This window comes from Papaver somniferum, chromosome 5, assembly GCF_003573695.1.
Source record: "Papaver somniferum cultivar HN1 chromosome 5, ASM357369v1, whole genome shotgun sequence".
NCBI classification, from domain to species: Eukaryota; Viridiplantae; Streptophyta; class Magnoliopsida; order Ranunculales; family Papaveraceae; genus Papaver; species Papaver somniferum.
In genome coordinates, this window is record NC_039362.1 from 53,534,445 (window position 1) to 53,606,533 (window position 72,089).

The window sequence follows — 72,089 nt, forward strand, 5'->3', positions numbered from 1 at the left end:
CCCTTTCTTTTATGTCATTGTTCTGTGATTATCTCTGCGAAAGTTTCGCACATCATGATCTTGTTTTGATATGAATAATCTCGCAATTATTCTTTCAGAATCCATAACTTCTCAAAGACTTTTACGGATAATATATTTTTAAGTACAACCGTGTTCCATGGTCTGTCAAGTCTGTGACCAACATCTCTACCTTATGGATCAATTAATCTATAAGTTCCTGTTCCAACTATCTCCTTAATGATGTAAGGTCCATCCCATTTTTTCGCTAATTTTCCACCATTTTCTCGCTGATATATTGGTGTCTCTCGAAGAACTAAATCTCCTGGTTGGAATTCGTGTACTTTGACACGTTTATTATATTCTCGGGCTAATCTTCGCTGATAATTCTCCATATGTTGTAAAGCTTTTTCTCTTCTTTCTTCTAATTCATCAAGTTTGTTTAAGATCAAACCCGCACTAAGATTTTTCTCCCAAGCTTCTCTCTTTGTTGTCGGAATAATAACTTCTGTTGGTAACACCGCTTCAACTCCGTATGTTAAACAAAAAGGTGACATTCCAGTAGCTTCTCTTCTAGTTGTATTATAAGCCCATACTTCATTATGTACTTGTTCGCACCATGCTCTGTGATGTCCTTCTAATTTCTTCTTTAATATATCTACAATTGTTTTGTTTGTTGCTTCTACCTTCCCATTAGCTTGTGGATACAAAGGAGTAGACTTTCCACATTTTATCTTAAATGCATTAAGTAACATTTCTATGTTCTGTCCTTCAAACTGTTTCCCATTATCAGATACCAACTGCGCAGGAATTCCGAATCTGCAAATGATATTTTCGAATATGAATGTAAAGATATCTTTGTCGCGAATATGCTATACTGCCTTCACTTCTGTCCATTTTGTGAAATAATCTGTTGCGACTATTAAGTATCTTCTTTGTCCATAACCTGGTAAAAATGGCCCCACAATATCAAAGCCTCACTTTCCAAAAGGCCACACACTGGTTGAAGATGACAATGGTGCTCCAGGTGTATGTATTTTCTTTCCATGCCGCTGACAATCTTCACAACGTCTTGATTTGCATCTTCGTGCATGTATGGCCAGTAATATCCTTGCATTTTTGCTCTATGTGCCAAAGATCTTCCCCTGCTATGATTGCCAGCATCCCCACTATGTAACATTTTTAGCACTTTTTCTCCTTCCTCTCGTGTCAAACATCTGAGTGATAGTCCATTAAAGGATTTTCGGTATAGCAGCCCATCTCTTAATTCATAATTCGTTGCGCGGTTTTTTAACTTGTGTGTTTCCAATATATTTCTTGGTGTTTCTCCTTTCGCCAAATATGCATGAAGTTTCGTTCTCCAATCTGCGATATTGTTCATTTATTCTTCTTATTCACCGTCTATTATTATCACGTTCACTTCTTCTTCTTCTTTATTGATTGATGGTGACAGAAGTGTTTGTATTTTTATGCATCTCGCAGTTAGATATGTCATCATGCTAGAGATGAAAGCAAAAGCGTCTGCGAGTCTGTTATCCTTCCTTGAAATGTGCCTCCATTTTATTTTTGGGATTTTCGCTGACAATTCTTCAACGAGCTTCTTGTATTTCTTCAAGGATGGTTCATTTGTAGTATACTCTCCCTTTATTTGGCGAATAACTAGCTGCGAATCGCTAGTGATCCTGGCATTTTCTAGTTTCATTTCTATTGCGAATTTTAAGGCATGTATCACAGCTTCATATTCCGTTTCGTTATTAGTGGATGCAAATTCCAATCTGAATGAAAAAGGCATCTTTATTCCTTCTGGAGAAATTAAAACAATTCCAACTCCATTGCCTTCTCCATTTGATGATCCATCTACCAATATCTCCCATCTATTTGGTTATGTTAATAAATCTTTTGGATCTTCGTGTTCTTCTTCTATATCCATCATTTCTTCTACCGCTTCATCTTCTTCTAAAGGAAATTCTGCCAAGAAATCTGCAACAACTTGTGATTTTGGTGAAGACAAAATTTCATATTTAATATCAAAGTGGCCTACTTGTGCATTCCATCTTTCCACTCTTCCTAATATTTTAGAATTCTTCATCACTGATTCAATTGGTACTTTTATTAATACCTTTATCTTGTGCGCTTGAAAATATATGCGGAGCTTAAATGATGCATAAACTAATGCTAAGATTAACTTCTCAATCTTTGAGTAATTCTTCTCGGCAGTATTAAAAGTTTTGCTAATGTAATAAATGGGTTTCTCCACTCCTGGGTCTATTCGCAATAACACAACACTTAATGCATGCGACGCCGTCGCAAGATAGATCAATAATTCTTCTCCTGATTCTGCTTTTTGTAAAATAGTTGTATTCATAAGATGTTCTTTGATCCCTTGAAAAGATTTTTCGCATTCATCAGTCCATTTGAATTTCGCACCCTTCTTGAGTATATCGAAAAAATATTTGCATTTGTCTGATGATCGTGAAATGAATCTCCCCAGCGAAGCTACAAGCCCATTCAACTTCTGTACATCTTTTATTGTTGCTGGTGTTGGCATGTCACGAACTGCTTGCACTTTTTATGGATCAACCTGTATTCCTTCCTTTGATACAATGTAGCCTAAAAATTTTCCCGATGCAACTCCAATAGTACACTTCTCGAGATTCAGTTTAATGTTATACTGCCGCATTTGTTCAAAAATCTCCCTCAGGTCCTGTACATGGTCTTTGGCTTCTTTTCTCTTTACTAACATGTCTTCCACGTATACTTCTAATGTTTTGTGTATCCATTTTGCGAACACCTTCTCTACCATTCTTTGGTATGTCGCTCCCGCGTTTCGCAAACCAAATGGCATTTTCGTGTAGCAATATAAACCTCTAGGGGCGAAGAAAGCAGTATGTTCTTGATCTTCTTCAGCGAAAGGGATTTGGTTATACCCTTTGTACCCATCTAAAGACGATACCCTATCATTTCCCGCTGCAGATTCCACAATTTGAGGAATATCTGGTAACGGAAAACTATCTTTAGGGCAAGCTTTGTTTAAATCAGTGAAATCTATGCAAATCCTTATTCATTTTTTTTTCTTTGGGATAATGACCATATTCTCTATCCATTCTGGGTATTTAGCTTCTCTTATGATTCCCGCATCAAGCATTTTCTGTAGTTCTTCTTCTATTTGGGAATGGTAAGTTGTTGCGATTTTTCTTATTCTTTGTTTAAATGGTCTCACATTCTTGTTAATCTCCAACTTGTGGCATGCAATTGATGGATCTATTCCCGGTATCTCATCCATGCTCCCTGCGAAAACGTCTTTATATTCTCGCAAAAGGTTAACAGTTCTTTCTTCTTATTCTACATCCATCTTGGTTCCAATTCTCAATATTAGAGGTTCTTCTATAGTCCCAATATTTATTTCTTTTGTTGGTTCTGCGGCAGTGTAACTGGACTTGGGTTCTCCCATTGGTGTTGGTTCTTTTATTTTTTTCACAGGTCCTTCTCCTTCTTCCGAAATTTCGCTAGGTAGTCCCTTGCCTTCTTTTTCCCTTATCATATATACTCTAAATTCTTCTTCTTTCTTTGCCTCCTTTGCCAACTTTCTGCGAAGTTGTTTCCTTTTTGCTTGTCCTTCATAATGCTTTACTTCAATTTGATGACATAATTTCGCATTGTCAACATCTCCTCTGATTTCACCTATTCCATTTGGTGTGGGGAATTTAATACATTGATGCAACGTTGATACTACAGCTTTTATCGCATGTATCCATGGTCTTCCTAGCAACATATTATATGGCGATTCCATATCCACCACGCATAATGTTACGTGTGTTTCGATCTCTCTTAGTGCAATTCGTACCACTATTTCTCCTTTAGGTTTTGTTGTGGATTTTCCAAAGCCATGAACAAAATATGTTGAACTGGACATTTCTTCATCTTTAAATCCCATTCCCTTGAACGCATGATAAAATATTATATCCACTGAACTTCCTGTATCGATTAAAGTTCTGTTCAATATCCATTCTCCCGTGGATTTTTTTGTTGTCTCCTTCTCTTTTCGCGTAATAGGCACTGTAATAACCAATGGAGATGTGTGGTTCAAATTTTCTTTTGGTATTTTTGCCGCCATGAATGTGATTTTTTGCTTTTACCAATCTTTCAAGGGTGATGTCTTTTCTACCGCCATAACCTTCCTTTCTTCAAAATTTCGTTTATGTACTCTTCCTTTGATGTTTTCATGGAATTCATTAACCATTGTTTTTGTTATCATATTACACTCCAATCTTTTGTCATCTTCATTGACTCTAATCATTTTTCTTTTAACTGGTTCACTGATTTATTTAATCACTTTCTTGATTTGAACAATCTCAACAACAATCTTCAACTTTCGATCTTCAGCCTCCGTGTTTCTAGCGCCATTATGTAGTTGCAGGAAATCCTACACTACACCCCTCATATGATTTCATTAACACTCAACTCATTTTTAGATTAACAATCTTAATTTTATTGATGAATCTTTGAACAATCTTACAAGAAAAGATAAAGGAATCAAGAATAACCACTGCTATAGATTTTCTCTCTCCTATTTACTTGTTTCTTACTCAAAAAAGATCTCTCTCCTTTACAACTGAACGACTATTTATAGGGAAATACATAGTGGATGACAGCTAATCTGTCCTTTATTTTCAGATATGGTTTGCGACATTCTCGCAACCTTACAAATTTCAATCTCGCAAACTCTCTAATTTTTGCAGGACCATTACATCTTTCTCACGATTTTAGCTGACGTTGTTTATTATATCATTTCTGAAATTGTTCTGCGACGCTGTTGTGTTGTGTTGTTGATAATTTTGCTGAGATATTATTGCTGCGAGATTCTGATCCTACAAAGAAAGGTATGACGATTTTGCGAAGATTAGAAGACTTGCGAAATCAACATTTGTAAGCTCGCGAAAGTACCGCAAGACAAATCCGAAAATAAAGGATGGATTAGCTGTCATCCACTATGAAAAACTCTATATAAAGAGCCGATTAACGGTAAGGAAAGGGAGATCTTTTTTGAGTGAGAAGCAAGTAAATAGGAGAGAGAAAATATAGAGCAGTGGTTATTCTTGATTCCTTTATCTTTTCTTTTAAGATTGTTCAAAGATTCATCAGTAAAATTAAGATTGTTAATCGAAAAATGAGTTGAATGTTAATGAAATCTTGTGAGGGGTGTAGTGTAGGATTTCCTGCAACTACATAATGACGCTAGAAACAGTGACTGAAGGTTCAAAGTTGAAGATTGTTGTTGAGATTGTTCAAATCAAGAAAGTGATTAAACAAATCAGTGAACCATTTAAAAGAAAAATGATTAGAGTCAATGAAGATGACAAAAGATTGGAGTGTAATATGATAACAAAAACAATGGTTAATGAATTCCATGAAAACATCAAAGGAAGGATACATAAACGAGATTTTTGAAGGAAGGAAGGTTATGGCGGTAGAAAAGACATCACCCTTGAAAGATTGGGAAAAACAAAAAATCACATTCATGGCAGCAGAAATACCAAAAGAAAATTTGAGCCACACATCTCCATCGGTTATTACAATACCTATTACACGAAAAGAGAAGGGGACAACAACAAAATCCACGGAAGACTGGATATTGAACAGAACTTTAGTCGATACAGGAAGTTCAGTGGATATAATATTCTATCATGCGTTCAAAGGAATAGGATTCAAAGATGAAGAAATGTCTTGTTCAACATATCTTGTTCATGGCTTTGGAAAATCCACAACAAAACCTAAAGGAGAAATAGTGGTGCGAATTCCACTAGGAGAGATCGAAACACAAGTGACACTATGCGTAGTGGATATGGAATCACCATATAACATGTTGTTGGGGAGGCCATGGATACACGCAATTAAAGCTGTAGCATCAACTTTGCATCAATGGATCAGGTTCCCCATGCCAAATGGAGTAGGTGAGATTAGAGGAGATATTGACAATGCGAAATTATGTTACCAAATTGAAATAAAGCATTATGAAGGACGAGCAAAAAAGCGACAATTTCGCAGAAAAATAGCAAAGGAGGCAAAGAAAGAAGAAGAATTTAGAGTGTACATGATAAGAGCAAAAGAAGGTAAAGGAATACCCAGAGAAATTTCGGAGGAAGGAGATGGACCTGCGAAGATGATAAAAGAGCCAACACCAATGGGAGAACCCAAGGCCAGTTACACTGCGGCAGAACCAACAAAAGAAGTAAATGTTGGGACTATAGAAGAACCCCTAATACTGAGGATTGGAACCAAGATGGATGCAGAAGAGGAAGAAAGAACTGTCAATCTTTTGCGGGAATATAAAGATATTTTCGCGGGGAGCATGGATGAGATACCTTGAATAGATCCGTCAATTGCATGTCATAAGTTGGAGATTAACAAGAATGTGAGACCATAAGAAAAATCGCAACGACCTACCATCCTCAAATAGAAGAAGAATTACAGAAAATGTTTGAGGCGGGAATTATAAGAGAAGCTAAATACCCATAGTGGATAGCAAACATGGTTGTTGTTCCAAAGAAAAACAAAGGGATAAGAATTTGCATAGATTTCACTGATTTAAACAAGGCTTGCCCTAAAGATAGTTTTCCATTGCCGGACATTCCTCAAATGGTTGAATCAGCAGCGGGAAATGATAGAGTGTCTTCTTTAGATGGGTACAAAGGTTATAACCAAATCCCTCTCGCTGAAGAAGATCAAGAGAATACTGCTTTTTTCACTCCAAGAGGTTTATACTGGTATACAAAAATGTCGTTTGGTTTGCGAAATGCAGGAGCAACGTATCAAAGAATGGTAGAGAAGGTGTTCGCGAGATGGATACACAAAAAATTAGAGGTGTACGTGGATGACATGTTAGTGAAGAGTAAAGAAGCCAAAGATCATGTACAAGATTTGAGGGAGATTTTTGAACATATACGGCATTATAACATTAAACTGAACCCTGAAAAAGGATTTTTGGGGTTGCATCGGGAAAATTCTTAAGCTACATTGTATCAAAATAAGGAATACAAGTTGATCCAGAAAAGGTACAAGCAGTTCGTGACATGCCAACACCAGCAACGATAAAGGATGTACAAAAATTGAACGGACTTTTAGCTTCGCTAGGAAGATTCATTTCGCGATCATCAGACAAATGTAAACATTTTTTCAATATACTCAAGAAGGGTGTGAAATTCAAATGGAGTGATGAATGTGAAAAAACTTTTCAAGGGATCAAAGAACACCTTATGAATACATCTATTTTACAAAAGGCAGAACCAGGAGAAGAACTATTGATCTATCTTGCGACAACATCACATGCTTTAAGCGCTATGTTATTGCGAACGGACGCAGGAGTGGAAAAGCCCATTTGTTACATCAACAAAACATTTAATGCTGTAGAGAGGAATTATTCAAAGATTGAGAAGCTAATTTTAGCATTAGTATACGCTGCATTTAAACTTCGCATATATTTTCAAGCACACAAAATAAGGGTGCTAACAAAAGTACCAATTGAATCAGTGATGAAGAATTCAAAAATATCAGGTAGGGTGGAGAGATGGAATGCACAAGTACGACATTTTGAAATCAAGTATGAAATATTATCTTCACCAAAATCACAAGTTGTCGCAGATTTCTTAGCAAAATTTCCTTTAGAAGATGATGAAGCGGTGGAGGAGATGATGGATATAGAAGAAGAACATGGAGATCCAAAAGACTTATTAACAAAACCAAATAGATGGGAGATATTGGTAGATGGATCATCAAATGGGGAAGTCAATGGGGTTGGAATTGTTTTAATTTCGCCAGAAGGAGCGAAGATGGCTTTTTCATTCAGATTGGAATTCGCATCCACTAATAATTAAACGGAATACGAAGTTGTGGTACATGCCTTAAAGTTCGCAATAGAAATGAAAATAGAAAATGCCAGGATCACTAGTGATTCGCAGCTAGTTATTCGCCAAATAAAAGGAGAGTACACTACAAATGAACCATCCTTGAAGAAATACAAGAAGCTCGTTGAAGAATTGTCAGCGAAAATCCCAAAGATAAAATGGAGGCACATTTCAAGGAAGGATAACAGACTCACAAACGCTTTTGTTTTCATCTCAAGCATGATGACAGATCCAACTGCGAGATGCATAAAAATACAGACACTTGTGTCACTATCAATCAATAAAGAAGAAGAAAAAGTGAACGTAATGATGATGGAAGGTGGAGAAGAAGAACAAACGAACAATGTCGCAGATTGGAGAACAGAACTTCATGCATATTTAGCGAAAGGAGAAACACCAAGGAACAGATTGGAAGCACACAAGTTAAAAAGCCGCGCAACAAATTATGAATTAAGAGATGGGATGCTATTCCGAAAATCCTTTAATGGAACATCACTCAGATGTTTGACACGAGAAGAAGGAGAAAAGGTGCTAAAAATGTTACATAGTGGGGATGCTGGCAATCATAGCGGGGGAAGATCTTTGGCACATAGAGAAAAAATGCAAGGCTATTACTGGACATACATGCACAAAGATGCAAAACAAATATCAAGACGTTGCGAAGATTGTCAGCGGCAGGGAAAGAAAATACATGCACCTGGAGCACCATTGTCATCTTCAATCAGTGTATGGCCTTTTGGAAAGTGGGGCTTAGATATTGTAGGGCCATTTTTACCAGGATCTGGACAAAGAAGATACTTAATAGTCGCAACAGATTATTTCAAAAAATGGACATAAGTAAAGGCAGTACAACATATTCGCGACAAAGATATCTTTACATTCATATTCGAAAATATCATTTGCAGATTCGGAATTCCCGCGCAGTTGGTATCTGATAATGGGAATCAGTTTGAAGGACAGAACATATAAATGTTACTTAATGCATTTAAGATAAAAATGTGGAAAGTCTGCTCCTCTGTATCCACAAGCTAATGGGAAGGCAGAGGCAACAAACAAAACAATTGCAGATATATTAAAGAAGAAATTAGAAGGACATCATAGAGCATGGTGCGAACAAGTACATAATGCAGTATGGGCTTATAATATAACTAGGAGAGAAGCTACTGGAATGTCACCTTTTTGTTTAACATATGGAGTTGAAGCAGTGTTACCAACAGAAATTGTTATTCTGACGACAAAGAGAGAAGCTTGGGAGAAAAATCTTAGTGCGGGTTTGATATTAAGCAAACTTGATGAGTTAGAAGAAAAAAGAGAAAGATCTTTACAGCATATGGAGAATTATCAGCGAAAATTAGCCCGAGAATATAATAAACGTTTCAAAGTACGCGAATTTCCACCAGGAGATTTAGTTCTGCGAGAGACACCAATATATCAGCGAGAAAATGGTGGAGAGTTAGCGGAAAAATGGGATGGACCTTACATCATTAAGGAGATAGTTAGGACAGGAGCTTATAAATTAATGGATCCAGAAGGTAGAGATGTTGGTCATAGACTTAACAGACCATGGAACAGATTGTACTTAAAGAGATATTATCCATAAGAAGCTTTGAGAAGTTATGTATGACGCAACAAAACGATTGCGAATAAACATTCAATAAAAGTATAACTGCGAGATTATTCATATCAAAACAAGATCATGATATACGAGAACTTCGCAGAGATAATAAATTCTACAAAAGACAATCAGAGAACAATGACAAAAGAAAAAGGGGCGAACATTTATGGCGTACACCCTAGTTCGTGAATAAAATTTCGCAAGAGGCAAATGTAAGACCTAAAGTACGTCATATAAGGGGGTACATGTTGCATGGCTCTGGGAAAGGCTACACCGCCACCGGAACCTGAGTCATGGAGATTTGGGGTCAATAAAGCCCATCCGGGAGAGGCACCTTGGATTCTCAGCTTAAGCATATGACTTAGGTTGGGCGACTAAGGTAATACGGACTATCCCAAGGAGTGCATAATCTGACCAAGGCGCCGAGGTACACGGTTGATTCAAGAGTGCCAGGGGGGTCTGGAGCGTACCTTGCCATTCTTGACAAGTCTTGGCTTATACTGCACTCGGCCCAAAGAAAACCCAACTTAGGGTGCAGTCTCGTAACCATAAACCCTATAGGTAAAATGGATAAGAGGCTGTGAAAAAAACTGGTTGTTGTTAAGACCGGATGGGAAGAGCCAACCTTGTATGGTAGAGGTACGCCTCCTTGAAGGGGCAACCAGGGGGGAGATAAGGGAGGCACCCTCCATTAGGGAGATGATAAGTGTCTTAAGAAGCAAATGTCATGAGGATTTTTACTCGCAAGGGTATTAAGGCTTGTCATATTTGTGCGACAATCCTGAAGAGTCAATATTACTAAAGAGAAAGATAAGACGAGATCAATGGGTTTTCGCATGAAAGTGCGAAGACGTCCTGCGATTTCGTTGCACGACGACAATGTCATGGGGCTTTATTTTCGCAAGAATATTTAGGCCTGTCATATTGTCGCAACAATCCTGAAGAGGCAATAATACAAAAGAAAAAGTTAAGGCAAGATCAATGGGTTTTTGCATGAAAATGCAAGGACGTCCTGCGATTTTGTCGCAATGACAAGAGGTGGAATAATAAGACCTTTAATTAGGAAGGAAAAATATGACCACATGATAAAATAAAATATTTATAAGTATTCATAACAGATCATTTCTCTCAATAAAGATAATGAGAGGCAAGTATGGAATCAGTAAACAAGAGGCATTATCTTTCTCGCCAGCAAAATACTAAAAGAGAAAATTAATTCCAAAGTTGGTTGAAGAATATTATTCGCAATAAAAAGATGAAACAGTTCAAGAAGATAGAACTAGATAAGAAGCTCATGCTTCAGTATTAATTCCAGTAGAAGGAGACAATGGACGTTCTTCGCCAATGTTCTCATTATTGCCAGCCTTTTCTTCATTTCGATTCTGATCTTCACCAAAAATAATTTCTTTGAGAGGGACTTCTTTTTCGCCGCCATCTTGATTATTGCCAGCAATTACTTCTTTAGAAGGGATTTCTTTTTCGCTTCCATATTGATTAGCACCAGCAGTTGCTTCCTTAGAAGGGATCTCTTCTTCATCTTCCAAAAGATTATTCTCTTCACCACTTTCATAATCATAATAACTGTCAGCAGGACGAGGAATTTCATCATCATCTACTTCCAAAGGTTCGATTGATGTAGGAGGAAGATATTTGGACAATAAAATATCATTCACAAGAACTTCATCCCGAAGATGAACTTGACGAAGAAGTGCTCTCTGATGATTCCTATCTTGAATATCCTTAAAGTAAGCAAGATAATCAAGTCTTCTTTCTGCTCGGTCACGAGAACCAGTAAGGACAGAGACGAGTAGTGCATTTTCTTTGCGAATTTTGGCATATTTAGCCTCCAAAACAGAAATGGAGGAATGAAGATTTTTCTCAGACTCTGCGAAAAGTAGAATACAAAATTTCAGTAAGATGAAGAACTCAAAAAGGTATGACAAAGAAAAGATAGTTAAGGCAGTCAAACTGTTATGACTACCTTCCTTTTGCGAAATAAGGTGTTGAATCAAGGTCAGACAACTATTCTCCCAACGGTCCACCGCATCATCAAATTTATCTCCAACCAAACCTTTAAGTCGAGACTGAAGATTTTTCTCTTTAGAAATAAGAAAGGCATTTTTCTTCGCAAGTGAAGAATAAGATTCTTCTAATTTGGAATATTGTTCTTTAAGTTGGTTCGCCTTTACACTTAAAGCTATTCTACCTTGAATGAGTGTATCTCTTTCAGCAATAGATGACTCTGTTACTTCTTTAAGTTCATTTCTCAAAGAGCGAAGAGATTGTTCTTGGTCATCACATAATTTCTGAAGGATGCTAAGTTGTTGCGAAGATATCGCCATCTTGTTTAAACAAGTTCGCTTCTCTTGAGATAGAGTTTTATTCTCATCTGATAAAGTTTCCATCACTAGATTAGATTTAGTTAAAGAATAAGAGAGGCGAGATATTTCATTACTTAATAAATTTTGCCTCTGAACTAATTGGGTATTTTCATTGGTAAGATTATTTATATGATCAACAAAATATGAATAGAGGTTATCTAATTGGTTATATTGATCCGTCAAAATCTCTTTGTCAACACGGGATTATTCATCAGCAGATTCAAATTGATATCTCTCCATTATTCGTTTCTGGTTTAAGGCTTAACATGCGAAAAATGGATTTCAAGGACAATTAAATATGGAAAGGATAAAATCATTAGAAAGGCCAATTGAAGACACGGATAATGAAATCATACCTCTCAGTTCATCATTCTTCTTGCGAAGATTGTCGCGATCCAGCGAAACATTCTGGAGCTTTTGATTTTCGAGACGAATAACATTACACTCTAAAGTCATCATTTGGAGATTCTTATTCAAGGTTTCAACCTCTTTTTTCAAAGCTATTTGTGAAGCAGCTCTGTCAGAGCCAAAATACTTACTCACAATTTTGCAAACACCAGACTTGACAGGATCAATGGGATACTTCTTAACATCATCTAGAACCTCAGACAAAAATTTGGAAGCAATATCTATTCCTTCCACAGTTTCTTTCGAAAAAGGAAGAGGCTCAGGTAGAAAACTGGCAATGATAGAAGGTTGGGAAACATTATCAATAGAAGGAGAAGAGGTTTCATTCACAAAAGGATTAATAAGGGGGGTTTCAACCACTGAAAGGTCAGTTGAAGGGATGAAATCTGAGGCAACCTTTTCGCGGATTGGAGATAATGGTTTAACTTGCGAAGATGTCGCAGGAGATTTTGAAGGGATAAGTAAGTGAAATGGAACAGTGGTTTCAATGGTTTTGAGGTGACGAGATTTCTTGAGAGGTTTGTTGGCATCCTTATCACCCTGCGAATCACAATCCAGATAAGAAACAGAAGCAACGATATAGTTATTAGAAAAGAATAATATCTCTTACTACCTTATGATCCGCAGACTTTCTTTTGTTTACAACAACCTTGTGCTGCGATTTGGGAATATTAGGGTTCTGAACCCTAAATTTGGTGTTAGAGGCGTTTTTGCTGAAATAAAAACAGTATGGGAATCACATAAACAACATCAAATAAGGCAATAAGCAAGATCAATTTCAGCAAAACCCATAAGAAATAAAAAAGAAAACTAACCTCGATGAATCCATGGAAAACACCAGCAGGAAGATTAATTCGTAAAAATTAAAAAGGAAGAAAATCACAAATAGTGAAGATCTACAGAGGGAACAGTATGGAGATGAAGATGAAATTAAAAAGATTGAAAGAAGAAGAAATAAGAAATTTTTGCAATGGCGGAATTTGCAGAAGAACAATGAAGTTGCAGGGATGATGAAGAGAAAGTAAAAAGGAAAAAAAAGGGATTAGAAGAATATATATAGAAAAAGTTTCCCAAGAAGGTAACCACATTTAATGTGAAGAGAAGACGTGAACGGTTAAGAAATAACGGTTGTAAAGACGTGTCAAAAAATAAACGGAAGGAAAGATACGTGTAAAAGATTCATCATAGAAGAATGTGAGAAGATGAGTAGCTGCGGCGTTTCTCATATCATTCTCTCCTTCGCAGAGAAGACATGATAAGAGGCAAGATGTAGGATCAGAATCTCGCAACAACAGTATGAATGCGAAACTATTAGCAACATATTGCGAAAGCGTCGCAGAATGATCTCAGAAACGACATAACAGATAATGTCATCTTCAAATTAAGAAAGGTATGACGATTTTGCGAAGATTACAAGACTTGCGAAATCAACATTTGTAAGCTCGCGAAAGTGCCGCAAGACAAATCCGAAAATAAAGGATGGATTAGATGTCATCCACTATGAAAAACTCTATATAAAGAGTCGATCAGCGGTAAGGAAAGGGAGATCTTTTTTGATTGAGAAGCAAGTAAATAGGAGAGAGAAAAACTAGAGCAGTGATTATTCTTGATTCCTTTATCTTTTCTTGTAAGATTGTTCAAAGATTCATCAATAAAATTAAGATTGTTAATCCAAAAATGAGTTGAATGTTAATGAAATCTTGTGAGGGGTGTAGTGTAGGATTTCCTGCAACTACAAACTGAGTGCTTTTAAAGAAAAATAAGCTTCCATTACTGACTTCAAACCTCAAGAACTAGAAGCATGTGTAGGTAGCGTCACATTAACCCAAAACTACAGCCAATGTATGCTTGGCAGATAAAAGAGAGATGCTGCTGTATGATGGGCATAGATGGGTAACATGGTAGTGACAAGCGGTAGAAGCATGTGTGGGAAGACGGCAGGTGATCATCAGAATCACAAGTCTTGTAGATGGTCAAAGGATAAGGCAAACCAGAAAATCCATTTACAGTAAGGTATTTCACTGAGGTCCAAAAGAAAAGAAGCTCCCTCTGCTGCTCCATGGACATACCCTCTATAACCTGCAGGAATAGTTTCATAAAGTGATATCAGGTTCCACGGAAAATATATATTATCTTCTAAATCAGTTTTTCTCTTGATAATCAAGGAGATGGTACATATCCATCAAGTCTACACGATTCTAGCTTCAACAGTAAAAGCCTTTGCAGAAAGGAGAAAAATTATTTACCCCCATCCGTCCTAGTCCTAATTCTTTCACACAAGTCTATAACCAGTACCAAATTCTTCGATTATTTTGGTTCTTTCGTTTTTTTTTTCTCTATCTTTTGTAGCTCGTGCCTTAACCTTTTAAGGTTTCCAATAATCGTTTAACACCATTTAAGCTATTGCAGGAAATAAAGGTCTAAAAGGTTTACATGTTACATTCTAGGGCTCAAATAGGGCTACTGAATGAAAAAACATGCCTCTCAAACCATCCAATTTAGTATTAAGGTAAATAAAAAAAGACATAACTAAAACTGATTGTAAAAACAAGATCATAGAAATGAAAGAGAGGTCTAACCAGACGAGAGAAAATGACACCGAACAAACAATCCAACAAATAAATACATGAATAATATAAAATGAACACTGAAGCTAATCATAAGAACTTACATAAACGGATTATGGGGTCATACGTACCTTCCAAAACCAGCAGATTTGTTCATCAGTTTCTTTGAAGTCCTCGTACTTTGTGTGTGCTTTCCAATCCTTTAAAAAAATAGGTTTATCACTTCCAAGTAACACACAATTAAGACCTTTCAAATCTATGCCATGGAAAAAGTATTTAGCCAGCCTTCGCTTGCAAGGAATATCACCAAAACCGCGGGCAAAATAGGCAACCTTCGCGGAGATTGATTTGACGAACAAATGTTGTATAAGAAGATGTACATATTGTTCTCTGTTCTTGCTATTGACGACTGTGAACACATAAATCACGAAGCCATCCACGTGTTCACAAACAATATTCGCATACATCCTAATTCTAGAATTGTACGTCGTATGCGTAACGGGGATGATTATATCGATTCATCGACTCGAAGCCCTCGGGCTTGTCATTGTCTAGTCGAATATTATCATAAATAATGTTCGTATAAAGGAATAAACCAAGAATCAAGTATAAATGTAAAGCATATGAAGTTTAACGCTGAATGTAAGGTGCTGAAATGTAAATAAGACAGATTTACGTGGTTCGGCACTAAGGCCTACATCCACGGGGTTGGTCTTTCACTATGTATTGAATGTTTACAAAGATAGTCGAATGACTTTAGAGTATACATAGGTCTGCGGAAGTAGGGGGATTACTTACTCTTCCTATTTCTCTCTCTATATTCTCCTATAATTGCTCTCACTTGGTCGACCCCTTCTCTCTTAGTGGAAAAGGGTATTTATAGGGTTGGAACGTGGGTCCCATTTCTGAGGTGCCGTTGTAATCTTATATTCTTGTGCTTTGTGCCCATTACGCAGAGGTCTTCGGAATATGCCGCGGCCTGAGCTTGAATACGAAGGATTATCCTCGCCTCTTCCACGCGCTGATTGACACGTGTATATCTCTTTGGTATTTAATGCGGGTAGATGGATGTCTGCTTGTGTCAGACAAGTGTCTCTTTGTCTGGTCACATCTGTGTCAACCAAACTTCCTCTCGGCCGTTGATCTGGGATCTTCCCTGGGATTAGGTGTGATAACACCCAAGGGGTATTATCTGGTGCTCCTCTGAGCCATCATACCTCTGTGATCCTCTGTCCCTGACCGTCGGATCTGCTGACCAGTGGCATCTTTTAATGAGATGCTTGCTATCATGTTTTGATATCTTGTTTTGCATGCCTTCCACGTGTCTCTTTCTGTACACGTGGTGGATGATGAAAGGTGTACATACAATTTGCCCCTCTTCTTCTAACTTGGGCGTCTTTTGCAATTTTGAAGAAGAAAGGTAGTCCTACACGTTTCCCATTTTGCATTAACTTTCCCCGTAACTGCTCCTTGGTACGAGGAGCAGTTATTGTCTTCTTTTCTTGTCAGTGTTCATTCTCTTATTGTTTTCTATTCTTGTTCTTTAGTCATTTATTATCATCATTCTTGTGAGAAAGATAACAACATTCAATTTATTATCATCTGAAAGGGGTATTATTTCTGTTTCTCTAGCATTCGTTTTTGAAATAACAACATTCAATTATTTTGATATCTCCGATCCTCCTTTCTTCGACTGTGGTTGGTTCTTGTCGTCCTCTTCTATACATGTATGTGGTTTTTCATTAACTGTTCATCATTGATTTATCTATGTATCTACCCGTTTGTCTCCTGCTGTTGTATTCTTGGTTTTGCGATGAAGATCATACATGTCGAAGCATATATTCTTGCCCCTGTTCTTTGTTTCAACGTCTGTGAGTCTGTATCTGAGTATTTTTTAGTTCTTAGGGTTTTTAATGTTTATCCGGATGAACCATCAATTATGGTTTTTTTTTATCTTTAGTGATCTCCTCGTATTCTTCTCTAAACTGTTTTTGTGTTTCCTTGTAGATATGTCTGATCGTCCGCGGGCTCCTTACCAAACCCCGCCGTCTAGTCCGCCAAGATCCCCTCCGCGTCGAGATTCTGACAGATCTCCACTGGGGGAAGGTCCTCACAAGTCTTCGCAATCGGATCCTCGGGGTCATAGGGTTTCATCTTCCTCCGGTGCGAAGGTTGTGCCTACTAAGAAAGGGGATATGCCTAAGGGTCCTTCTGGATCTAGGTATGCTGTTAACCGCGCCCCTTCTCTTCCTCGTGATGACTCTAGGAGTACGCGGGCTCCTCCTCCTCGTACTGAAATAGTGGATGCTCCGCCCCTTCGTTCAATGGCTCCTCCTTCAGTGCCTCCGTAGAAATCTTTGCCGCCTCCTACCGCGGTTTCTTTCAAAGGGAAGTACTCCAAGGGTACTATGTTGAGAGCTGATCCGTCTAAAAATCTTCCTTCTAAAAGGAAAGCTTCGGAATTGAGTCCTACTTCTGATTCCGCAGACGAAGAAGAAACTGTCCCCGTGATACGCAGCATTTCAGTTGGTAAGAAGAAGGTCACTTTCAAGCATATTGATCTTGAGATGTTCAAGGAAAAACATGAACTTCAAGCTTTTGAGGTTCGCTTCTATGCCCCTGACGATGATATCACTTACGAGCTCCTTGCTAAGTATCAGTTTGACGAGTTTCATCTGTTGACTACGGTTGGAGCCTTCGAGGCGGGTCTCATGTTGCCCCTATATAAGTCGGGTGACTCCTTTTATTATGACGTGTTGGCTAGTCGCGAAGGCTCTTCCACGAACACTCATAATCGTTCCGTGTCACAACTATCTGGGAATTATCTTCGTTCACTGAAGGAATGTTACCTGCGAAGCAAGGGAGAGACTATGATGACCTGCTATGTTCCAAATCCTGCTGAGAGAGAGTGGTACACTCCTCAGAATTTTAACAGTTCTTTGGGGATTATGTCAACACAGAAACCGTAAGCCGTGGAGTGTTAGTCTTCGTAATATTGCTGCTCCCCGTGGTGAAATTCGTCTTTTGAGTGAGGTGAGTGATGCCAAGCTGAAGTATGTTCCTGGTACTGAGGGATCTGCTAAACGGAAACTCTTTCCTGCTCGTGAAAGGATTAAGCGTGACCATGATTATGAATGGCATGCTACTGTTATTGAGGTAGTTGGTCCTTGGGCTTATGGATGGATTCCGGGTCCACGCGGTTGGCGTCCTTCTGAAAATAGCAAGCCTCGTGAAACTCCTCCTGCTCGTTATGGAGATTTCTGTCCTTGGCGTCCGAATTTCGCGGGCATGAATTTTCCTTATGCTCTTGATGTCGTTGATGGAGATGAGGAGGGTTCTGGTGCTACCCATCCACGAAGAGTGTGCTGCTGCTGCCAAGGTATAGTTTCTTCTTATATTCTCTATTCTATTTGCCCCTTTTTCCTTGCTTGAAATAATTTTCATTTTTGAAGTGAGGGAAAAAATGAGCCTTTGTGGGATGTATACTGGTTTGTAGGTGTCGAAGAAGAAGAAACTTGGACCCAAACAATCTTCTACTGCGGTTACCGGTGAGGCTGGGTTATGAGGAGGTTACGAGTCCGTAAACGAAGGGTATGGTGAGGATGAAGAAATGTCCGATGGAGAAGAGCGTACCGACACTTCTCACCCTGATGATGAAGGTGGTAATGGTGAAGAAGAAGTTTCGCGGGTGGTGATGGTGAAGAAGAATTGCCGCGGGTGGTGATGGTGAGTCTGAGGGTAATATTACCGTTGGTGGTACTGGCGGGGGTGGATCTGCCCCTGTTGGCGATGATATTGTTGGTGTGGGTACTCTGCCCGTTATTTCCCCTGAATTTTCTTTCGGTAGGATATATTCCGCGGGGGAATCCTTTGATGTGAATGCTATGGGTCTTGCCGAAGACTTCTCATTGCTTTCCCCAAATGATGATTGGGATGTGCTTGGGATCTTGGCAAAGAAGGTACCACTGATCAGCAGCTGAGAACGCAGGTGGTCATGCTGAGGGTGGTAATGTCGAGACTTGCGGGTGAGGAGATAACGCCAAGGGAAGTCTGCGGTTGAGTCTCCTTCAGAGGATTTCCCTTACTCGCTAATGCCTGAAGGTGAAGATGCCATTTTGGCTTGGCTTAAGAAGAAGAAACCTGATGTTCGTCCCTAACCCTGCCCCAGTGGTCACTGGTGAGAAGAATTCTGACGCTTATACTCGTCGATGATGCAATTGTCTTCTGAACCGCGTTGCTGAGATGTGGGAGAAGAATCTGAGAGCTTCGGAAGCTAACCTAGTGGTTGACCCTCCCCCTCTGTTGCTGATATGATGGCCATAGCTGATGGGTACCAATACGGTTTTCCCCAGCAGCGTGTCTTAGAGGTAAATCCTTGTACTCATGATATCCGAACATTGTGTTCTTCGTGATATCTGATCCCTTGGTATAATAATGTTTGTTGTTTGTGACATAGATGATGAGGAGCGAACATTGTAACCATGTTCTATACCAATTCTTCAAAGCAAAGTCTTTAAAGTTGGAGGCCAAGCTTCGTCATAGAGAAGAGGAACTGTCTGCGGCTGAAGTGGAAATAATGAACTGGGGTCGTCTGAAGGAAAAGAACAGCTGGGTAACGCTGAGGAGAGTCTTCGTTCAGAACTTGCTATAGTCCGCAACGAATTGGAGCAGACTCGTAGAAATGTCTCGTCCTTCACAGGTTCGTATTTTACGGATCTTTCACTCCTCGTGATTCCCTATTGTTTTTGGTGTTCTGTCTGAGTCTCCCCACCCTATCTTCAGTGGGTGGAGTCCCCGAGCTGATATGGCTTCGGAAAGAAAGGGAACGACAGAAATCCCGTATTGCAGAGTTGGTGGGTAAGTTGAAAAGCGAAGCCGTAAAGTGGAATGCTCGTGCTGATGAGCACAACGCCTTAACAGCTGAGTGGCGTGAAAAGCGAACACTGATGGTTGATATGCAAAATAAGTACAATCATGACCGTTGTTGTTTAATGGTACGCTGCTATGGACGCGTGACAACCTGCGTGATGCTCGAGACATGCTTCGGACTTAGAGGCTAGAGTGCGCTTTTTGGAAGGAGAGTTACAACAGGCTCGTTCTTTCTTAGGCCCCGGGGTTAGGGATAGTATGCTGCGTCTTTCCGAGGAAAGAGATAATGCTAGGGCCGAGGTTGGTGCTCTTAGTAAAGCCCTAGCAGCGTCTCGAGCTGATGTTGCTCGCCAAGTGGAGTCTGAAAGAGATCTTGAAGTGAATGTGTATCGACTCCATAAAAGGATGGGGGAGATGAATGACGAAGTCAACCATCTTCGTCACTTGGATTCAATGAAGTAGACTTAGACGCGAGTCAATTTGCTCTTACGAACCTTCAAACGGATTATAAGAAACTATCCACGAATATGACTTTCTTGATGAGGCTCGGGACGCAGTTGTAATGAGTATGAAGAGGCTTCGGCTAATGTCGAAGGTATAACCTCGTTTTATCGAGTGTGATTCTGTTATTTCTTCGTTTTAACCCCTTGGTATTTCTTGTTTTCAGCACTCGAGGGACAGCTTCACGCAGCAAATGATGAGCTTAAAAAACTCAATCTGCCTTAGTGCAGCAGGAAGGACAAGCCAACTATTTCAAAGGGTTGGCCGCGTCTCGTGAGGAAGCAGCGGAGATTGCCTCCAAAGAGGCGGAACGCCTATCTGCATTGTTGTCTCAGGCCAACCAGCGGACCGCTGTTATCACTTATAAAGCTCGATGTCAGTTGGCTGAAGAGACCAACAAAGTCCTAGATAAGATTGAACTTGATCTTAAAGTCGAACATGGTCTTGTCAAGAATTATCCGCGTCGTCCCCTTCCCGCCCTTGCCTGGTTCTTCTGGGCCTCTTCAGGTGGTAGCGTACCTTCATCTCGCAGAGACAACCCTGTTGATGGAGCTGTATCGTCCAAGTAGATTTCTTTTATTAGTCATAGAAAGTTGATCCTTGTTGATTATATAATTTCGGATCATTTTTTGATGTGTTTCCTGCTTTATCTTATTTGCTGAACTTGTAATCAACTCTTTATGAAATGGATCATCCTTTTGGCATACCTGCGTTATCAATTCATCTTTTTATTTTAAGTATTGTGAAGTGTTAAACTAGAAATAACTTGCTTTGTAAAAAGTTGAGAGTGTTTGGGTGCGACACCGAAGGTAAATACCTTCGTGATCGTCTTGAGACCTGTCACCCCGCTGGCGAATCCTGGGCCAGAGGATTCCCAAACGGTGGGGGCCGAGGCAGCGTTCTAGGATATGGAATGCTTATTTGAAAATATTTACATGCACCCATTCCGTCGACCCGCTGCCTTAAAATTGGTTGGGTATCTCTTTCTGCTGGGTGCCTTCCCCCTGGTCTTACACTCATAGACACTGATAGGGGAGCCCTGAGAGATTGTAGATTAACTACTTTCCCCAATATTGTTAATTTATTATGTAATGTACATGCGTTCATCCAGCGGGCCTTTTGACCATTTCGTTTGCTTGAAGATTTCCCAAAAAGTTTGTTTGATTGATAGGTTGAGGCCTGCTACTCCTCGTCCAGAGATAGAAACATGTAAAGCGGTTACGCTGCCTTCTTCTTCTGGTATTCTTCACGCAGATGCAAAGCTGCGCTGCTCCTATGGGTAGTACGGTTTGAGCCATTTAGCATTCCAAGGGTGCCGGAGGACCTCGCCTTTCAGATTGCGAAGATAGTAGGAACCGTTTCCCGCAATGTCGTGTATTATAAAAGGTCCTCCCCATGTAGGTGCTAACTTTCCCCATTTCTTCTCTCGTTGATACTGCGGGATTGTTCTTAGCACATACTGCCCTTCTACAAAATTTCGAAGCTTAACCTTTTTGTTGTACTCTCTCGCTAGTCTCCGTTGATAATTTTCCATCTTTTGCAATTGCTTCCCTTTCTTCCAGGTCGTCCAGTCTCTCTAACATCATGTCTGTTGTGAGATTTTTCTCCCATGCTTCGGTCTTTGTGGTTGGCATGAGGATCTCTGTTGGGATGACTGCTTCAGCTCCATAAGTGAGGAGAAATGGGGACTCCCCAGTGGCAGATCTTCGTGTTGTCCTGTATGCCCATAATACATTGTGTAGCTGTTCACACCATCGCCCCTTGTGTTCGTCTAATTGCTTTTTGAGGATAAGGGCGAGGGTCTTGTTAGTAGCTTCCGCTTGTCCGTTGCTTTGAGGGTATATGGGGGTGGACTTTTTTTCCTTATTTTGAAAGTGTCGAAGAGCATGTCTATGTTTTTCCCCTGTAATTGTTTACCATTATCGGACACGATTTCCGCTGGTATGCCGAACCTGCAAATAATGTTTTGGAATATGAAAGTAAACACGTCCACGTCTCTGATCCTGGCTAAGGCTTTGGCTTCCACCCATTTACTGAAGTAGTCCGTGGCTACTATCAAAAATCGTCTTTTCCCTGATCCTTCGATGAAAGGCCCAACGATATCTATGCCCCATTTTGCAAATGGCCACGGACTATCCACAGAATTCAACGTTGTTGCTGGTGCGTGTATCTTTTTGGCGAAACGCTGACATTCTTCACATCGTCGGGACATTCTTGCAGCATCTTGTATCATTGTGGGCCAGTAATATCCTTGCATTTTTGCTTTGTCGGCTAGTGATCTCATGCCGCTATGATTCCCTGCGTCACCATAATGGATGTCGTTTAGAATTCGATGCCCCTCTTTCCTGGATAAGCAACGTAGTAACGGTCCGAGGAAAGATTTCTTGTACAGGATCCCATCCCGAAGATCATATCTTCCTACTTTGGAGAGTATTTTCCTGGTTTGTTTGTGATCCGCGGGTAAGGTTCCATCCTTGAGAAACGCATGGATCATCATTCTCCAATCATCTTCGTTGTTGAAATCTTCGTCTTGATTTGCTCTTGACAGGATATCTTCTTCGTCAAAATCGTCACGGATGTCTTCTCCCACCTGATCTTCGATATTTTCTTCCACTGTATCTTGATTTGTAGCAAAGGAAAATTGTGATGCAATCGAAGGCTCGTATACCCTTGTTATTTTGATAGCTTCGATACTTGTCCTTCAGCATGGATGATATATGCTAGGGCATCCGCGTGCCTGAGATCCCTTCTGCATAAGTGCCGGAACTTGATGTTCGGAATTTGTGATGCCAATGTTTGGACCAAGGCCATGTAAGCTGAGAGGGTGTCGTCGTACACATTGTATTCGAGCCCTATTTGCCGTATGACAAGCTGCGAATCACTTGTCAGTCTTACATCAGTTACCCCCATCTCTATTATTAAGCGGAGGGCATGTACGACTGCCTCGTATTCGACGATGTTTAGTATGCTCTTTGAATTCTAACCTGAGTGCCTGTACGATCCTTTCTCCAGTTGGGTGGTGATGACAATGCCTATTCCTGCCCCTTCCTTATTTTTGGAACCATCAACGAAGACTTCCCATTGTCTTTGACTCGCGGTTCGAGGACATCAACTGGATCCTTGCTTTCCTCGTCGGCTTCTGGTATTCCCCTAATCTCTTCATCGTTGTCCAGGGGGAGGTCTGCTAAGAAATCCGCCAAAACTTGGGATTTTTGGGAATGTTGAATTTCATGAATGATGTTGAATTGGTCCAGGTGGGTGTTCCACTTGGCTATTCTACCTACTTTTCCCGCGCTTTTGAGGACTGCTTCCAGTGGTGCTTTGCATGGGACGCGGATGAAGTGAGTTAGGAAATAGGTTCTCAGCTTTTGAGTAGCCCATACCAATGCCAGGATGAGTTGTTCGATCTTCGTGTAATTCCTTTCCGCAGAATTGAGGGTCTTACTGACATAATAGATAGGTTGTTCTATCTTCGTATTGGTTTTGACCAACACTGCGCTAACTGCGTCTTCTGTCGCTGCTATGTACAATGCCAAAACCTCATCAGGATCAGGCTTCTGCAGGATTGGAATTGAAGCCAGGTGTTCCTTGATTCTTTGGAAGGCTTCTTCGCATTCTGCGGTCCATTCAAACTTACTCCCTTTTTTGAGAATATTGAAAAAATGTTTGCATTTGTCCGAGGATCGGGCAATAAATCTGCCCAAGGGCTAAGGACCCATTGAGCTTTTGCACTTCTTTTAAATTCTTCGGAGATGGCATTTCCACTATGGCCTGAATCTTCGCGGGGTCTACCTCAATACCCCTTTTTGTTACCAGATATCCGAGGAATTTCCCTGAGGTGACACCGAAAGTGCATTTTTCTGGATTTACTTTCATGTGATGTTTCCTCATTGCTTCGAAAATATCTCTCAGGTCCTGGTGGTGATCTTTGCGCAGCCTACTTTTGACGAGCATGTCATCAACGTAGACTTCTAGGGTACTACCAATCCATGGCCTGAAGATAGCATCGACCATTCTTTGGTACGTTGCCCCTGCGTTTCGAAGTCCAAAGGGCATTCTAGTGTAGCAATAAAGGCCATGCGGGGTGTAGAATGTGTGTGTAGTTGATCTTCTTCTGCCAGGGCTACTTGGTTGTAACCAGAATATCCGTCCATGAATGACAGCTCTTCGTATCCTTCCACTGCTTCAACCAGTTGATCTATGCTCGGCAGGGGATAGCTGTCCTTTGGACATGCCTTGTTGAGGTTAGTAAAGTCGATGCATATCCTAACCCCTCCATTTTTCTTAGGAACGACGACCATGTTGGAGATCCATGTAGGGTATTTGACTTCCTTGATGAAGCCTGCTTCTAGTAGTTTCCGAAGTTCTTTTTCTACTACCCTTATGATACTCTGGTGCAACTTTTCTTATTTTCTGCCTGAAAGGTGGCGTGCCTGGTTTGATGCGCAGCTCGTGTTGGATTATTTTCGGATCAATCCCCGGCATGTCTCCTAACTTCCAGGAATACATCCGCGTATTCTTTAAGTAATTTGGTTAAGGAATCTTCTCTTTTTTCGTCCATTATGGTCCCTACTTTGATCATCTTCGGGTTTTCTTCCTTCCTATGTTGATTTCTTTTACGGGCTCCACTGGTGTGAACACCGGCTTCGGGTCCCCAAGGACTGGGACGTTCTTTAATTGCTATTTGGTATGTTTGTCCTTCGTTGGCTGCTGAAGTACTTGCCTCTGTGTTAAGGACATTATCATCCTTTGTCAAGCCCTTCCTTGTGGTTTCCTTGAGGAACAGGTCTATGGCCTTTTCTTTCGCAGCTTCTTTATTTTTGATCCTTTGGGTTTTTCGCTTCTTCCTGTTCGTTGTTGATACGATCCTGAGTGGTCTGGCACTCTTTTGCAGAGACCCGATCTCCCTTGATTTCCATCACTCCCTCGGGTGTAGGGAACCTGAGATATTGGTAGTAAGTTGCTGCCACTCCCTTGAGTTTATGTACCCACTTTCGTCCAATAATGGCGTTATAGGGGGATGGGGCGTCAACCACGCTGAATCGTGTTTCTACTTTCATGGGCCCGCGTTCACCTGCAACACGATGTCTCCCAATGGCTTTGTGGGCGCTCCGTTGAACCCGTAGATGGTGTAATAAGAGGTCATTTGTTCATCATGGAGCTTCATCCGTTTGAAGGCGTCGTAGAATAGAACGTTCACTGAGCTTCCCCCGTCGATGAGGATCTTTTTGAGGTTACATCCGGCCACTGGTAGTGTGAGGACCAAGGGATCGTTATGGTCTTCCATATCTTCTTCGATATCTTCAGTATCGAAGATGATAGGTGCGTCCATCCACTCTTCGTGCTCGTCCACCTCTACGCCATCAATCTTATATAATTCGCAGTGGTCTTCGAATTGCTTACGTAGCCTCTTTCCTATCTGCGCTGTAAGTGAGGGCCCTGCGGCTTCGGAACACGAGATGGTGTTGATTGTGCGGTTTCCCTCTGGAAGTTGGACTTGCTTGGTTCGTTTGGATCTGTCCTCGGTGACCTCCTTTCGTATGTATTGCTTGAGTTCGCCAGCATCAATCAATTTTTGGATCATTATTTTGAGGTTTTTGCATTTCTCGGTCTGGTGTCCATTGAAGCAATGATACTCACAGTAATCTTTAGACTTCTCGGTTCTTGGGGGATGTTTTCCCTTAGACCACGGCCACTCCAAATTTTCCCTTCCTTTGATCTCTCGCAAGATCCGAGCGTAGCTAGCATTGAGCTTCGTGTAAACCTGATCTTCGAATTTTCGATCGTCTTTTCGTCGTTCATCTCTTCGTTCCTTCCTATCTTCGTGAGGCCGTTCCACTGAGCTATTTCTTTTGGCCCCGCTGGTTTGTTCTGCGGAATTGGTACGGTGAGACCTCTGCGTTTGTGCCCTCGGGTTCTCACGCTGGATTTCTTCAAGACGAGCGTACTTCTCAATAATTATTCGAAGATCTCCTTTGTCTGTTTAGGTACGCTTCCGTGGATCTTAACAAATAGTGGACTCATTCGGTCTAATCCCCATTTGTAGAAGTTGATACTTACTACGGGATCCACATTCCCTATGCCTTGGCAGATCTTGTGCCATCTGTTGGTGTATTCCCTCGTGTTCTCCTTGTAACCAATTGCCATAGAAAAAAGTTTATCCATTCCGGTATTGACAGCTTTGTTGTACTTGTAGGTCCTCAAGAATTTCTCTGCGAGTTGATCGTAGGAGTTGATGGAATCAGGTGGCAGGTTGTCAAACCAAGACAAAGCCGATCCCTTCAGACTTGATGGGAAATATCTACAGAGGACGGCGTCGTTTTGACTCCATTGGGCTAATATACGATTATAATACCGGATATGTGCCGCGGGATCACTGGATCCTTCATAGCATTCAAAAGTCGGGACAGGGAACTTTAACGGAATGGGGGTATTTTCCAGGCGATGAGTTAGGGGCGTGGAGTTAGCTTCTTTCATCACTTTTTCAAGCCTTCCTCCGCCTTGTTTGGCTTTTAACTGCCTGATCTCAGCCATCATCTCATCACGCAGCTCCTCCATTGCGCGGTAATATCCCACGTTCTCATGCTCAGTTGAGCGTTTCTTTCTTCGAACTTCACTGTCATAATAGTCTAAGTCTTCGGCGGCATATTCCGGATCAGATGCACTGATTCCCCTGGCGGCGTTTGCTAGGATGATTCTTCGGTCTCGATTAGGCTCTGGTGCTTTAGAATTTGCTTCGCCCAGTTGTTGTCTAGTCTTCGTGCTTTAGGAAATCCTATCTTTCAAGTCTTGGTTCTCCCTGGCCAGAAGAGCTACGACATCTGCGTAGACCTGCTGGCTCTTTTTCAATTCTTCGAGCTCTACCATCAGTCGGTGGGACTGGTTTGATCCCTGATTGGGAGTTTCGGCTTGTACCCCTACGGCCATAGTTCCCCCTTAGTCTACTGTGTGTATTAAGGGTGGCCGAGGATCAGCTTCAATTGTTGGTATCTCCAAGTTTGGTCCCCTCGGTTGAACTTCCACCCGCGGTACTAAAACCACTGGTATGGTTTGATTCTGTCTGTTGGTTGACGGCATTCCGAAGACTGGTGGATGTGCGGGATGATGTGTCATATATTCTGCCACCCCTTCTTTTTGTTGATGGATTTGGTTTGAAACCAAAGTCTTGTTAGCTTCTGAAGCCTGGAGGGACGCAACAGTCTTCGTGGCTGCTGCTTTGAGAGCCGCGGCTGCAATGGAGTTAGTGTTCATAGGTGAGGTTATTTCCGCAATATCCTGCCTCTGAGTAGCTGTTTTAGCTTTGTCTCCTTTCTGCTTGCTTCGGGTCATGACCGGGGTAATCCTCGGTGTCTCCTTTGATGAGGCTTTGGTTTTTCCTGCCTCTAGTATCTTTTCCATTTTTAATCTTTTTCTGCATAGGGGAATAAATTAAGAGAACCAAAGATATCCACGAGGATCGGGTTAGTGCCATTCATATCCGCAAGATTATTGGAATAGAAGGAAATGAGCTGCCCAAGGGCCTTAATAAAAGAGAAATGTAAATACTTGATCGGTCTAGTTTTTGCAATACTAATCCTCTAATAAACAATCATGGACCTTGTTTTCAGACTACTTTTGAAAAGGAAAACTCTTGAAAAGGTCGATCCGTCGCGAGAACTCATGAATCTGGATTATTAAGTCTTAGTTTTAAAAGGAAAACGCCTCATGTGAAAATCTGCGATAGATAGTCGTGGGTTTGTCTGCTTTGAAATGGTTTTTGTGAAAATGAAGACCATGAACCCAGAATAAAAAGGGTTTTGAAAGCACGCTGAACCCAGAATAAAAAAGGTTTTGAAAGCACGCTGAACCCAGAATAGGGCACAACCATAATGCGCGTTTAAGGTGAAATCACAGGATAAGATAAATCTTTTACCGGGACAAAGTCCCTGTTTCTAGCGCCAGATTGTGAACACATAAATCACGAAGCCATCCACGTGTTCACAAACAATATTCACATACATCCTAATTCTAGAATTGTACGTCGTATGCGTAACGGGGATGATTATATCGATTCATCGACTCGAAGCCCTCGGGCTTGTCATTGTCTAGTCGAATATTATCATAAATAATGTTCGTATAAAGGAATAAACCAAGAATCAAGTATAAATGTAAAGCATATGAAGTTTAACGCTGAATGTAAGGTGCTGAAATGTAAATAAGACAGATTTACGTGGTTCGGCACTAAGTCCTACATCCACAGGGTTGGTGTTTCACTATGTATTGAATGGTTACAAAGATAGTCGAATGACTTTAGAGTATACATAGGTCTGCGGAAGTAGGGGGATTACTTACTCTTCCTATTTCTCTCTCTATGTTCTCCTATAATTGCTCTCACTTGGTCGACCCCTTGTCTCTTAGTGGAGAGGGGTATTTATAGGGTTGGAACGTGGGTCCTATTTCTGAGGTGCCGTTGTAATCTTATCTTCTTGTGCTTTGTGCCCATTACGCAGAGGTCTTCGGCATATGCCGCGGCCTGAGCTTGAATACGAAGGATTATCCTCGCCTCTTCCACGCGCTGATTGACACGTGTATATCTCTTTGGTATTTAATGCGGGTAGATGGATGTCTGCTCGTGTCAGACAAGTGTCTCTTTGTCTGGTCACATCTGTGTCAGCCAAACTTCCTCTCGACCGTTGATCTGGAATCTTCCTCGGGATTGGGTGTGATAACACCCAAGGGGTATTATCTGGTGCTCCTCTGAGCCATCATACCTCTGTGATCCTCTGTCCCTGACCGTCGGATCTGCTGACCAGTGGCATCTTTTGATGAGATGCTTGTTATCATGTTTTGATATCTTTTTTTGCATGCCTTCCACGTGTCTCTTTCTGTACACGTGGTGGATGATGAAAGGTGTACATACAATGACAATGTTGTTCCCTCCCGGACACAGCTCCACAGTTTTCCTGGATCCAAACTCTTTGATTTCCCTGACAAATGTCAACCCCATAGCATCTGAATCAACAAAGTTAGCATCCATCTCCAAAATATTTTTGCAACTCCCGTACATGACTGGATCTGCGCAGCGTATGTCCTCCAAAAATATTTTCTCATTGGCTAATTGCAAGAAAAATACGCTATCAAATGCAATGCCTACTTGCACTCTGTGCATCAAGGATAAAGCAACAACCCGACCACAGAAGCCATAATATTTCAGTTGTTGGGGTTTCCCTTCTACTGGGTTGGGAAAGAACCTGCGATGGTCCTCCAGGCATTCTACAAAAAGGTATTTTTGTGGACTAAAGAGTGCTTGGCATACCAAAGAAAGCCACTCCCGCAGGACACCATGACCTGTAGCTACCACATCTTTGAACTCCACGAAAAGGCCATTGTGCAAGGACTGGGCTTTTACAAGAGCAATGTGTTCAAATGATTATGCCAATAACAGAGACCTGTCAATGAGGATTTTGTGCAGCTTCTCCTTGTCATCCTTCACCTCAGGGAACATCATCACCATCAAATGTATTCTTGATTCAGAATCTATTGCATTGCCATACTTGAGAAGCCATAGATGATCATCACCCCTCTTGAAGTGCCTAATAAGATAATTCATTGCAAAGGGAAAGTATCGAAATGCAGCAGAAAGAAGTTCTTCTCCATCCTCGTAAAGTTCAGATATGTTGTTCAACTCCTTCAGAATAGAAAGAAAGTAAGACCACCCAAAATTGAATTTCAAACTGCCTCCAGCATCCCTAATAGATGTGCACAACCAGTCCAGGCATTGCTTGAGGATCCTCACCAAAGTTAATAGAACACGATGAAACCTACCAATTTCAGCCAAATAAATTGGTCTCTCCTTCTCAAAGTCATCCGGACTCAATGGAAGTGATCGACCATTTACTCTCACATGATCCTGAATTGCACTACGGACATGGAGTGAAAACAATGCGAATTCGTCGAAATAGCTCTTAAGACACCTTAAATCAGAAGTTACTAGGGGTGGTTGTGACTGATAAGTTGATTTCAAACATCCGTACAACTTCCTCTCTGCCTCGCTTAGAAACCTGTGGAGGCCATAAATTAACTGAGACATCCCTGCGATACCAAAATATCTTGGTCTATTTGAGAAAACAATTTATTTCAGTATGTATACAAGAGTTTCACGACAGGAGTAGTATAACTGGCACCCATCATCATCACTGGCTCCACGAAAGAATTCGCAAAAGCTCAAAACTATAGTAACACACTGATTTTGTATGGACCTAGGTAAGAAGAAACCAGAATTGGTTTTAGGGTCGATTAGAAAGAGCCTAATACATTCCTTGGCTATCTCTTTATTTTCTTTAACTGGGGAACGGAACAATGACACAAGAATCCAGCTAATATAACAGCTGTCGAGGATTTGAAGATGCTCCATAGATTTCTTCATATTGTCTCTAGGAATGGTCCTCAGTATATCCTTAAGCCCCAGTAATATATCGTCTCTTGATGAGTATTGAAAGACATGACCAGCCTCCTCTTCTGCACTATTACTGGGGATTTTACTGTATCTTGTGCAGTGGAGTGTATCAGAACAAAGTACCCTAAAGTGAACTGGGCATCTCAGGTATGGAATTATTCAGTACACCCTAGTATTTCAAGCAATATTTGGAAAATCATTAGAAACATTTGCCCTACAGACGAAAAAATGAAAAACAGAAAATTCCAACTAGCTTCTAGATGTCGTTTTTGTAAAAAAGATGAGGAATCTCTAGAGCATATATACTGTGGAAATGCAACTATAGTGAGCTAATATGGAAATGGTTAGGAGGGACGTTCAATTTCAAGAATCCAAAATCTTTTGATGAAGTCTTTAGTTCTGCCAAACACAAAAGCCCAGCAGTTGGTTAAATTTGGAGAAATGCTGCTTTTATAACTCTCAAAAAATTGTGGTTTTAAATAAATAGAAGCGTATATGAGGATGAAGTCTTCAATGAACATCACCTTATAACAAGAATCTTGAAGCTTACTGCAGAAGGTGAAGTTAGAATGAAGAAGCCCATGTGGAATACAGTTTATGATCTGCAAATTTTAAAATATTTTGGTATGAAATGCAGAAAGGTCAAAACTTATACTGTTAAAGAAATTTTTTTCAAGCTGCCTCAGAAGAACCAACTTCTCTTGTGCTGTGATGGAGCTTCAAAGGGGAATCCAGGTAGCTTAGGTTATGGAATTATAGCTAGAAATGATATTGGAGAAGTATTGGTAGCCATTGAAGGAGGTCTGGGGATTGCAACTAATTTTTTTGCAGAAATTATGGAAATATTATGTGCAAGTGAATGGGCTCTTCACAATGGATTCATAATTCTTCTTTTCAGCTCAGACTCAAAAGCAGCAATAACAGCATTTGAAAATGATAGAGTTCCTTGGTTTGCAATTTCTAGATGGGAACAAATTTGCAACTCAGCTACCAAATGTGAATTTCTTCATAATTACAGAGAAGTGAACTTCTCTGCCAATGACTTGGCAAAAAGAGGAGCAAATCTGCAGAGAGGGGATCAGCGTATTTACACTAGCAAACCTCCTTTCCTTGTAAACCTTGAAAATGAAAAGCAAAAATACCATAGGACTGTTTAGGTTGTAATACTTTTGCTTTATTTATTGCTTTTTCTGTTTGATCTTCTGTAATCTTTTGTAACCTTTGTGATCTTTGGTTATTAATAAAATTATTACTTAGCAAAAAAGACCAGCCTCCTCTTCCTCCTCATCATCATTAGTACTTACATGACAGAAGTTATACACGAAGTTGATATAATCTTCAAACTGTTGTAATCTTTGTTTATATTCATCACTGTTCATCAGTTGATCAATTAGAGTATTTGCTTCCTCGTCATCCCCCATGTTTTCACTACTATACTTATATTCCTTACCAAAAAATAAAGGCCTAAGATGGAGAAGTATAAATAAATTTTGCAAATGCACAATTTTTTCCTTACCAAATCACAGAAACACCTATATGTATACTAGCTCAACCTCACCGCCAGAATAATACGTTACAGAACTAATCATAAACACCAACGTGACCAAACTTGTGGTACAAAAAATCCAGCCATATTATTTTTAGTAAATAAAAACCATTTAATTAAAAAGTGGCACAGAAACCCCATGTCAAATAATAATGAGTAAATTTAGTTTTTATTACTTTTAAAAAAGCCAAACATACCCTTTTGATCTTGATTTCTTCTTCTTCTTCTTCTCTCTTTTCTTTTTTCTTCTTTCCTCCGCCTCCTTCTCCCCACCACCATAACTATCAGTAACAAAAAATAGATCCGTGAACACCAACAACAACACCTCCATTACCACCAGCAGCAACACCTCTATCTCCTCCACGAACACCTTCGTATCCTCCACTAACATCTCCGTGTCTTTTCTTTTACTTTTATGTTCAGATCTATCACCAACAGTATATCTGCCACCACCAAACCAGTCGTTATGTCCAGATCCTTCACCAACAACACCTTCATCTCTTCCACGAATACCTCCTTCTCTTTTCTTCTACTTTTATGTTCAGATCTATCACCAACAGTAGCTTCGCCACCATCAAACCAGCCGCTATGCCCAGATCCGCCACCAACAGCACCTCCGTCTCCTCCATTAACACCATCATCACCTTCTTCTCTTTCTACGTCCTGATTTTCCATCAACAACACAACCTCCTCTTACTTTTGTTTTTTCCCACCACTACATATTGATCCGCCACCAACACTACTTTTTCCTCCTCCTTCTATCATCTAAAACCACCACCAATACCTTCAAATCGACCACCAACAACACCAGCAAATGATGATACATCTTCATCATCGAAATCAATATTGTGTTGGGGAAATGACAGATTTATGATGAAACCAAAACTGGTTTCATCAAAATCTGACAGTTTTCGTTGGTGAAAACAATAAACTTATGATGAAACCAAATTCGGTTTCATCATAAACTGGCCTATTTTCTATCATGAAACCAAAGAATTTAATGATGAAAATTAAGTTTGTGATGAAAACAAATTTTGGTTTCACCTGATTTTTGCCTGGTTTATTCGGCCTGACTTGGAAGTCAGCGTGTTTGGTTTCATCATTGAAGTTATGTTGGTGAAATGACAATATGTGGAAAAATGATGAAACCTAATTAGGTTTCATCGTATTTTTTTCACTTTGTTGAATATTGATCTCTCTGAAACCAATTTTTGATGGTGAGACACAAGTGGATTGTTTTTTGTTGAAACTAGTTTTAGTTGAGGAGGTAATGATAGTGGTGGTTGTGGTACCGGTGGTTGTGGAGGCGATGGGGGTGGTGAAGTTGACGGTGGTGGTAGGTTTCATCTTATAGTGTTTCATTTTTTCTTCTTTCTTCCTTCTCCTTTCTTTTATCATGAAACCAAACTTTGGTTTCACCTGATTTTTTTCTAGTTTAATCGTCCTGACTTGGAAGTCGTCGTGTTTGGTTTCATCATTGAAGTTGTGCTGGTGAAATGACAATATGTGGAAAAATGGTGAAACCAATTAGGTTTCATCGTATTTTTTTCATTTTGTTGAATATTGATCTTTATGAAATCAATTTTTGATGATGGGACACATGTAGATTTTTTTTTTGTTGAAACTAGTTTTAGTTGAGGAGGTAATGGTAGTGGTGGTTGTGGTGATGATGGTTGTGGCAGCGATGAGGGTGGTGCAGTTGATGTTGGTGGTAGGATTCATCTTATTGTGTTTCATTTTTTATTCTTTCTTCCTTTTCCTTTCTTTTATGATGAAACCAAATTTTGGTTTCATCTAATTTTGGTGAAACCAATTTTGGTTTCATCATTTTTTCTGTTTGGTTTCCGGTGGTGGTCGGCGATAATGGTGGTGTTGCTCGGCGGCGGTGGTGGTCGCCAACACCTCCACATTCTCAACACCTTCTTCGCTTCCCTCCCTAAGATCAACCCCATCTCCTTCACTTTGTGACCGAAGCAAGTCTGGAACGGCCATTTCTTGGTTTAGGCCAGAGTTGTACATATTGATTTCTCGAATCACAAGCACTCCCGTGCAGTGCATTTGTTTAGGGTTTAGATTCATTTCTCATCCACACACCCCTACCGAATTCGGCAGGAATAGTTTTCACCCATAAACAATATTATTATTAGTTATGAAATTCTACACTCTTTTAAAAAAGAAAAAAAAAAGAAGCAAACTTGATCTTTCCAAATCTTTTGATAGACTGGAATGGTCCTTTATAGTGTCAGTATTTAAGAAATTAGGCTTTTCAGATGATTGGTGTCAAATAATTTTACAGTGTATTAGTACGGTTTCTTATTCTGTTTTGGTTAATGGCTCACCTGGTGATATGTTCTTTCCTTTTAGGGGTATTATGCAGGGAAATTGACTTTCTTCTTGCATATTTATAATATGCATGAAAGTTTTATCACATCTTCTTTTAAAAGGTGAATCTAAAAACTTGATTCAAGGTTTTAAAATTAGAAAAGATAGTCCTTCGATATCACATTTAAATTGTTCTTCGCTGATGACTGCATGCTCTTTTCAAAATCCTCCTTAGTTTATGCTAGGAATCTTATGAAAATTATAAATTTGTTTTCCAAAGCTTCTGGGATAGCAATTAACTTTGAGAAGTCTGGTTTCTTTACCAGTGCTAAAATGCATCATAAACATAAAAAACTTCTTTCGAAAACACTTGGGATTAAATTTATGAGTAGTTCTGAGAAGTACTTAGGTACTCCTCTTATCATTAACATGGAAAAAACTAAATCTTTTCAATTTTTAATAGATAAATTGTATGCCTCATTAAGTAATTGCAAAAGATCTAGTCTTAATGGTGCTGGTAGAACCTTAGTTACTGAGCATGTCCTTCCAGTCTTGTTGTTTATCATATGTATTGTTTTCCTTTTTCTAAAAAGATTACTTCAAAAATTGATTTTATTCAAAGAAAATTTTGTTGGTCTAATAAAGATCCGAGACATGCTTCTTATTTTCGTTCTTGAGGGAATATAGGTAAACATAAGAGGTGTGATGGGCTTGGGATTAGGAACACTTATGCTGCTAACAGAGTTTTTATAATAAAACTTGGTTGGAGACTTATTCACCCTGATAATTTGTGTTAGATCATAGCTCGGTCAACCTCGCATGCGTTGCTATCTCAAGCATGTTTATCAATGTTAGTGATCAAAACTATGAGTCTTGATTTCTAGCCTACATAGCTAAGTCTCGGACTAGGATAGGAAAAGTGTAGTTAAGCTCAAGGACTTCATGGCGATTCATCATACAACAACAAAGATCTATACAAGTAACCGTGGAACTTCATCAACAAAAAGGTATGTGGAGACTTGAACTTATCTATCACTCAAAAGTCTATCTATTCTATCTCCTAATTCTTATGAAATAAAATTCGTATGCTATATAGACTAGATCATACACACTTGACATTTCGAGCTGAGCATTCATTGCTTATCTTTCATCTTGAAATCGTGTGTTGGTAAAGCGTTTCGCTTTGATCAAGTTTATCTTCACCTAGTGACGAAAGTCATGAAAGTTTCAATCACTTTGAGAGTTGCTATGACGTGAATCAGTGTGTGAATAACGGCTACATAGTGTCCTCTCAGAATGTCTCAATGATTGAAATGAGAGTTTAGATTACATAACCATGTATTCCTTGAACCGAAGTTTTTGAACTTTTTTGATCAAGAGAAATCGGGAGGATTGTGAAATTGGCTTGCCAAGTCCGCAGACTCAGTCCGCGAACTGTCGAAAGTTCTCGACCGAGAATTTCTGCTGGATTTTCCAAAACTCGTTTGTGTGCTTAGTCCGCGAACTCATTCTGCGAACCCAGTCCGCGAACTGGCGGAAGTTCTCGAACCGAGAATTTATGCCGAGTTTGGAAAACTCAACCGATTAACTTAAGTCCATGAACTTGTTTGTGAACTTAAGAGGTTATGATCTAAAGATGTGCTCTGAACAAGAAACATTAAATTACTAAGGAATGCTTTATGCAAACCGTGGCTATAATGTTCATGAGCCGATTCAATCGAATCGAATCATCTTTGTTTCAATTGTGTCTTGTGTAGTTACATAAGATCTCATAGCAATTGAACAACTCTCTAAATAGTTCATTTGAGTCAATTGAACTAGTTATGGTGAAGAATAACAAGGTTAATATGAAATGCTCATATGGTTGACCTTTTGGGTTACTATGTTGAACCAACATGAACGTACACGTTTGGGCATGGTTTTCATGAACCCAGTAAACGTTTACCCAAGTGTGTGTGATAAGCTAAGTTTTAGATCTAACGGTTGAGAAATATTAGCTTGAATCTAAATCAGGTTTTCATCTAACGGTGAATAAGGATTGCTTTGTACCTAAGGAAAAACCCTGATTTGAAGGCTATATAAAGGAGACATCCAGCATTGAGCAAACCTAATCCCCACACGTCTGTGTGCTACTAGTGCGCTCGCTAGAGTCGATCTCCATTAACCTTTGATTTTCTTCTCTAAAATCAGGTTAACGACTTAAAGACTTCATTGGTATTGTGAAGCCAGACCGAATACTACTTTTATCGTAGTTGTGTGATCTGATCTTGCATCTTCTATCGTACGAGTACAATCGATTGATTGGCTTGAGATCGTGAGATTTCTCCGATAGGCAAGATAAAGAAGTCGCAAACATCTTCATCTCACTGTTTGTGATTCCTCGACAATCCGCTTGTGTAGTCAGGAAGGATTGTAGAGAGGTGATTGATTAATCTAGGCTGTTCTTCGGGAATATAAGACCGGATTATCAATTGGTTTATGTTCACCTTGATTTTATATCTTAAGACGGAACAAAAACTAGGGTTTATCTGTGGGAGACAGATTTATCCTTTGATAGACTTTTCTGTGTGAGACAGATCTGTTTATTATCAAGTCTGTGATTTTAGGTTACAACAACTCTTGGTTGTGGGTGAGATCAGCTAAGGGAATCAAGTGCTCAGTATCCTGCTGGGATCAGAGGAGTAGGAGTACAACTGTACCTTGTATCATTGGGAGATTGATAGGGGTTCAACTATTGTCCAGTCCGAAGTTAGCTTGGAGTAGGCTAGTTCTGTAGCGGCTTAATACAGTGTGTATTCAATCTGGACTAGGTCCCGGGGTTTTTCTGCATTTGCAGTTTCCTCGTTAACAAAATTTCTGGTGTTTGTGTTATTTCTTTTCCGAATTATATATGTTATATAATTGAAATAATACAGGTTGTGCGTTCATGATCATCAATTGGAAATACAACCCTTGGTTGTTGATTGATATTGATTGATCCTTGGACATTGGTCTTTGGTACCGTCCAAGTTATCTCTCTTTGATAAAGACTCGCAGGTTTCTATTTGCTTGAGTAAATATCAAATCGAGAGATTGAGATAATAGCTCCTTGAGATACTTTTTATCTAGATTGAGTCTGACTGTCTAGTTGATTCTCCAGCAGAGTATTTCGGAGTTAGTCCATACAGATTGCTAAGCGAAATATTGGGTGGTGTTGTTAGACCCCTTCTTTTTCAATTGGTATCAGAGAAGGCAAACATGTTTAAGACCTAATAAGTCTGTGTTTGTAGCGATCTGACTCTATGGACAAGGGTACTATCTCTGACAACGCAATATAAATACATGACTACTCGGATAAGTTTCAAAAATCTGAAACCACTGAGAAAATGTCCTTCTCGTCTCCTTCAACCGAATCTAAATCCAACTGGAGGAAATCTCTTGATGAACAGTTGGATGATCTCTCGGATGATAGTGATTCTGAAGAAGGACAAAGTCTTGATGAGGAAGTTTCTCAATACATCAAGTTGTTTAATTGTGAATTGAAGGAAACAATGACAACTGCTTGCTTGAGAAAGTATATGAGTCCTCTCTGTCAAGAAAACAGAAAGTTGAGAAAACTCTTCAAAGGTTATGATGGCGGATACAAACTGTTACAATCTATCGTCAAAGACCACGGAGAAGAGGTTCGCTCAAAAAAATCTGAATGTGATAATCTTCTGCGTAACCTCTGTATATTAAAAGAGAGGCTTGCCGAAAGTGAAGAAAAATGTGAATCTCAACAGAAGTGTTTCAATGACAAAGAACGCAGTCTTCTTACCAAAGATAAATCCTTGGAAACCAAACTCACTGCTGCTCTTAATAGGGTAAAATCACTGGAAGAGAATCTAAATAGATTCCGTTCTAGCTCTACAAAACTGTCTTTTATGCTTGGAGCTTGTAAAGAACCTCATAATAAACGTGGTTTGGGATATAAAGGAATAGTCACTCCTAATAGTGGTAAGACTAAGTTTGTTAAAGCTGTTATCTCTTCTCCATGTGAAGAACCTGTGTCAGCTTACAAAAACAAGGATTCTTCCTCCTCTAAATCTGCTCAAAAGAGAATTACTGAATGTAAGTCCTTTAACTGTTATTATTGCGGAAACAAATGACGCTCTGAGCGAAGGTGTCGTCTTCGAATAAGGAATGAAAAACTTCACAACATTCTTAATTGGATGTCTAAAGAAGTTGTTAAACCTATATCACAGATTAGAATCAATCCTGGTTGACCTCAAGGGATATACTGTGATAAGACGATTCCTAATTATGTCTTCAAATCGAAGGATGCCTACAATTGTGGGAGGAAAAACAACAAACGTATGTCAGATGCTGCAAATCAGTCCGGAAGGAGAAAAAGGAACAGGAGAAAGAAAAGCAAGTTAAGTTCCTCTAATTCTCTCGAAAAGGACTGTGAATCCAAGACTTCCAAGTCAGACTTCTTACATGTCAACAATCGAGTCTCTGATCTGAAGATTCACATAAACAAACTGAGACGGGATATCAAGAAAGCATGGAATGCTGTTAACACGGGTACTTCTAAATCTTCTCTTGATAATGCTTCTTCAACTAAACTAGGTAGTTTGTTAATTACCAATGAAAAGAAAAAAGAAGAAGTGAATAATGATAAGCAAGATGTTCATCTTATTACACCCTGACATGTTCATCTTGCATCTCTTTTTAATTTGGTCTTGTTAAAAAGGGATGCTCATTGTTCTCGGGATTTTCATCTTGAGAAAGCTGTCAGGATTGTCCTGCATTCGTTGTTATTTACGATTGCTCCTCAACATCTTTTCCTCATTATCTTTGGGATTCTTTGGTCTATCATAAGACCGACTCTCTAGTTCGTGCACCAACCCACACGAACGTCATGTTCCCTAGGGTTTGATGGAATACCTTATATTTATTTAAAATGTGTTTCAGAAGTGCAAAAAGCCTTTCTAAAGTCCTCTTTAGTTCACAATGGAGGGTAGCAACAAGTTTGATGATGTTGAGATGTGTCCTATTGATATCTCATGCTTTCATGCTCTTGACCATGAAAATAAAGACAAACTGCAAGTTCATATTTCTTCACAACTGGTAAGAAATCTTCTTGAAGACTTTAAGGTCGTACGCGAACAACTTGGTACCGCTACACGCAATCTAGACTACCTAAAAGACGAACTAAGGAAGGCATCTGAGGAACTCGTTCTTGTTCAAACCCTGGTTGCAGATAGGATTTAGCTATTCGTCTGTTCAAAGTTTTTGTCGCCTGGTGTGTCTTCTTTTTGGATTAGTCGAAAGAATAACTAGTGCTTTGAATAGAGATGATTGTGACCACATAGCTATTTTTGTTTTCATCTTCTTATGTTATTTTTTAGGTTTATTGGTATTAAATTCTAAAAATATTTGGAGGATGATGTTATTGTAGTATTTTAATGGTTTGATATATTGCAATATTTTTATGGGATATGTATTGTTTGCGTCCGTGAACTTGAAGGACCCATATTGCGGTCAAAAGTAAAGTCGTACATGAATTAGTATTCGTATTGATGAAAGGACGAATGGACTTTTGATAATTACAAAAGTTATGCCTATACAATCATGTATTTGATGGAAAATAGGATAAAATCTTTTGGTTGACAGGGATAAAGTCTATTATATCGTTATGATGGAAAATAGAATAGATCCTTGTATGTTATCCACGATATTGATCTTCATTGATCCATTTTATTATGTTTTACCGTGAAGGCTCCATTGTGTGTCTTATGTTGAGCACGATACAACTAAGTCGATTTTTCTTATTGGATTGTTGGTTGTTACATAAGATGCTATATGTTGAGCATTAGGAACTAAATTAATCAACTAGTTTGGTTATTTAGTTTGTACTCCATAAGTTTTATTTCTTATGTTGAGTACATGTACGGTTAAGGTTGTCATTTTCTATGATGAACTTAGTCGGGGTTCCGTAAGTTCTTTTGTGTTGAGCCCAAAATAATTGAATTGATTACTTCGGTGATTAGTTTGGTTATTAGCATTCCAATTGGATTAATTATAGGTTCTCTTGTAATTAGTCTAGTTGAGTTTTCATATATTCCACAAATTCTTGTGTTGAGTATATGTACGGCTATACTAATCATGTTCTATCGGTTAATATAGTCGCATATTCCGTAAGGTTTTCCTTATGTTGAGTATGTGAACGATTAAGTTAGTCGTCTCCGTATGATTACCTTAGTCGTAGCTCCGTAAGTTTACTTATGTTGAGCACCTTCAATTAAATTGATCACTTTTGTGATTTGATTTAGTTGCGTATTCCAATTAAATTAATCATGGGTTTACTTGTGGTTAATTTGGTTGAGTTTTGGATATAGAAAATCATTCTCATGGTTTTTGGTATCCAATAAAAAATCCTTTTTTTCTTCCGAAATTAAGGTCGCTCTTGTTGTTCTTTCGGGAATGACATCAAATGGGGGAGAGTTCTTTTGAACTTGTGCTTAATGGTAATATCTTGCAGGGAGTCGGGAATGACATCAAATGGGGGAGAGTTCTTTTGAACTTGTGCTTAATGGTAATATCTTGCAGGGAGTGCGGCTGTGGAATTTTATAGGGGTTATCTTGTATCTTAAAACTCCTTGATGAATGCATTTATCTTCGGCTTTATGATTGCATCTAAATTAAGTTGGTATGTATTTTTCTTTTAGTCTATGAAATGTCTCTTGTGGAAATTTCATTATGATCCCGTTCTTGTACCTTTGCCAATTTTATTGATTAAAAGGGGAGAAATATTGTAGTTCACACTACAAATACATATGGTTTTCGGATCATTGTGTAAGGGGGAGTGGTTTCCATGATCGAGATGGAGTATTGACTAAGGGAGAGTGATACATATCACCATAGTATTATTGTTGAAGTCGTGATACAATTGGACTTTGATGTTACATAATAGTACTATGACACTGTATAATAATGATCGAGAATCTCGATTTCTCTCATTGTTATAGCTACGAATCTTCAACAACGGTGATGTTAAACTTACAACCTTTGGGATCAATGGAGTACTTGGAAGGACGAAGATTTCAGGGAACGTTGAAGATTAGACTATGGAATAGGAGCCATTAAAGTTTATCTTTTTTGTATTCCATATGTATTAATAGTTTTGTCACTAAAATTGACAAAGGGGGAGATTGTTAGAGCATAGCTCGGTCAACCTCGCATGCGTTTCTATCTCAAGCATGTTTGTCAATGTTAGTGATCAAAACTATGAGTCTTGATTTCTAGCCTACATAGCTAAGTCTCGGACTAGGATAAGTGTAGTTAAGCTCAAGGACTTCATGGTGATTCATCATACAACGACGAAGATCTATACAAGGAACCGTGGAACTTCATCAACAAAAAGGTATGTGGAGACTTGAACTTATCTATCACTCAAAATTCTATCTATTCTATCTCCTACTTCTTATGAGACAAAAGTCGTATGCTATATAGACTAGATCATACACACTTGACATTTCTAGCTGAGCATTCATTGCTTATCTTTTATCTCGAAATCGTGTGTTGGTAAAGTGTTTCGCTTTGATCAAGTTTATCTTCACCTAGTGACGAAAGTCATGAAAGTTTCAATCACTTTGAGAATTGCTCTGACGTGAATCGGTCTGTGAATAACGGCTACATAGCGTCCTCTGAGAATGTCTCAATGATTGAAATGAGAGTTTATATTACATAACCATGTATTCCTTGAACCGAAGTTTTCGAACTTTGTTGATCAAGAGAAATCGGGAGGATTGTGGAATTGGCTTGCCAAGTCCGCAAACTGTCAGAAGTTCTCGACCGAGAATTTCTGCTGGATTTTCCAAAACTCGTTTGTCTGCTTAGTCTGCGAACTCATTCCGCGAACCCAGTCCGCGAACTGGAGGAAGTTCTCGAACCGAGAATTTCTGATGAGTTTGGAAAACTCAACGATTAACTTAAGTCCGCGAACTTGTTTGTGAACTTAAGAGGTTATGATCTAAAGATGTGCTCTGAACAAGAAACATTAAATTACTAAGCAATGCTTTATGCAAACCGTGGTTGTAATGTTCATGAGTCGATTCAATCGAATCGAATCATCTTTGTTTCAATTGTGTCTTGTGTAGTTACATAAGATCTCATAGAAATTGAACAACTCTCTAACTAGTTCATTTGAGTCAATTGAACTAGTTATGGTGAAGAAGAACAAGGTTAATATGAAATGCTCATATGGTTGACCTTTTGGGTTACTATGTTGAACCAACATGAACGTACACGTTTGGGCATGGTTTTCACGAACCCAGTAAATGTTTACCCAAGTGTGTGTGACAAGCTAAGTTTTCGATCTAACGGTTGAGAAATATTAGCTTGAATCTAAATCAGGTTTTCATCTAACGGTGAATAAGGATTGCTTTGTACCTAAGGAAAAACCCTGATTTGAAGGCTATATAAAGGAGACATCTATGATTGAGCAAACCTAATCCACACACGTCTGTGTGTTACTAGTGTGCTCGCTAGAGTCGATCTCCATTAACCTTTTATTTTCTTCTCTAAAATCAGGTTAACGACTTAAAGACTTCATTGGGATTGTGAAGCCAGACCGATACTACTTTTATCGTAGTTGTGTGATCTGATACTGCATCTTCTATCGTACGAGTACAATCGATTGATTGGCTTGAGATCGTGAGAGTTCTCCAATAGGCAAGATAAAGAAGTCACAAACATCTTCGTCTCACTGTTTGTGATTCCTCGACAATCCGCTTGTGTAGTCAGGAAGGATTGTAGAGAGGTGATTGATTAATCTAGGCTGTTCTTCGGGAATATAAGACCGGATTATCAATTGGTTCCTGTTCACCTTGATTTTATATCTTAAGACGGAACAAAACCTAGGGTTTAACTGTGGGAGAAAAATTTATCCTTTGATAGACTTTTCTGTGTGAGACAGATCTGTTTATTATCAAGTCTGTGATTTTGGGTTACAACAACTCTTGGTTGTGGGTGAGATCAGCTAAGCGAATCAAGTGCGCAGTATCCTGCTGGGATCAGAGGCGTAGGAGTATAATTGTACCTTGTATCAGTGGGAGATTGATAGGGGTTCAACAATAGTCCAATCCGAAGTTAGCTCTGAGTAGACTAGTTCTGTAGCGGCTTAATACAGTGTGTATTCAATCTGGACTAGGTCCCGGTATTTTTCTGCATTTAAGGTTTCCTCGTTAACAAAATTTCTGGTATCTGTGTTATTTCTTTTCCGCATTATATTTGTTATATAATTGAAATAATACAGGTTGTGCGTTCGTGATCATCAATTGGAAATACAACCCTTGGTTGTTGATTGATATTGATTGATCCTTGGACATTGGTCTTTGGTACCGTCCAAGTTATCTCTCTTTGATAAAGACTCGCAGGTTTCTATTTGCTTTAGTAAAGATCAAATCGAGAGATTGAGATAATATCTCCTTGAGATACTTTTTATCTAGATTGAGTCTGACTGTCTAGTTGATTCTCTAGCAGAGTATTTCGGAGTTAGTCCATACAGATTGCTAAGCGAAATATTGGGTGGTGTTGTTAGATCCCCGCCTTTTCAATTTGGTTTCTAGATTCTTAAAAGATAATTACTTTTTTAATCAAAATTTGCTGAAAATTGATAAAGCTGTTGATTCTGCTTATTGGATTTGGAAGGGTATTGTCAACAGTTTAATATTCTTAAGATCAAATATAGTTAGGAAAATTAATGATGGTTCTTCTACTAGAATTTGGAATTCTGTTTGGTTGCCATGTACTACTTCTTCGCCGGTGTCTATTAGTCCTGATTATGATACTTATACTTTTGTTAGTGAACTTATTGATGTGCAGTCAAGTTCTTGGAATAATAGCCTGTTAAACACTTTATTTTCTCCTGGAGAAGTTATTAAGATTAGAACTATTAAGATAAATATGCATCTTAAAGATAAGATTATGTGGGCTCATACTAAAAATGGAGTTTATACTATTAAATCAGCTTATAGAGTTTTTGTGAATGAACATAGTTATGGGGAAGAAACTCTGTTTTGGAAGAAAGTATGGTATTTGGATTGTCTTCCTAAAATAAAGTTCTTCATGTGGAAGATTGTTGCGCAAATGCTTCCAGTCAATACTTTGCTTAAGAATTATAATCCCTCTATTGATGACATTTTTCCTCTGTGCAATAATGGTATTGAAACATTGATTCATTTGTTCATTAAATGTCATATCGCTACTCATGTGTGGTTTAGTTTATCGCTTCAACATTTGATTTACTCTGATCTTAATGGTATTGATGATTTTTTCCTTAGCTGGTTTGATAAGTAGTTAGGTCAGTCTCATTTTTCTGTTAATTTGCCAAGTATAGGTGTTATTGTCATGTGGTGTTGTTTTGGGGTAAAAACTGATTCTGCTGTTTTTGGTAAATTTGGGTGTGTTGATGAGAAACGAATTCAAACCCTAAACAAATGTACTGCACGCGAGTACTTTTAAATTCGATAGATCAATTTGTAAGACTCTGGCCTAAACCAAGAAATGGTCGTTCCAGATTCAATTCGGTCACAAAGTGAAGGAGAAGGGTTGATCTTAGGGAGGGAAGCGAAGAAGGTGTTTGAGATCAGAATGTTGAATTATGAAGGTGTGGCTGTTTTATGACTTGTATCAGAATGTGGAACTGGCTTAATTGCATAACGTAAGCTATCAGTTCTTGGTGTTTTCTGGATACTTGTGTTGATAACGCTTGTGTTGCCGAAATAGGTTGAAATCCTATTTATACAAGTCATGTCTGAGCGCGCCCTGATCTCGTAGGAAGTGAAGGTGATTAAGTAGTGTAGAAGTGGGGTTGTGTAAAAAGTGGTGATCACCACATTTCCATTACGAGGGAGAACTGGCCATACTTTCACCCACTACTGTCATTACTGTTAACCATCCGCCCTTTCCTGACACTTTCTCTTAATGGGCGCGTTGCACGCCGCACGCTGTAAACCGCCAGACCAATACCCCTAGTGAGCATCCCCCAGTTTGTGATATGTTTGATATCTCGAGTGAATGGGTCAAGTCGTGAGACTCGCCGCTAAAAGCAGCACATAGTGCTTTTTAGGTCAAATAATAAATTATTTGTGAAATCAATATTTATAAAACATCGCTTATAATCGATGTATATAAAGCATCACTTCTAAATAAGCAGCTGAAAATATTCGATGTGCAGGAAACATCGTTGTTTTAGAGCTTGTTCGAATTAGTCGCGAATTGAACATCTTAAAAAGGTAGCATGACCGGCCATCTTTGGGTGATCGTTTGAGAACCCTATGGGTGAGCTACCACTTGGTCGATCGCTTCTTATGGAGGAGGGGTGGCCGATGATCACAACGTTACCATGTTGGCCTCCTGAAAACAAATCTAAACCATCCAACCAGGCTAGCGAAATTGGATGGACGAGATGATTTGCGGCAGTCGCATATTGTCGTTAATGTAATTTAGGGTTTAGGAGCCGTGCGGACAACCCTCTTTTGGGCGAACGATTCAAGGCACTGAGCGTTAGTTTGAGCAGGACGATCGACCATGTGCAAAGGTGGGTTGCCAATGAGCACGCTAATACCTTCGGGGTCGCCTGAAATTGAATCTAAGCCACTTGATTTGGCCGGCGAAGATGAATGGTTCTGATCGATTTGCGACAGTATTGCGTTGCCGCAACACAACTTAGGGTTTTCAAAACAGCGTTTTCACCCTACTTTGGGCAAGCGATTCAATGCGCTCTTGGCTTGCTATGAGCAAGTCGACCGACTAAGGACAGAGTTAGGTCGCTGGCGAACGTACCCTTTTGATCATTCGAAAGAATATCTAAGTTGTCCAACTAGGCTAGCTAAGTTAGGCGGTTGTGATATTTTTGAGGACGTTTTTGCCGGTCTTAGATCGTTTGAGCTCATTTTTCAATAGCGCGATCACCCATGTTATGGCCAACGTTCAAAGGCGTTGCGAGTGAACTGAAGGGAATCCGACCATCTGGGATGCTAGTGGGCCGCCGGTGGTCGTCACGGTGATTGCCTAGTTCCGCTGGGAGTAGGTTAGGCTTGTCAAATTGTCTGGCCAAATCGTGTGGCCTTGATTGCTCTTTAAGACTGACATGGACAGTCTAGGTTTTTCTTAAGGAATTTAAGTATGTCGATCGTGCTAACTTATAATTAAAAAGCGCGTTGACACGAAAAATCTCTTTATCAGAGAGTGGCGCAGCCTGTGTGAGTACTTTCATGCAGATCTCAATACTAACACTTCGGGAGATTCGTGCTACTCTGCTGCGAGTGAACATTAATCGTCATGTCATGCCAACATTGAGAGTTCAGCTGGGGAACATAGCATAAGAAAATACTAGGCGGGCTCCGGCATTAGTGAGTAATGCAACTAGGAGCTTAAACACTCATTAGGCTCTATACTAGTGAACAATTCATCCAGGAGCTTGAGTTTCAATATAATATGAAGAGAGACATAGGCACTCATCAGATTCTAATGTATTCTCCAAATTTCCTGCGGAATATAGATATATCAAGGTCTACTACTTCTTATGCCGTGTCAGGTAGATAGGCTTTTACATTTTTCTCCATAAGCTAAAAACCACCATCAACATGTGTATCTGGAAGTTAAGATGTGATGTAATTTTTAGTAAAGTGTCTATTAATTTGGGTAAAATCATTCTAGATACAAAAGAATGATTAATACATATATAGCTCCTCTTTTAATGGTTTTGGCAGTCAATAAGGAAGCTAAAACATCTATTAATCTGGTGGATCATTTCTTGTTTATGGATGGTTCTTTTAAGGATTTTAACATGGGGGTGGGAATGATTTTATGTGATAATGTATGAACAATAGTTATATCGCGTTCGGACTTTGGGTTGATTTCTATTACAGTTGGTGCTGAGGCGACTACATTTTTTTAGGCTATCTCTTGGGCAAAGGAGATGAATCTGTCCAAAGTCTTGTTTGTCACTGACTGTCTCCAAGTGATGGATTTTGTTAATGGCGACTATGAAAATGTAGACTGGAGATGCAGAGATCTTTTGGAGGATTGCAAGTCTTTACTTTTAATTAGTAGTAATGTTAATGTTGTGTATATTAAGCGTGTTAAAAACAAACTAGTGGACCGACTTGCTCATCGAGGTAGGAAGTTCTGTATTAAGGATATTTGGGTCTCCTTTCCTTCTTTTTTTGGACGGTTTGGTAAGGAAGGAACCAATGGTGAATGTTTGTAATTCCCTTATATATTAATGTTAGGATGTTATCTTAGGAAAAGAAAAAAGACAAATTGTACTGTATATTCCAACTATTGAGAACTTTCAACATTGAAGTAAGGATGGTCTGTAGTTGAAGCATTCAGAACATCCGTTGTATTTTTCTCATTTATCCATTAATTAGGTCTATTCCTATGCACCATGTCAAAAAATGAGTTTGGCATGCCATGTGGCATGGCAAATGAATTTCCCCACTATGGTAGATAGGCCAAATTTGATTAAAAACATATATTTAATTGTGTTGGGTGGGACCCTAATGAATAAAAAATATATTTGTGTTTGTGTGGTGGGATATTTATAAAAGTTTTAGTATTATGATATATTTAGTGGGACCTTTTAAATATAAAAGTGTATTAGAATAATGAAAAAGTATGAGAGAAGGAGAATTTTTATTTATATATATATATAATTACTCGGAGATAAAGAGAATATCGCTGGAGATAAAGAGAATATCGCCAGCGACAAAATCTCTATCGCTCAGCAAAGCGATAGAGTCTTTATCGCTCGCTGGAAACTCTGTCGTATATGCATATTGTTATTTCTGACCATATGAGTTTGGCAATTTGGTATACCCATAATGGATGCATATATGGCAAAACTTGATGTTTGCCATAAGGAATAGGCCTTATGACAGTGTGTTATTGGGGCTGGTCGGCTTAGGCAACACCTTAGTGCAGGAATTTATAGTTCCTCTGGATTTTAGCGAGGACGAGTTTAATCAAATGTACGGAGCAAAAGAACTTTTCGAAACTTACCTTCGCGTAAGACCGTGGTATTGTTCAAACTTCAAAGGGTGCTTCTGTGAGTGTTGAAAGGACTTGTTTATGCACTTGATGTACGAGTGATCCAGGCTTATGGATTTCCATAATCAGTGAACGTTTGGTTAGGCAGATTGTTTGTTTGAAGGGTTATTTTGTCGTTCAAAGATGGGCGGCTATTTCAGACTCCACGGCACTTAGTTTTTTATGTTGCAAAGCACAGAACTAGTACAAAGACAAAAGTTCTTAGTTTAACAGCATTGCTTGGTGTAGAGAAATGCGATTGTACAATAACCAAATAGGAACGGCATTTACATTTTGATGGAATCCAAGAGCACCCATACAAGCTATGTACACGATTTTTCTTCTTTTTTCAAATCTAAATTTACAAAGAAATGAAAATTTATCCCAAGTTTGGAAGAAAAAAAATAAGAGAAAATGGGCTATATAGCCAAAAAGGGATGTTTTCTGGTCCATATGGACTTGTAGGAATTAGATCTGGGTCAAATGTCCAAAAGAATCTTTTAGTTGAAACTGACCCAATTACCCTTTTCTCTCCACCGTCTCTTTTACTCTATTTTCTGTGATCCTCCTTCACAACCAGAAACACCAATACCACCATCGACAGACATCTACTTTCTCCACTACCACCACCACCATCGACAGACATCAACTTTCTCCATCGTCTCTTTTCCTCTTCCTTCTAATTTTTCCAAAGAAACTGGTTTCTCCATTAAGAAATTGGTTTCTCCACCGTGTCTTCAACATCATACTCTATCAGAAAATGGTTTAATCATCTTCTCTTCACCCATAACAGTATCAGAAACTTGGTTTTCATCCACCGTCTCGTCGCCATCAACTAGTTGAAATTGGTTTCTCCACCGTCTGCAAAACATCAACACCACTACATCAACTTGGTTTCATCATATTAAAGGTTCCTAGGGTTTCAATCGATCAGTTCAATTTCTTTTAAGAAATTAGGGTTTGAATCGATCAATTCCATGTCTCATAGAAGTCGTAAGTTTTCAAACCCTAACTCTATTTCGAAATTATTTTCAGAATTGAGTGATTTATTTGTTGAATTGGTTGATTTTTTTTTCTTCATTTTCACTGGATGTGTGGATGTAATTCGGTTTCATTTGATTGTTGTGTGGATGAAATTGTTTTGGATTTATTGAATGATATCAATGAAATTGGTTAAGTTATGTTAGGGATGAATTTGGTTTTCATCTGGGTATATGAATTTTATCAGCAGATTTAAACAACGATGGAACTGGTTTCATCCAGTTTTAATCTGCACTATATATTGTTTCAGCAGATTAAAACTAGATAAAAACAGTTTCATCCAGGTTTCGTCTGCAGTATACATGTCTAACAGTTTCATCCAGTTGTGTGCGTCGGATTCCATTGCAAATTACTTCGCTATCAGCACTGTGGGGTTAAGAAGGTTGTTAGGATATCTGTAACTTGTTTGCATCTCTTGTTGGTCCTAATTTTAACGAATATGACACTATTATTGTTCGCAAACATGATTTGATTTTTTTTAACCATCCCGAGAGTTTACAAGAAGTTTTGAGGAGTTTTGGTTCAGTATAAGGCGTTATTGACAGTGCGTATTTCATTTTGAGGGGTTTCATAATCTTACTGTTTATCTTCTTAACCAAAAAGTTTTGTCTTAAAGTTGTTACATCTACTGATATAAACAATTTTGTTGTAGGTTGAGAAATTGCAACAAGAGCTAGAGGAAGAGATGGAACTGCGCAGTGTCTTAGAAAATGCCGTTGAGCTGAGCGATTTAACATCATCTAATTTATCATGCATCCCAGAACATGTATGTTTCTTTTCAATTACACTTGCAATTAAATTTACGCTCCTGTTAGAGAATCGAAATTAGGTGATTTAGTTGCCAGTAAAGTATTGGATAACATCCAAACAACATTATCTACAAAATAACATGTCTATACATTTTACATGTCTAACTGAAATGAAATTAGTATCCATATACACTTTGAAGGATGTAACTGGTTTGCTCCTTAGGAATAAAGTATTGTTGGAGACTATGTATATATGGATTTCTTTTAAATATGATTCATATGGCATCTCTACAACTAGGTTATGCATGCATGTATCACTAATCCTAGCAAGTAGCAAACTTTGCTTGGGTTTGGAATGTATATCGACACTTTATGAATCAAATTTAGCTTACTTGGAATGTGACTGAGTTTCTTATGATTGACATAGAAGAAAGCGGTTTCATCTAGTTTTAAATTGGTTTTCCCACAGTGATAACATAGGATGTAACTAGTTTTCATCCAGTGATATCATAAGATGTAACTGGTTTTCATCTAGCTTTAATATATGATGTAAGTGGTTTTTATAAATCTTTAAAAAAGGTTTTTACACAGTGATAACATAGGATGTAACTAGTTTTCATCCAGTGATATCATAAGATGTGACTGGTTTTCACACAGTGATAACATAGGATGTAACTAGTTTTCATCCAGTGATATCATAAGATGTAATTGGTTTTCATCTAACTTTAGTATATGATGTAAGTGGTTTTTATAAATCTGTAAAAAAGGTGGCAACTAGTTTCTATATAAATTTTTGCAGGTTGCAAAAGCAAGAAAGAATGCTGAAGTAAGAGCCAAGAATAGACATGATGTGAACGTGGATGGTGAATCAAGCATAAGGAGTATGCATGATGTTAACGTGGTTGAAAAAAATGATGAAAAAAGTTGGAGAAAAAAGAAACTAAATGAAGTTTATAACATATGCAGTTGCTTGAAGTTGAACGATAACTAAAACCGTTGACATCATTAGGTTGTTTCGCAAATAGGTTACTACAAATCCTATTGATGTAATTTAAACTTAAGTTTTTTGCTTGTAAAACTTTCTTTGAATTTAATAATGAATGCATTTATTATAATTGCAAATCAATTAAATATGCAATGTTTTTACTTAAACTAGCCTATACTTCGAGTTTTCAGTAATTTCACATAATCTTGTCTCAGAATATGCACGATGAAACCAGGTACATTTGCAAAATATACATGATGATACTGGTTTCATGCTGGCCAAAATGTTTTTGCCACTTTGTGCAGGATGGATATGTCTGTTTTTTCTTCAGAATATGAAGGATGAGACCAGTTTCACCCTGGCCAAAATTTTTATTTTCCAGAATATGCAGGATGAAAATAGTTTCATCCAAGTCTAATCTTTGTTATACTCTGAACTTATTCAAGTTTTTACCATAAAAATTGGAAAAAATCTACTTACAATTAAACAACCAACAAAAGTCACTAAGATACACCTTTTTTGAATTATCAAAACAAAAAACAAATACTAGTTGCAACACACATTCAGCTTGCAGACCTTCAAGTACTTGCCAGAACTCAACCACACTTCCCTGAAATCATATATACAACCCTTGCTTTGAGTCTCTAGCTGCAATTCCACCATAACACACACTTCCACCCTCCATTTCCTTCTAAATTTCAGATCAAACCAAATATGTTATTCTTTCTTTTCTCCTCAGCAACAACCACACAATCACCAGACTACAGTTCATACAGTCCTTCCCTGAACTCAATTACTCCTGATACAAATCATGTCTTCACTGCACTTGTAGTCCATCCCAACTGCAGCTCATTCCCAACAACATCCAAACCAACTCCGACATGTCCATTAATTCAGTATCACTGCCACCTTATGCAATCATTTCTAGTTTTTTCAGTCCTTACCAGCACATTCCTTCTTGTCTCAGCTGTAGCAACAACAAAACCAACTTAACTCCCCTAACATTGCACCTGCAACAAATTTCTCAGCTCAAGAATGAGCTTTAACCATTGTTGTTTATCTGCGTCAACTCCTATTCCTCAGCTTCACACTTAATTGCAGTTGCAATACCGCACACAACACCAATATCCAGTCGCCAAATTCAGCACACCCACTTCTTGGTTTCATCAGCGGCATAATCTCAAACCAACACAATACATCCAACCAACACCAGTTGCACACTACATTCACTTCAGTCAACACCACCAATCTTCTTTCAATTCACAAACTCATCAAAATCACCAACAACATCTACAATCAACACCACCATTTCCCTATAACTATTCTCTCAGTTTTTATCTTCTCATCACAAGTCAATAGCTGCACCTCCTCAAAATATCAGAACCCAGTAATTCAATAATTCCAAATTCTCTATCTCTTGTTCACCATAAACCCATCTTAGGCAGTCTCCCTAAGCATATATCTAAACCATACCATTGTAGTTTACGATTCATTCACCATCTTTGATTCCAACAGTTGCAACTTCAATTTAGAGTCATCTCTCTTCCAAACTCAAGCCACTGAAACCCATGAACATCAACATCAGTACCAGCACATTCGAATCCCTATAATTCGTAACATGCATCTATCAATTGAACTTCACCATCAGCAGAACTTCATCTGAATCGCCACCGTAACAACAGATTAATCTCCAATTCATCGTTTACTCGAATCCATCTTCTCATCCCATCTCAGCACCGAACTTCAAATTCATCGTTTTCTCTCAAATCGACAGCCATCACTTCTTCTTCTTCTAATTATCTTATCACCGGCACAATGATGTCAATACTTCTCAAACCCTGTATTCTTCTTGATTCTTTTTCAACCCCTCTCTATCGATTTCACCATCAACATATTCTTCTTCGATTTAAACACCAACTGGAGCAACTCCTACTTTGCCTGAATCATTTATAGAATCCTAATTCAATTTGGGGACAAAAAACCCTAATTCCCATCACAAAATCAAACCAATACTTACGTCTCCTTCCATTTCTCGTCAATTTCAGAAACCCATCGAACTCACCCATGAAAATTAGCAGAAGCTCTATTTCCTCCCCAACTTCTACTGATTCATCAAATTCATACCCATCTCAGTCATATCCACAGTTCGAACCACCATCATCAGATTATTCAAAGGTTAAGGGTTATTTTAGGTAAGACACACTTTTTTATTTTAATTTTCCTGGGCCAAATATCCAAATTGGCTATATGAACAGAATTTTTCTGATTTTTGGCTATATAAACAATATCAAAAGCTAAGAATATAATTCACCCAGGAATCTTGTGTTTTGGTCTTTTTGACCAATTTTGTGAAAAAATAAACAGAAAAAAGTTCTCCGTGAATTGGAGACAAATCTTGCACAAAAGAATTCTATTCAGAACCTGTATATATATTTAACCTGGCGTTTTTAGGGGCCACTCAAAAGGATTTAGGGGCCAACAATAAAACAAAAAAGGTCACCCAAAGGGAAAATGTAGCCATCCCTTATCTCGCGTAATTCGTAATGGCGAAATTACCCTTATATATTCGGAGGATATGATAACATTGTTACCCTCCGAATGCAATCGGAGGCCAAAATATTTTCCAGACGTCCGATTATACGAGGTGCAGTATTTCTTGGTTCGTGTTTTGGATTCAGCGTTAATCGGGAGTTAAATATATTTACAAAACCTACCGATTATAAGTTGCCGCAAATTCAAATTTTGAAAGCTACCATAATCGGTAGATATGCTAAATCCAATACCTACCGATTATTGGTTTCTCCACATTCAACTTTCGTCAAATTAGCCGTTGGAGTTTTTGGGAAAAACAAAAAGAGCCGTTGGACCCTAAACCTATATAAAGAAACTCATATCTATCACCCCAATTGCACCAAACTCTTTCCTCTCTTCAGTTTTAATTTTCATAACAAAAAACATGGATATTGCTTTTGCCGAAGAAGAAGATTGTGCTATTTATAGAGCGTGGGTTGTGGTAACTACTCATGATCGTGTTCACAAGCTCCACAAATCGGAATCCGAAGAGCAGATATGGAACCGTATCTTAATGGTATTTGAGGCCTTAGATGGTAATCGAATTCGAAGATCATCCAATGACATTAAGATGAGAAAGAATGCGCTAGATAAGGAGATTGACAAACTTGAAGATGAGGAACGGTTTGTTAGGAACGCTTTTCCTTGGTGGACGTATGAAAAACGAGTAAGTATCTCTGTAACTCCAATTCACATTAACAAAAGTTAGTACTAACTTGTTACTCATTCGTAATTTCAGAGAAATCTTGCGGATCGCCGGTATGTGGACCTCTACGGGAAACGATTTGAACATGAAGGATGCTACAAAATCAAGAAGGACAATTTCTATGGTCACTGGAAGTTATGATCTGTTTTAATACTTTTATGGTCAATTAGGAGTATGGATTTAGGTGCTTTTGACGAAATTGTAAGGTTAAGGCCGTTTGAACTTTATGTAATGGATGTAATCGGAGTATTATTAATATAAAAACTAGCCGATTATACGAAATCGGTAGATTATTTTGTTAAACAACCTACCGATTGTAATATTCGGTTATTTTATGAGTCAACTTTCTTTCCGATTATGGTGTTGTTTGGTTCCAGGAAACAGTTTTTTTTGAACTTGTAATATTCGGAGGATAATGTTTTTGTAAAGTTCCGAATGTACGATGGCCCAAAAATCAGAATTTGGAAAAACTTATACTTTTCAAATTTTGTCTTTGAAATAATCGGACGTTAAATTAGTTACCAAAACTTCCGAATATGGGATGTCTAACCTTCAATATGGGCCCTTGGAACCACCTGGAGCCATGGCGTGGTTTGTTTTGAACTTGTGATATTCGGAGGATAGGTTTTTTATAAAGTTCCGAATGTACGATGGCCCAAAAATCAGAATTTGGAAAAACTTATACTTTTCAAATTTTGTCTTTGAAATAATCGGACGTTAAATTAGTTACCAAAACTTCCGAATATGGGATGTCTAACCTTCAATATTGGCCCTTGGAACCACCTGGAGCCATGGCGTGGTTTGTTTTGAACTTGTGATATTCGGAGGATAGGTTTTTTATAAAGTTCCGAATGTACGATGGCCCAAAAATCAGAATTTGGAAAAACTTATACTTTTCAAATTTTGTCTTTGAAATAATCGGAAGTTAAATTAGTTACCAAAACTTCCGAATATGGGATGTCTAACCTTCAATATGGCCCTTGGAACCACCTGGAGCCATGGCGTGGTTTGTTTTGAACTTGTGATATTCGGAGGATAGGTTTTTTATAAAGTTCCGAATGTACGATGGCCCAAAAATCAGAATTTGGAAAAACTTATACTTTTCAAATTTTGTCTTTGAAATAATCGGAAGTTAAATTAGTTACCAAAACTTCCGAATATGGGCTGTCTAACCTTCAATATGGCCCTTGGAACCACCTGGAGCCATGGCGTGGTTTGTTTTGAACTTGTGATATTCGGAGGATAGGTTTTTTTAAAGTTCCGAATGTACGATGGCCCAAAAATCAGAATTTGGAAAAACTTATACTTTTCAAATTTTGTCTTTGAAATAATCGGACGTTAAATTAGTTACCAAAACTTCCGAATATGGGATGTCTAACCTTCAATATTGGCCCTTGGAACCACCTGGAGCCATGGCGTGGTTTGTTTTGAACTTGTGATATTCGGAGGATAGGTTTTTTATAAGTTCCGAATGTACGATGGCCCAAAAATCAGAATTTGGAAAAACTTATACTTTTCAAATTTTGTCTTTGAAATAATCGGAAGTTAAATTAGTTACCAAAACTTCCGAATATGGGTGTCTAACCTTCAATATGGCCCTTGGAACCACCTGGAGCCATGGCGTGGTTTGTTTTGAACTTGTGATATTCGGAGGATAGGTTTTTTATAAAGTTCCGAATGTACGATGGCCCAAAAATCAGAATTTGGAAAAACTTATACTTTTCAAATTTTGTCTTTGAAATAATCGGAAGTTAAATTAGTTACCAAAACTTCCGAATATGGGATGTCTAACCTTCAATATGGCCCTTGGAACCACCTGGAGCCATGGCGTGGTTTGTTTTGAACTTGTGATATTCGGAGGATAGGTTTTTTATAAAGTTCCGAATGTACGATGGCCCAAAAATCAGAATTTGGAAAAACTTATACTTTTCAAATTTTGTCTTTGAAATAATCGGAAGTTAAATTAGTTACCAAAACTTCCGAATTGGGTGTCTAACCTTCAATATGGCCCTTGGAACCACCTGGAGCCATGGCGTGGTTTGTTTTGAACTTGTGATATTCGGAGGATAGGTTTTTTTAAAGTTCCGAATGTACGATGGCCCAAAAATCAGAATTTGGAAAAACTTATACTTTTCAAATTTTGTCTTTGAAATAATCGGAAGTTAAATTAGTTACCAAAACTTCCGAATATGGGATGTCTAACCTTCAATATGGCCCTTGGAACCACCTGGAGCCATGGCGTGGTTTGTTTTGAACTTGTGATATTCGGAGGATAGGTTTTTTATAAAGTTCCGAATGTACGATGGCCCAAAAATCAGAATTTGGAAAAACTTATACTTTTCAAATTTTGTCTTTGAAATAATCGGAAGTTAAATTAGTTACCAAAACTTCCGAATATGGGATGTCTAACCTTCAATATTGGCCCTTGGAACCACCTGGAGCCATGGCGTGGTTTGTTTTGAACTTGTGATATTCGGAGGATAGGTTTTTTATAAAGTTCCGAATGTACGATGGCCCAAAAATCAGAATTTGGAAAAACTTATACTTTTCAAATTTTGTCTTTGAAATAATCGGACGTTAAATTAGTTACCAAAACTTCCGAATTGGGGTCTAACCTTCAATATGGCCCTTGGAACCACCTGGAGCCATGGCGTGGTTTGTTTTGAACTTGTGATATTCGGAGGATAGGTTTTTTAAAGTTCCGAATGTACGATGGCCCAAAAATCAGAATTTGGAAAAACTTATACTTTTCAAATTTTGTCTTTGAAATAATCGGACGTTAAATTAGTTACCAAAACTTCCGAATATGGGATGTCTAACCTTCAATATGGCCCTTGGAACCACCTGGAGCCATGGCGTGGTTTGTTTTGAACTTGTGATATTCGGAGGAGGTTTTTTATAAAGTTCCGAATGTACGATGGCCCAAAAATCAGAATTTGGAAAAACTTATACTTTTCAAATTTTGTCTTTGAAATAATCGGAAGTTAAATTAGTTACCAAAACTTCCGAATATGGGATGTCTAACCTTCAATATGGCCCTTGGAACCACCTGGAGCCATGGCGTGGTTTGTTTTGAACTTGTGATATTCGGAGGATAGGTTTTTTATAAAGTTCCGAATGTACGATGGCCCAAAAATCAGAATTTGGAAAAACTTATACTTTTCAAATTTTGTCTTTGAAATAATCGGAAGTTAAATTAGTTACCAAAACTTCCGAATATGGGCTGTCTAACCTTCAATATGGGCCCTTGGAACCACCTGGAGCCATGGCGTGGTTTGTTTTGAACTTGTGATATTCGGAGGATAGGTTTTTTATAAAGTTCCGAATGTACGATGGCCCAAAAATCAGAATTTGGAAAAACTTATACTTTTCAAATTTTGTCTTTGAAATAATCGGAAGTTAAATTAGTTACCAAAACTTCCGAATATGGGATGTCTAACCTTCAATATGGCCCTTGGAACCACCTGGAGCCATGGCGTGGTTTGTTTTGAACTTGTGATATTCGGAGGATAGGTTTTTTATAAAGTTCCGAATGTACGATGGCCCAAAAATCAGAATTTGGAAAAACTTATACTTTTCAAATTTTGTCTTTGAAATAATCGGAAGTTAAATTAGTTACCAAAACTTCCGAATTGGGATGTCTAACCTTCAATATGGGCCCTTGGAACCACCTGGAGCCATGGCGTGGTTTGTTTTGAACTTGTGATATTCGGAGGATAGGTTTTTTATAAAGTTCCGAATGTACGATGGCCCAAAAATCAGAATTTGGAAAAACTTATACTTTTCAAATTTTGTCTTTGAAATAATCGGACGTTAAATTAGTTACCAAAACTTCCGAATATGGGATGTCTAACCTTCAATATTGGCCCTTGGAACCACCTGGAGCCATGGCGTGGTTTGTTTTGAACTTGTGATATTCGGAGGATAGGTTTTTTATAAAGTTCCGAATGTACGATGGCCCAAAAATCAGAATTTGGAAAAACTTATACTTTTCAAATTTTGTCTTTGAAATAATCGGACGTTAAATTAGTTACCAAAACTTCCGAATTGGGCTGTCTAACCTTCAATATGGCCCTTGGAACCACCTGGAGCCATGGCGTGGTTTGTTTTGAACTTGTGATATTCGGAGGATAGGTTTTTTATAAAGTTCCGAATGTACGATGGCCCAAAAATCAGAATTTGGAAAAACTTATACTTTTCAAATTTTGTCTTTGAAATAATCGGACGTTAAATTAGTTACCAAAACTTCCGAATATGGGATGTCTAACCTTCAATATGGCCCTTGGAACCACCTGGAGCCATGGCGTGGTTTGTTTTGAACTTGTGATATTCGGAGGATAGGTTTTTTATAAAGTTCCGAATGTACGATGGCCCAAAAATCAGAATTTGGAAAAACTTATACTTTTCAAATTTTGTCTTTGAAATAATCGGACGTTAAATTAGTTACCAAAACTTCCGAATTGGGATGTCTAACCTTCAATATGGCCCTTGGAACCACCTGGAGCCATGGCGTGGTTTGTTTTGAACTTGTGATATTCGGAGGATAGGTTTTTTATAAAGTTCCGAATGTACGATGGCCCAAAAATCAGAATTTGGAAAAACTTATACTTTTCAAATTTTGTCTTTGAAATAATCGGACGTTAAATTAGTTACCAAAACTTCCGAATATGGGATGTCTAACCTTCAATATGGGCCCTTGGAACCACCTGGAGCCATGGCGTGGTTTGTTTTGAACTTGTGATATTCGGAGGATAGGTTTTTTATAAAGTTCCGAATGTACGATGGCCCAAAAATCAGAATTTGGAAAAACTTATACTTTTCAAATTTTGTCTTTGAAATAATCGGACGTTAAATTAGTTACCAAAACTTCCGAATATGGGATGTCTAACCTTCAATATGGCCCTTGGAACCACCTGGAGCCATGGCGTGGTTTGTTTTGAACTTGTGATATTCGGAGGATAGGTTTTTTATAAAGTTCCGAATGTACGATGGCCCAAAAATCAGAATTTGGAAAAACTTATACTTTTCAAATTTTGTCTTTGAAATAATCGGAAGTTAAATTAGTTACCAAAACTTCCGAATTGGGATGTCTAACCTTCAATATGGCCCTTGGAACCACCTGGAGCCATGGCGTGGTTTGTTTTGAACTTGTGATATTCGGAGGATAGGTTTTTTATAAAGTTCCGAATGTACGATGGCCCAAAAATCAGAATTTGGAAAAACTTATACTTTTCAAATTTTGTCTTTGAAATAATCGGACGTTAAATTAGTTACCAAAACTTCCGAATATGGGATGTCTAACCTTCAATATTGGCCCTTGGAACCACCTGGAGCCATGGCGTGGTTTGTTTTGAACTTGTGATATTCGGAGGATAGGTTTTTTATAAAGTTCCGAATGTACGATGGCCCAAAAATCAGAATTTGGAAAAACTTATACTTTTCAAATTTTGTCTTTGAAATAATCGGAAGTTAAATTAGTTACCAAAACTTCCGAATTGGGATGTCTAACCTTCAATATGGCCCTTGGAACCACCTGGAGCCATGGCGTGGTTTGTTTTGAACTTGTGATATTCGGAGGATAGGTTTTTTATAAAGTTCCGAATGTACGATGGCCCAAAAATCAGAATTTGGAAAAACTTATACTTTTCAAATTTTGTCTTTGAAATAATCGGACGTTAAATTAGTTACCAAAACTTCCGAATATGGGATGTCTAACCTTCAATATTGGCCCTTGGAACCACCTGGAGCCATGGCGTGGTTTGTTTTGAACTTGTGATATTCGGAGGATAGGTTTTTTATAAAGTTCCGAATGTACGATGGCCCAAAAATCAGAATTTGGAAAAACTTATACTTTTCAAATTTTGTCTTTGAAATAATCGGACGTTAAATTAGTTACCAAAACTTCCGAATATGGGATGTCTAACCTTCAATATTGGCCCTTGGAACCACCTGGAGCCATGGCGTGGTTTGTTTTGAACTTGTGATATTCGGAGGATAGGTTTTTTAAAGTTCCGAATGTACGATGGCCCAAAAATCAGAATTTGGAAAAACTTATACTTTTCAAATTTTGTCTTTGAAATAATCGGACGTTAAATTAGTTACCAAAACTTCCGAATATGGGATGTCTAACCTTCAATATGGCCCTTGGAACCACCTGGAGCCATGGCGTGGTTTGTTTTGAACTTGTGATATTCGGAGGATAGGTTTTTTATAAAGTTCCGAATGTACGATGGCCCAAAAATCAGAATTTGGAAAAACTTATACTTTTCAAATTTTGTCTTTGAAATAATCGGACGTTAAATTAGTTACCAAAACTTCCGAATTGGGTGTCTAACCTTCAATATGGCCCTTGGAACCACCTGGAGCCATGGCGTGGTTTGTTTTGAACTTGTGATATTCGGAGGATAGGTTTTTTATAAAGTTCCGAATGTACGATGGCCCAAAAATCAGAATTTGGAAAAACTTATACTTTTCAAATTTTGTCTTTGAAATAATCGGACGTTAAATTAGTTACCAAAACTTCCGAATATGGGATGTCTAACCTTCAATATTGGCCCTTGGAACCACCTGGAGCCATGGCGTGGTTTGTTTTGAACTTGTGATATTCGGAGGATAGGTTTTTTATAAAGTTCCGAATGTACGATGGCCCAAAAATCAGAATTTGGAAAAACTTATACTTTTCAAATTTTGTCTTTGAAATAATCGGACGTTAAATTAGTTACCAAAACTTCCGAATATGGGATGTCTAACCTTCAATATTGGCCCTTGGAACCACCTGGAGCCATGGCGTGGTTTGTTTTGAACTTGTGATATTCGGAGGATAGGTTTTTTATAAAGTTCCGAATGTACGATGGCCCAAAAATCAGAATTTGGAAAAACTTATACTTTTCAAATTTTGTCTTTGAAATAATCGGACGTTAAATTAGTTACCAAAACTTCCGAATATACCACACAAATCTTTGTCATTTGAACTTGTCTAACTTAGTTACCCAAACAAATTTCCGAATGTACAACAAAAATCATTGTCATTTATCTGCTTTTCTTTACTTTACGACCGTGACTACCTCCTAGTCCTGCACGACCACGGGTTTGAGCACCTTCAGTTTGAGCACCTTCAGTTGGAGCAGCTTCAGTTGGAGCAGCTTCAGTTGGAGCAGCTTCAACGCTCGATGAAGCTCGAGTTCTTTTACTCGTCTTTGATACTGCCACCTTGGGCTGATGCCTCTTCGTGACTTTCTCCCCAAACTGGGCAGCATAATCTTCGTTATCCATATTATCAACTAGATCTCTAGCCTCTTTGATCTTCTCAGCTGGCATGGGATCTCCGCTCTTCAAGCATGCAGTTAACATTTTGGAAACACGCTTGAACCTATTCACCTGTTTTTTATACGTAATGACATAACATCAAACGGTAATTACCTAAGATTTATAGGAATAATATAAAATGAACAAAAATATAAGAACACGCACCAGTCTATCATAACCAGCTGGTTTGTCTTTGATGATACAATTATAACTTGAACCTGCCGCAGTAGTGTTGGATTTGATTTCACGGATAACCAAAAATATGCCCACTGACTCGATCTTCCTTGTATGGATCAAAGCATACGTCTGAGGCCTTCAATTGGTCCAAAATCTCCCTCATGCGAATCAACTGCTGCTCCTTTGTCCTAGAACGGTTGTCTTCAAATATATACTTTGTTCCTCTAGGAGTACCTTTGCACCACCCCGGGTTCTCTCCGGCCAACTTCAGGATAGGGAAGTGGTCATAGATCCATGCCTATATACATAAGAAACCAAGTTTTAGTAAATAGATTGTGTATATTCGGTAGTAATTTCCAAACATAATTTCCGATTATATATAATCGGAAACAAAACTGAGTAGCTATCCACCGAATACACAACATTCGAAAATATATATGGATCATTTCCTACCGAATATGCGTTATTTGGAGTTCAGTAACCTATAGCTTTTATGGCCTGTATATTCGGTTCTAATATCAAAAGATATTTCCGATTGTATATAATCGGGAAAACAATTAAGTACCTAGCCACCGAATAACCAACATTCGGAAATAAGATGGATCAATTCCTACCGAATATGCGTCATTTGGAGTTCAGTAACCTATAACTTTTCTGGCCTGTATATTCGGTTCTAATATCAAAAGAATATTTCCGATTGTATATAATCGGGAAAACAATTAAGTACCTAGCCACCGAATAACCAACATTCGGAAAATAAGATGGATCAATTCCTACCGAATATGCGTCATTTGGAGTTCAGTAACCTATAGCTTTTCTGGCCTGTATATTCGGTTCTAATATCAAAAGAATATTTCGATTGTATATAATCGGAAAACAAAGTAAGTACTTAACCACCGAATAACCAACATTCGGGAAAAGAGATGGATAATTTCCTACCGAATATGCGTCATTTGGAGTTATGGATATGCATCATATGTATTGTCTACTGAATAACTATAGAGTGAGTTATAGAGTTAAAGAAAAAACCTGCAATAGAGCCACATTCCCGGCAACTTGGTAGGTTCCTAGCCTCGAAGCCTTCTCAACTCTCTTCATCAAGAATGCTAGGCATGCCGTGCCCCAAGAATAGTCACCGACTTCATGGAGAGGATCCAAAAGTTGTATAAGGTTGGCGTCGATCCGGTTGCCAGAAGTATTGGGGAATATGACACATCCCAATACACAAAGGAGATATGCGGTGGCAGCGTGGTTCACTTGCTCATCAGTTAACGTTCATTCTTTTCCTTCTCCAAGGTGCCTCGAAACATATTCATCAAAGCTGTAATGTTGATCTGTCTTGTTCTGTAACTTGCATGCCTCCTAAACTCCTGTTGTGTTGTCTCTTCATCCCAACCTAAGCACTTGTTAGTTAGAGAATAAAGTTGTGCCCAACTTAACTGCTTTGTGTAGTTAAACTTCACAGCTGTGCCTTGGTCGGGAAGGTTAAGAATCTGCACAACATCATCCGGGGTGATCGTCATCTCCCCAAACGGCATATGGAAAGTATCGGTCTCAGGATACATTCTCTCCACGAACGCCGATATGGCCACACGATCATGTTCCAACAATGAATTCTCGGCGGCATTAGCTAACCCCGAGTTGGCAACAATTGTCTTGAACCTTTCACATTCACCGGATAAAGGCCACGCAAGCATTTTGTTGGTGCGGCGGTAGGTTTGAGTAGACGGACCGCATCTTGATGATCCTATTAATACAAGTATTACGATATAACACATAGACAATACATTAATAAAAAATAGTAATTTTATTACCTCGGTTTCATATATTTCTCTGGCCCATGAGTCTTTGTATCCAAATAGCAATTTTCCTCCATCCGCTGGTAGTCCAAGGATTGTGCCTGCTGGAATACCCTTCTTCTTCAAGTGCTGAGGGACAAGATGTGATGCTTTCTTAGCAATATCCTTCCTTACAACATCTTTTCCTTTTTTGGCTTTTTGGGTACCACTTGGTTGTCCTTCTTCTTCTACTCTTCACTGGATCAACTGGTTCAACACTTGGTCCTGCACTTTGTTGAGCGGCTTGTTCAACACTTGGTCGCACCCCTTGTTCATGCCTTGTTGTTCAACAGTTGGTTGCACTCCTTGTTGACTGCTTTGTTCTTGTTCGCTTTGTTGAGCACCTGAATTATCTTTGGCACTCCTTTCCCTCCTAGCACTAGCTGTCACTTTCTTCCTCCTTCTCGACTTTGTCTAAACAACAAAGAAAGGAACAATATTTACAAACTATACAATCGGAAGACAAAGTATGGAAATATAAAGAATGTACACATTCGGACGTAAGAAGACACATATTGTTCCCGAATACAAAACAATCGGAAGCTAACTAAACATATTTGCAACCGAATATACATCAATTGGAGTTCAGAAGCTGTAATTTTTCATCCTACACAATCGGAAGAAAAGTGCACCTCTATAACCCGAATGTACAAATTCGGAAGTAAGAAGACACATATTTTTTCCGAATGAAAAACAATCGGAATATAACTAAACACGTTTACAACCGAATATTCATCAACTGGAGTTCAGAAACTCTAAAATTTTATCCTACACAATCGGAGGTATAAAACATTATATTGTCTTCCGAATAAATACTGGCCCCAAAATGGGATTTTTCCTATATCATAAATTTGAGATTTTTTCAATATATACATTCGGTAGTGAGTGTTCTTCCGAATACTTTGTGTCTACTTAAATATTCGGTAGCCAAAAAATCATTAAACTACCGATTATTAGCAGTTTGTATCCAGGAAGATATGGCCACCAATATTCGGCAGATAATCATCAAATCTTTCTCCCGAATACTGTCGATGTTCTTGAAAAATGAAGAACACGACTACATTCGGAAGTAAATGAGCATGCATATCGTCCGAATCTGGATAAATAACCGAAAATCCTAGAAATTTTTTTTCTCGATTCGACGAATTAAAGCGAAATAAACCCCAAAAATGATAGATTCTTACCTAATTGGGGCCATTTGAAGTTGACGAAGTGTTTGAGTCTCGGAATCGCCACCACCGACTACATTGTCGGGTACTTGTTCTTCGCGTTCTTCGCGTTCTTCTTCATTTGCAGCAAGAATTTCTTTATTTCTTGCTAAAATTCCAATGTTTGGATCGATACCCCGAGCAACATTTTTGGTTCTAGGTCTGTGGGTTTCATTTTTCTTATCCATTGTTTTATAATCGAATCGACGATGTTTTGATTTTACGATTCGCGGCGATGTTTCGGTTGAACGAGGAATTTTTTTTTTCTTCCACAATCGGAAGATAATATGAAACTGGAAGAAGAAAAGTTGAAATGAGTATAATTGTTTTTGATTTGGTTTTTATACAGTTTTACCAGAAGGGCATTTATGTAACTTCAATATCATATAGGGTACCCCTTAACTAGAGTCTTTGGCTGGGTATAAATTGATGGCCCCTAAATCCTTTTGAGTGGCCGCTAAAAACGCCAGGATATTTAAGTGTCTTTCATATTTCCTTTTATGAGAATTTCAGAAACCTTTCCTACTATTGAGAACTTCATGGAAAATATCAGCTATGAGTTCCCTATCTCTACACACAAGAAAATCAGTGAATTCGTCACGAATGTCAAATATTTTGCCGAACTTCACTAGATACCTCATACAAGTACTCTTCAGTATCGGCAACTGATACAGATTTGCAATTTGTATCCGATCAAGTACGTTCTCCGTATTAATATCCTGTACAAGACTATCATGACAAGATTCTTTAAGTTCAGAGACATCGTACTTATCCGCAGCATGAAGAAGCGCAAGCCTATTACTAAGGAACTCCTCATCATCGATACTTCCATGAATGTAGTTTAAGAAAGCTTGACAAGTTTCCATGGACATATCAGAAATATCTACGCTTGACAATTCAGTCTCTTTTAAATTATGTGAGAACATACTACGAAAAACAGGTGACCGTGCAGCAAGAACAGCACGATGAGCACCTAGTTTTCCATCAGAAGTATTGATTGTTATATCATTGTGAATGTTTTCAGATAACATTTGTGCTAGTCCTGCTAGAGCTTTTGTATCGGACTGTTTCTTGTTGAATCCTTCACCCCAGATTGAACATAGTTCACCTCCCTGTGTGTCACATTATGAATGTTAGCTCTATATCAGACTTTGAATGTTAGCTCTTAAAGTGGGCTAATTCAAAAGACACTAATAATTCTATTTATTTATTAGTAAAAGACTTTGAATGTTAGCTCTTAATCACACTTTGAATGTTAGCTCTTAATCACACTTACTTTAACGACTTTGATTCTATTTATTTTTATCATTGACTCATTTAATGCAAGTGGATTAAAGTGAAATGAGTCATGGAATCTTCAACAGACAGCACTAAAGAGTATCCATAATGCAGACCAAAACAATCTAAAGGTGCCTGATCTTTGCTATTAAATCTGAAACTGTACGGCCGGATCTCTAATATCCGGCACAATTAGCCGTGACATCCAGGTATGTGTAAATTAAAAGGCAAAAAGAGAGACAGAGAAACATACGTCTGGACTAGTTGTCTTGAGATCAGTAAACTCAACTTCAACAATGAACTTCCCTGTAAATGAAGAATCAATTGTCCAAATAAAATCGTCGTTTTTCTTCAGTTGTTTATCCGTTACCTCTGCAAATTACAAGCCATATTCACATCAATACATAATCCACAGACATATTTAAGGGGTCCAAACATTGAAATTTCTCGAAATTCAGTATATGAATTCAGAAATTAAGTATCACCTGGATGAACCAGAACAGTTCGATTGTCGGCATAACAAATGACCCGGATAACAAATGAAGCAATAGGAGGATGATCTCTTGTTACATTTGATATCTCAGGGTGTAATTTTATAAACAGCATTCGATTCTTCTCCACTGATATATGCCTTTACAGAATAATCAAAAACTTAATCAAAAAACCATAGAGATTATTGAAAACAGAGAAAGAAAATGAATGTGTGTTGTGTTACCAATTCCAGTTTCCAAGCTTGAAAGGATCTGATTTCATATAAGCATAATTAGAAGAAATGTTTTCAATCTTCCATTGAGCAATACGAGACATGGTTTTAACTCTATAAGCAGCAGGATCTTTCATTCCAGTATACAAATCCAAAGCAATTGTAATGTCATGGATACAATCAAATATACCCACAAACAATTCTCCTGCTGACTTCCCCAGATTTGCTACTTCTCCTTATCAACAACTTAAATCCTCCCACTTCTCTTCTCAATTAACAAAATCCTAAAACCAAAGTTTCACAGATTCTTTTTCTATATAACAAAGCTATGTTTGTTCTTTGCTTCACGCCATTTGAAGCTTTTCCTTATTTGATACTTTTGTTGGCTTACATTCTACACTTAAGAGTATCTGATGATGATTTGTTGAATTCTATAATCATCAAATTTTTCCACGATGATATCATGTGGGACACATAATTCTCTTTGCAAAATATACAATTTTGAATCATTCCCTTCCTTGGAGGAATCCAGATCCTCCATCATATTTAGATTCTGAATCTTATCTCGACAGAAGTTAACATCATGGGGCCAGTATATATAAGATTCCCACGCAATGTAATGTAAGTTTGAAATCTGACGGTTAGATACGAATCATACGATATTTATGGAAGTTTATGAAGTAGCGGACAAAAGAGTATACAATTATTCGCAAGTGTTACATCCATCGGTTGCAATATAGATTACCCAACTACACCAGCATGATGGGATCAGCAAATAACCTCTTCGCGAACAGCAAGACATGAAGGATTAATTTTCATTATCGTTCAAAAAAAGCAAGACATGAAGGGCACGTGTGAGATCAAGAAAGTCCGCACCCAAAAAAGTGTTCACATTCGAATGGGGGCACCCCCAAGGCAGTGACTTCAAACACCTTTGAAAGAAAGGAACCGCGCTTAACATCAGATGTGGTTTGTACATCCCATCAACCTCGCGTGCCGAACATGTTTACGACGACAGACAAGTAACCAACCTTACCTAAGGACAGTTCCATATCACTCAAATAACTTAGGTCCAGTGGGTGATGACTAAAGGGGTAAATGGAATGAGCAAACCAGCTTTCATAGCTCAGTTGGTTAGAGCACCTGTTTCGTTTTCTCCTTTATGCAACTCTTACCTCTAATCACAAAAGCAAGAACATAATGGAGGATTCTTCTTCGATTCAACTGAAGGTGCTTTCAACTCTCAATGAAAGCAGTTTCGCTTTCTCCTTTATGCAACTCTTAACCCTAATCACAAAAGTAAGCACATAATAGAGGATTCTTCTTCGATTCAAGTGAAAAGTGGATGGACAATATCATATATTGATGAGATGATTCTTCTTCAGTTTAAGTAAAAAGTGGATGGACAATGACATGGCATATATTAATGAAAAGTAATCCTAATGCAACTGAATTCTTTGAAATCTTTTTCATTCTTAGGAGACCCTCCTACTCTGGTAGCTGGTGAAGAAGATATATTGGTCAGCAACTTGGCTTCAGGCTTCTCAACAAAGTCATGTTACAACTGGATCACTGCAAACAATACAGAACTACAGATGCAGACTCTCCAGGTCAAGACAACTCTATTGTACCTCTTCAAAGTGTTGGATCAAGCATGTGCCTCCCAAAGTCCAATTCTTCTTATGGATTGCATTACAAAATGCCATAGCAAATATAGACAAGTTAACGAGAAGAGGTTGTTGCATCTTGCCAAGTACCATTTTCTCGACTGCATTACAAAATCCCACAGCAACCACAGACAATTTAATGAGAAGAGGTTGCATCTTGCCAAGTACCATTTTCTCCTTATGTAATGTGGAAGAGGAAACACCGAAACAGTAAGCTACCTACTGCAAATTCTCACATAATATATGGAATTACTTTGTAGCTAGCTATAACCTGAAGTGGGTGCAGAACATGGACATTTCCTCTCAATTATTGATTTGGAAATTAAGGAAATGAAGGAATATGGGTAGAAAAATAAGGCATATCTTATTTTTTGCAATCTGCTGGGTCATATGGGGAGAGCGTAATAGACGTGTGACGGCTAATAAAGCACTTAGGGTGGAGACGGTTATCATCAATGAGGTGAAAAGCTTTGTTTGCATGTGGTGCATGGAGGCAAAGTGATTTAATAATACTACTCTTCTTATGGATCTTATTACCCATTAGAAAATCATTAAGCTAATGTAGCAAATGTGGTATTCATTGTTTGTAACTAGGGTGTAACCCCATTTTTCTTATGGATAAAAAGTTTAACCTTTATATTCCAAAAACAGATAATGATACTGGAACTTGGAATTCTGACCTAGTACATGCCTATTTCACACAAGATAATAGTCCAAAAATTATGTACACTAAGATTCTTGGTTTGACCATTCATTAAAAATGACAATTTTGTTATCAAGTCAGTCCATAAGTTTTTGGCTGGTGATCTCTCTGTTGTTGGTTTTAATCCCCAAGTTTTTCCTATCCATAAGAGCCTTTGAAAGGTCTCGTTCTTTTCCTAAAATAAAACTTTTATTGTGGAAATGCATAGAAGGTATTATGCCTACTAAGAATATATTATCGGTCTTTAGGCCTAATCAGGATAACACTTGCTACATGTATGATTTGAATACACCTGCAGCAGTTGAGCATATTATTCTTCATTTCATTTTTCTAAATATGTTTGGGATTCTTTGCCTTTTGGAAACCTTGTACTTCAAGATTCAGTTATTGCTATCAATATTTATGATTAGATTAATAAACATTTCTCTTCAAAAATGATCGTTGTTTCTCTGTTTTAACCACTACTTGGTGTCTCTTGAGGGATAGATGCTTTCATATCTTTCAACAAAAATCTCTCAACTCATTGAATACATCTAGACTATATGTCAGACTTATTAGTGATACTAAAGAATTTCCAGTCTCTTGTCAGAATAATAATCAATCAACTACCATTCATGGACAAGTGTTTCTTTCCAGTAAAGATCTTCCACGACATTTCTATGTTGTTTACTGTGATGCATCTTTTGATAGGGATAATAAAAACTCTGGTATTGGTATTGTCACTTTTAGTCAAACATGAGACTGCAAATGGTGAAACACAATCTCAGAACATGCCATGAGATCTGAAGAAGATGATTGTTTCGTTTTACTTGAAATTGTGAAGTGGGTTAAAGAAAAAGGCTACAATGAGATATGTTTTAGAAGTGATTCTAAGAATGCTATTTCTTTTCTTAATGACAGTATTGACCAGATTAGTTGGTTCGATCATTCTATTGTAGAGGACTGCCTCTTTTTGTTAAGTGATTTCAGTTATGCAAAAACAGCGTATGTTAGTAGGAATTTTAATGGTTGGGTTGATAAAGTGGTTAAATATAATAGAAATTTCAATGTTTCGTATGAATGGCTGGACAATAATTTTCAGCTTGGCCTAACTCATATGTAATCCTTTCTGTATATTAATATATATCTTTTTTTCCTAGCAAAAAAAGAAAAAAAGGAAAGGAAAAATGATTAGTCATCGGAGATTTTCTATCCCGTCATCTCATAATTGTTCGGATATACCTTGTATGAGGCTGCTAGGTAATCCCTCCCTCCAACTTTTTAATTATTTTATTTATTTTAAATATATTTATTAGATATCGGTCTTGTAGTTGCTAAAAAGCTAACAACCACACCAATTATTAATCAATTCACTACCAAGCTAAGACACAGATAAAGACTTACAATTGTTGAAGAAATGATTTCATAAAAGGCTTAAAGTACATGGACAGTTACCTTGAAGGTTAAGCGTTCTATTTATAGATATCTTAAATACATACCCTTTAAGTGATGCAAAGTGATAAGCCTGGTTGGTACAGTCGGTTACAAATGATCTCTCTAATATTACGCCCTTCAGAACCTATTACGTCTTGCTACAGTTGATACTCCGAAACAGGGCCTATTATGTCCGGACCTATGGCTATAGATGTCTAAATGCCTAAGCTAGGTATTTTGTAGTCTTTCAAGTGATACATTGTTGATGTCTCGGTGACTGATTCTCATAAGGTCGTGGAAGAAAAAAAAATACTAACAACAATTAGCCATCTTTCTGCTCGAGATCGTGGACTTTCCTGCAAATCCTCAAGTTATTGTTTCAATGGATTTTTACTGTAGTCCTACTTTGTTTAAGATCATAAGATTTAGTTTGAAGTTTTCTTATGGCGATTTGGAAAGCGACAAATGGATTTCTTCTTTTTTTATCACAAATTCATCCATTCATCTAACACGATTAAAAATAATCAATCGGTGACGTTGGTGATTCGTGTCGAGGTTTTATAACTCCAACCGTTAACCTTACATCAAAGGTTCAAGTACATCCATTAAAGTTTCTAAAGATGAATACCAAAAGGATGCTTACTAGTAGATCGGTTTTTCCAAAATCCAATATTCCACAAAATATTGAAGATTTGTCTAAAAATTAGTGAGGCTATAACATTCTCTCAATCCATGCATGTTACTCTATTGGGTAAAAATTATAATTTTTAATCAGTCTCAATACAGAAGGTGATTTCCATAAGGTCTGGTCGATGTGTAAAAGAATTAATCTAGGTCTATATATTTCTTTGTTGAGGTATACGACAAATTTAATTTCATTCCAAATTTGTGCATGTATGCTTTGTAATCTTAGTTTACTATTCCTAATTTCTTGTTTTGAGAAATTTTTTATCTTGATATATAGGTTTTCTATATTTAAGAAGTTTATATCTTTCTGAAAGTAAATTTTGATACTTTCATAACATATTTTATATTTATTTTTTGATATTTTTTCTCTTATTTTCTTGGAGGTCAGGTCTTATGGCACCCTCTCTCCTTCCCTTCTGTTTTTCTTTTCCTTTGATTTCTTTACGTTAAAAAAA

General features: G+C 38.3%; 1 protein-coding gene and 1 pseudogene across 1 annotated transcript; both read right to left on the reverse strand.

Annotated features, from left to right (window-relative positions):
* Nucleotides 1–14,117: 14,117 nt before the first annotated feature.
* Nucleotides 14,118–30,308, reverse strand: LOC113279051 (annotated as a pseudogene).
* A 35,347-nt stretch (nt 30,309–65,655) lies between these two features.
* Nucleotides 65,656–67,621, reverse strand: LOC113281581 (BTB/POZ domain-containing protein At1g55760-like). The gene is made up of 4 exons (XM_026530372.1): nt 67,177–67,621; nt 66,947–67,092; nt 66,715–66,833; nt 65,656–66,295 (listed from the first exon to the last, which is right to left on the reverse strand). The coding sequence occupies exons 1-4, from the start codon at nt 67,299–67,301 to the stop codon at nt 65,693–65,695; spliced, it is 993 nt and encodes a 330-aa protein (XP_026386157.1). The 5' UTR covers nt 67,302–67,621; the 3' UTR covers nt 65,656–65,692.
* Nucleotides 67,622–72,089: the final 4,468 nt, after the last annotated feature.

Excerpts from the sequence above, each read along its gene's own strand:
- LOC113281581 (XM_026530372.1), bottom strand. The coding sequence starts at position 67,301 with ATGAAAGATCCTGCTGCTTATAGAGTTAAAACCATGTCTCGTATTGCT. Across the intron at positions 67,093-67,176 it reads AAGCTTGGAAACTGGAATTG|GCATATATCAGTGGAGAAGA; the intron begins GTAACACAACAC and ends TATTCTGTAAAG. Across the intron at positions 66,834-66,946 it reads AACTGTTCTGGTTCATCCAG|AGGTAACGGATAAACAACTG; the intron begins GTGATACTTAAT and ends TGTAATTTGCAG.